The 72,089-nt window shown below is 35.4% G+C and overlaps 1 protein-coding gene across 1 annotated transcript; it reads left to right on the forward strand.

Moving 5' to 3' along the window:
* Positions 1–12,324: 12,324 nt before the first annotated feature.
* Positions 12,325–39,690, forward strand: LOC131166305 (protein EMBRYO SAC DEVELOPMENT ARREST 30). The gene is made up of 11 exons (XM_058124741.1): positions 12,325–12,745; positions 12,985–13,211; positions 13,316–13,403; positions 25,573–25,643; positions 25,725–25,813; positions 25,904–26,147; positions 27,257–27,369; positions 27,667–27,757; positions 29,243–29,371; positions 36,915–37,468; positions 38,513–39,690. Exons 2-11 carry the CDS (start codon positions 13,044–13,046, stop codon positions 38,955–38,957), a joined length of 1,992 nt encoding a protein of 663 aa, XP_057980724.1. The 5' UTR covers positions 12,325–12,745; positions 12,985–13,043; the 3' UTR covers positions 38,958–39,690.
* Positions 39,691–72,089: the final 32,399 nt, after the last annotated feature.

The following is a 72,089-nucleotide window of genomic DNA, read 5'->3' on the forward strand; positions in this document are numbered from 1 at the left end:
CTAGTGCGAAGGCCGAGTATCGTGCTCTTGCCTCCATTGCTACAGAACTCTCTTGGACACTTCAACTTCTCTGAGAACTCAAAATCATCCTCCCCTCCCCTCCGAGACTCCTAGGCGATAACAACAAGTTATTTTCATTGCTTCCAACTCAATCGCCAAATCTTGCTCCAAACATATTGATATTGTAGAGACCCAAAGAATTATAATAATTAAATAATTAAAGAAAGGAGAGAAAATAATTTTCAAAAGAGATTTCAGCAGGGTCTCATCGACGAGTGTAGAAGTGCTCATCGACGAGCAGGACTCTTAGGCTCGTCGACAGGGACGTATGTCTCGTCAATGAGAAGTTACTGAGAGGACCATTTTCAAGGCCTGAATCGTCGACAATCTCGTCGACGAGGAGTAGGCATTCATCGACGAGACTATTGCTTGGACTCGTCGACGAGAAGTTGTGGCTTGTTGATGAGTGCCACGTGGACAACACTCTATATATAGTCCCAAACTCAATTCCTGCGTAAAATTTCCTATATGCCACAGTCTCTCTCTCTAGAATCCAAAATCTCTACCTTCTCTCTAGAAATTCGGCTCCGATTTTCCCTAGTTCGACGATCAGAAGCTACCACAGTGATCTAGGGTAGATTCTCTACAACATAGCTGGAGCGGAAATTCGATTTGGGAAGTTTGGGAATCATCCTAAATTTTGGGTAAGTTGATTATTTTTAATATTTATTAAGGTATTTAGTATTTCTAGGTTGAGGGAAGGTATTAGATGGGTTTATACTTAAGTTTTGTTGGGAAAAATGTTAATTTCAGGGTATTGTACTGGGAACACTACAGGTGTAGAATTGAGTGTTTTGTGGGCTTCTCAGTAAGCCAGATAAGGGGATAAACCAAGTCAGAATTTTTCATGAAATTATTTATTATTCTATGACATTAAATTTTAAGAATATATATATATATATTATAATTATGTTTGGGGAAATACTATTATGAACAGGGATATGATTTAAATGTGTTTTATTAGAAATTATGATTTTAGAATAGATTTTACATTCAAGATGTTACCCATTTCTGTGTGGCATGAGTAACATTTATCATGGAAATTATGTTAATGGAATATTATGTTTTCCTAGAATAATCTGTATTACCAGTTTTCAGGAAAAACCATAAAACAATACAAAAACTATGTTCTAAATATTATGTTAAACAGTACAGAGATTTCATGATTCAATATGTTATGATATGCCGACGTAGATGCCGTGATTTACATGATATGTTATGCCGGCGCAGATGCCGTGATTTACATGATATGTTTTGCCAGTGCAGATGCCGTGATCCATATTGGTGCAGATGCCATAATCATGTAAAATATGACAGGATTTATGAAACATTAATATGTCAGTTATTGCTATGGAATATTAAACAGTTATGTTCAGTATATGAAACTTATTATATGATATCAGAATTCGAATGGTATGGTTTAGTTTAGTTTCAGGAGCACGGTACCGTAGTTGTATATTCAGAATTATGATAGTGCTACCACACAACCAGTAGTGTGAGAGATGACAGTCGATGTGGCTTCAGTGTAGAGTGGAGTTGCTCCCCTGGCAGTTCGAGACTAGGTGGGGCAGGTCCATCGTATTTATAGACTTATGATTGATCCAACATAGTCGGCCAACCATTGCTAGGTCTCGCCTTCGGGCTGCACAACTTAGTCATGTGGGGGTAAGACATTACCTCAACTAGCTATCCATCCTGAGTGTTATTTCAGTATTGTACAGTTATATAAGATGATTTTCATGTATAGAAATCTAGTATGCTTTATTATGATATGACAAATCATCTTTTACTCAGTTCTGCTGTAGACATATTTTACTAAATATGTTTATTATACTGTTTATATGTATAACACGAAAATGCTCATAGCACCACACACTCGTGTTAGTTTATTTCCCTTACTGAGAGGTGTCTCACCCAGCTATATAAATATTTCAGGAAATCTAGGTAGAAGAGCATATAGAGTTCCACGATAGTAGAGTCCGACTGAGCTACCCTGTTAGAAGGGTGAGTTGATGAGCTAGGGTTAGATGTATTTTTGGGAAGTGACCCAAGGTTGCTTTTTGATCTTTTGATGGATGATTGTATATATATATAACAGTTTTAATAGGACTCTAGTATTGTCGTTGGTTGTATGATATGTTTGTAAATTATATTTCCTGCTGCTTAGGTATCAGAGTTGTATTTCAGGTATATCCCTGGTACCCATGGATCCAGGTTGATTATGTTTTAACAGCTGAATAGGCTAATAGGATAATTATATTAAATGATATTATGGAAAGAAAAAAATTTTAAATTATTATTATGGTAAAATAGGTAGGTCGTTATAGATATTAACTATCATTTTGTTCATGAACTTGTTGCTCGAAAGGTTATTAGTCTCGGCTTCGTCCCCTCACACCTTCAACTGGCTGATGTTTTCACGAAAGGGGTGGCCAAATTACAGTTTTTATTGGATCGTGGCAAGTTGTGCATTTTTCCTCCTTCCACCACACCAACTTTGAGGGGGGATATTAGAGAACAATCTGATTCGTCTTGTTATGACCAAGATCTTAGTGATTCTCCATAATTGTAGTGATCTTCATAATTGTAGTAATTCTCCATAATTGTAGATATTTACCTTCTTTGTATATTCTGTTCCATATTTGTAATTGATATTATGTCTATAAATACATATCTCTTTATAGCATATTGCTTAAGGCATTTCCTTTACATATATTATAAATAATAAGAATATATACTTCTTAATTTTCAGAACTAAACACGTCCACAAAATTTGCACACTATTTGGAAATGCCCATAGCACAATCTAATTAACTCCCAAAACTTCTTGAAAGAAAAACAAAAGAGCTAATGAAATTTAAGAGTCCAATCAATGTTGCCCCCCCTAACCACATGAGTCATAGATTGTGAGTTAAGCCTATGTTTAAAGGATATAATCGTTATAGAAGTTAAATAGCTAGATTTTTAAATTTTTTTAAAAATAAAACTATTATTCACAATATGATAAGTGTTTTTTTTAAATCAATATGGAATAGTAAAAAATAAATTTATAAGATCCAAAACATTGATGTTTTAAATTACTTTACTCATATCTTTTTAGTCATTCTTCTATTTTAGGTGGATCTTGACTGTACAAGAAGTGGTGGAATAGGTTGAGGATAATTAAAATTTGTGAGTTTTTTTTTTTTTTTTTTTTTATGAGAATAAACTACTAGACCAATGGGTCAAAGTAGATAATACTTCATTAGAATTAGGTTGAGACTAAGGCTGTGCACAATTCGATGTAAATCAAAAAAATCAATCGAACCAAACTGACTCATTTTATACGATTCAACACCAAAACTTATTTGATTTAGTTTAGTTCTAATTTTAAAAAAAATTCAATTCAGTTTCGCCATTGCAATTGAAATTTCAGTTCCAATTGAAAAAACTAAATAAAATCATAATAGGCTTAACAACCTAAATTTAGTGTTCACTAACTCAATCGTATTTTACCCTTTTCTCTTTTGGGCCTGTTTAGTATCGTTGTTGTTTTTTGTCTTCTATTTCTATTTCTACACAACAAAGAAACAACTTATAAAAATGTTTTATGCTGTCAATTTTCTACTTCTATTGTCAATATTCAGTTGTTTATGAAAAAAAATTGAAAACATGATTTTTTTTGGTTTTTAATTGTTCTTGATATAGATAAAGATTAATAGGCATATAAATAAGAGGTCACAATCAATAAATCGTCATTATTCCCTTTCATAAATGTCCCTAAATTAATCCATAACCCTCGTAAATGAAATAATGTACCCATAAATATTAAATTAAATAAGGATATGCCACCATTACTATAAAAGGGGTACCCCGGAAGGAGGTAAGCATCTCATTCTCATCATTCTTATCATTTCTTTTTTACTGTTGCAATCTAAAATTCCCTTGATTCCTATCTTAAGCATTAGAGCGATCCCCCGGAGTATACCCCGGATCCTCTAAGCTATATTTGTTTGCTTCCTTTTAGGTGGTCACAGTTGAAGGTTAATTCCAATGAAGCCATTCAATTTTTGGCAACAAAATTTGGCTCCATCTATGGAACTTGGGAGGTTTTTCCATTTTGACCATGGTGATGTCACATAACTCCAAATCAAAACCCACTAGGAGAGACCAATCACCCCGGCCAATTCATTCTACTCTAGCAGACAGTTCGTTACCAAGCGTGCCTTTAAGTGAATTCCTAACTTTTTATAGGAGGTTGGAAGACATGTTCACTATGATCCTGCATCAGATAAAGGATTATATGGAGCATGATCCCTAGGTTACTCAAATAGAAGCAATGCCCGACGGGAACGTAGTGGTCTCACAAGAAGTCACTATAAAGGTTTCTAACCCAGCGAACAAGGCAGAAGATGCAAATAGTGTGGGCATCTATGTGCAACGGTCCTAAGAGTTAAAGGAAAATTTCAAGAAAATTGACCAACTAGAAAAACCGGTGAAGGAGGTGCATAACTATTCCTCTATAGGGGAGTCATCAACCAAATCTTCAGACCCTCCTTTTACTAAAAAGGCAATGAAGATTCTTTTGCCAAGTAAGTTTAAAATGTCAAGCATTGAAGGGTATGATACATTGTTCGATCCTTTAGACCACCTTGACATTTTTGAGTGTTAATGCAATTACAAGACACACCTGATGCCATCATGTGCCGAGCATTTGCGAGCAATGTTAGAGCATGGTATCGAACTTTAAAGCCTGACTCTATTAGGTCATTTTTTAAAATGGAGCAGTAGTTTACTAGTAGTATGGTTGGCTAGCTATGATAGGAGGATTATATATAACACAACTCAAAATTTATCTTTTAGGCAAAGCTATAGAAAACATGCCTTGTTCTCCTATAATTCTTAATAATTATTCATTCTCAACCACAACATGTAAATCTCAATAATTATTTAGTTATTCAACAATGAGAATTTTGAGAAAAATACATGATAAATGCATGAGAAATAGAAAGCTATATGAATGGAAGAGTGGATGATAGTTCGCTAGACTGATCACACTTTTGTTTCAATAATTATTTAATATTTTATAAATGTATAATCAATTCTCAATAAAGATGAAATAAATGCAAAAATAGAGAAATCATTGAAACAAAAATAATAATAAAAATCAAGGGTATGTTTCGAACTTGAAAAATATGAGAAAAAATAAAGAAAAATAAACTTTTTCATATTTGATTATCAAGGAAACTGAATATATATATATATATATATATATATATATATATTACAAATCAATTAACACACATTTGATTTTACACATGACATGATTGATATTTGATTTTTCTTAATTTTTAATAATATAAGAACATATTTTCATTTTTAATAGGATCTGTTTGAATTAAGAATTTTGTTTGGGAAAGAAAAAAAAAATAAAACAAGAAGAAAATTTATTTTTTATTGTATTTTCTATTTATATCAAATACTATTAAAAATTAAAATATTTTGATATGATTTAAAAATTAAGAAAATTCAAATGTTAATGATGCATAAAATCAAATTTTTATTCACTAATTTGTTTATTGTTATTTTCTTTCTCACTTTCTTTGACCAAAAAAAAATGAAAAAGAGGAATTCTTCATATTTTCCTTTATTTTCCTTAATATTTTCTAAAATTTAAACGAGGTCATAATATTTGATATAGAAAGAAGATACAATAAAAAATATTTTATTTTAAAAAAATTTCCTTTCTTCAAATAAAATCCTCGATTCAAATGGAGTCCAAAATAAAAAAATAAAATTTATTATTGTGTTCTTCCCCTAGAATGACAAAAAAAATAAAAAAAACTAATACATTGGCATTGAGAAAAGTAAAAAATCAGCATTAAGAAAGTAGATTGGACAAGAGAAAGCAGTAGATAAAGGACGAGTTGTTGTTGTGGTTGAAGAAGAGGAAGAAGATGTGCCACCATACTGAATGTTGGAGGGAATCAAAGCATATATTTTTCTTTACGACTTACGAGGTTATAATTAGATGATTTAGGTGAATCATATATGCTTCAATAATTAATAATATAATATAATTTTTGCATTAATGACTCCATTGTCTCACCTTTTTTTCTGAAAAAAATCATTATTATTTAATGCAATTCAATAAATTAAAAGAATATTTTTTAAGAATATAAGATTAAATAATATAAATAAATATAATATAGTAGCCACTGTCTGTATTTAGTCTCAAATTTCACCTTTAGGAGGCATGAGGCCCAAAATATATTCATTTATCAAATTCAAGCTCAATCATTGTAATCTAGAAATAGCAATTGCCATGTATTTTAGAAGTTTAAATGCTTGCGAGTAATGAATTTCATTATTTTACTTATACAATTTTATTGATTATTCATTTTTAATACAATTTGAGGAGTCACATTCATTTTTAATACAATGCTTTGTCTCACTAGTCTTATGGTTTGGTCCTATAAAAGATGTCTGAATGGTGAATATTCGCCAAAGCGGAGATTGTTAGAAATGTTGTTCATATTTGAGTGGAACGCATGTACGTAAAAAGCAAAGAGAAGTAAAAAACGAAAGGGAGATGCTTGCAAGAGGAAACCATCGCCGGTTTTCTCAACGGTTTAGCATCCGCATGGAAACCGTCGACAATTACCCTAAAACCGTCGACAGTTGCTGGAGCAGCCTACAGGGGAATTTCTCTCTGTTTGAAACTGTAGACGATTTGACTATAACTGTCAACTGTTTGGTTCGACGCAAATAAGGAAATTTGAATTGAGGATTAGTAGATTGGGGGGATTTGGAGGTTTTTCCTCCTAGAGTCAACATATAAGTGCTTTAGATGGTAAATACGCCTTATGTGCGCACATGGTTTGTATAAATACATTGTATTATAACCCTAATGTAAGCTTGAATAGTCTAATAATGAGAATTCAATTGTTGCTCATGTGGACGTAGGCATATTACCGAACCACGTAAATCTTGTGTATTTTGTCTATTGTTTTTCAATTACTTTGTGTGTGATTGTGAAATTGTGCTTGCTTGATCCGTATATACATCATTGATTGTTTTGCATCAATTGTTCTGAATTGATTTGTGTGTGTGTGTGCTTCCGCTGCGTGTTTAACTCCAACATAAACATTCTTGATCATTTTGTGTGCATGATTGAGACCTTTTCCTTTGAGTGAAAATCATGTAAGTTGTGGGAGTAAGCCTAATTCTCCAACAATTCCTTAAGTGGACCTTACCCCCGTGCCTTACATGCCTCGAATTGCATTCCACATACCTCCAAACCAATCCTACCTCCCACGTATTAACCCTATTTGGATCCATTCAAGATATATGATCCTTATTTGCCTCGGTCATACACTTGGTCTCCAACTATTAGCACTCTAGGAGAATTAGCTTCACACCATGACTTTACAATGTCGCTCGCTTAGAGTTATGAACCATTGGCTTTGATAGCACTTGTCAATGCCAAGAAAGTCTTCATAGGGGTTTGATATACAAAAATAAGCACCAATATGACCCAAAAGCTTAAGCTTATTGAGTTTTGGGCCCATTCATGTGCATAAGCACCCATATTCTATTATATTTTTTAAATATGGTATAAACTCATAAATGGAATACTCAACAACCTCTCATTCACTTGTGAGTTCCAACCACTCTCCCTTAACGAAAACATTCTTGATCATTCTGTATGCCTAATTCGACCTTCCCCCTTTAGTGAAAATCATCTAGTTTGTGGGAGTCGGCCCAATTTTCCAACAATTGCTCAAATAGGTATTACTCTTGTGCATTGGATTGCATTTCACGTGCCTCCAAACCAATATTGCCTCCCACGTCTTGACTCTATTCAGATCCATCTTTCAATAACAATGATCCTTATTGGCCTAAGTCACATACTTGGTCTCCAACTATTAGTACTTTAGCAGGATTAGCTCACACTTCGACTTTACGATGTCGTTCATTGAGAGTCACAAACTATCGACTCTAATACCACTTGCTACTATCGGGAAAGTCTTTATGGGAGTTTGATACACAAAGGTAAATACCAACTTAGCCCAAAAGTTTAAGTCTATTAGGTCTTGGGGCCAATCATGTATATAAGTACCCATCTTCTACTATATTTTTTTAATATGTGATAATCTTAGAAGTGAAATTCTCAACAATCTCTTCCTCACTTGTAAGTTCCAACCCCTCCCCCGCAGTGGAAACATTCTCGATCATTTTATTTGCCTGATTCAACCTTCTCCCTTTAGCGAAAACCCTAAAACTTACGGGAATAAGCCTAATTCTCTTATAGTTACTCAAATAGATTTTACCCCTGCGCTTTATGTGTCTGTGATGACCCAAAAATATATATACGATTAAAGCACAATAATAATAAAATAATAAAAATGGTCATTAAGTTAATATCAATACAGAAGTGTTTTTCTGTAAGATCCTTGATTCCATGTTTCATTCCTAAGAAAGACCTTATCTTAGCGAGTGCTCAGAAACCATTGCGGCTCAGTCGCTTCCTAGAGGTCGGCCTGGTCAAAATGGAATTTCATAAGATAAACAAGATAAACACTATTTGTGCACGTAAATAAGTACATAAAATAATGTTTCGACTGATATAATTTACAGAAATATATGATAAAATAATAATAATATAGGTATCATATGCGGGGCTCACATGAGTCTCAAAGCCGTGTGGAGGTTTACATAAGTCTCGAAGCTGTGTAAGGCTCATAAAATCGTATGAGAATTATTGGAGTTACGTAGGATCCATTTGGGTCTCAAAGTTGTGTGGAGCCCATATGAGTTTTCTAAATTCAAATTTAATTCTTTTTCAAAAATAAATAATAAAATAAAGAAATACTAAAAATTTAAAAGTAATAACAATGATTACTATAATGATAATAATGATAAAAAAATAAAAAAATAAAATAATTAATTAACTAATTAATTAATTAATTAAGTAATTAATTAAAAATTTATTTAAATGGTGGCAAGCACTCCCACATGGCCTCCATCCCTATCCCATACTCAACCCATACCTTGCCCATCTCTTGCCCATTCTTTAATTTTAAAAAAATTATAATTTCACCCCTCTCCCCACACTTTTACAAATTTCATTTCTTCTCCAAAATTTTCCTATAAATAGGGAGCTCTCAACCTTCATTTTTCAAAACAATTTTTCCAATGTAGAGAAGGATTAGTGAGTGAAAGAAATTGTGGTGGAGAGATAATTTTTGTGTAAGTTCTCACTCACCCACTCTTTCCGATCTCATTTCTTAGAGATAGTTATTGTGTTTGTAGCACAAGATAAAAGAAGAAGGTAAGTAAATTTGATTATGTTAGGATTTTTATTTAAATTTTATACCTAAATTTATTTGTAAGTAAATTAGATTATGTTAGATTTTTATTTAAAATTTATACCCGAGTTTATTTGTAAGTAAATTTCGTTTATGTTACTTAGTTTCGTAAAATTTCCCTGAGTTTATTTTTACGCATATTTAATTATACCAGTTTTAATTTTAATATTCTTGCATTTATTTTTGGGTTAAGAAATATTCTAATCCGCTCGGGTAATTTTCAACATTTCTTTCTATTCAAAAATAAATAAATAAATATTTTTAACACAAAAATTGTGTGACATGAGTTTATATCTACGTTGCATGTATTTATGAAAATATGAGTAAATATGAGATTTTCATGCTATTATTTTAAATTGTATAAATTATAATAAGATGATTTTAAAACCCCTTAAGGCAACGAAAGTTCAAAGTTACAGATTCTCGGTACCGCAGTTTAAAGTTTAAACGGATCAGAGTGCACCCACACTATTTACAAAACGGTTATTTATGTTAATGGATTTCTCTTGAGTGCACACCTGATTCCGGACCAAGACTTAATAAGGAAAATCTCACTTAATGTTTACGTACGTTGATTTAGTTTGGTCGGTCAGCCAGCTAAGTCCAGTCTTCGGACCGCACAACCCAGTCATGGGGGTAAACATGACTTACGACAAACAGACCTGAGGGTGATTTTTATAATATATGTTTATACATACTTAATTACGTGTACAGAGTTATTAATGAGTTGAAGGAAAATTATAAGTTTATATGAAAAAGACTATTCTTGTGCCTAAATGACGATTTAAAGAAAACGTATAAGGAAAAATATATGTATGTTTATCATTAAATATTTTTACAGTATTAAAGTTAAAAGTTTAATTTAACGGTCACAGTATCTGGTTATTAAATTTTACTATTATAGTTGATGGTAAAAGTTTTATGCATAAATTTTTAGATTTGCATTTATTTTAGAATAAATTTTGAAGTTATAGTATTAAATATTGTTTTACGAAATTTTTAAAAAGTTCATTTTGGCCACATACTAATAATAATCTTATTTACTTACTGAGCGTCGTCTCACTCCAATCATATTTTTATTTCAAATAACTTCTGAAGGACAAGTCGGAAATCAAGCTTAGCAAGCATGCGGGTGGGGATAGAAAAAATAAAGATTGATTAGAAATATTAGTATGATGCCAGATATTTATGCTTGTGTAATTTTTCTTCTTTTGAAATAAATAATTGTAATATGGATAATTAGCGCCCTAGTTTAATAATAATTGAGTTTATTTGCTTCCGCTATAAATCAATGGTAAAAAGTAAATATCCTAGCCCCTTTGGGGTTGGGATATTACAGTGTCTCTGACTGCATTTCATATGCTTCCAAATTAATCATACCTCCAACGTCTTAACCATATTCATATTAATCTTTTAAGATGGATGATTCTTATTGGCCTCGGTCAAAGACTCGGTCCTCAAACTATTAGCACTTTAGGAGAATTATCTTCACATCTCGACTTTATGATGTCGCTTGCCTAAAGTTACAAACCATTGACTCTGATACCACTTGTTAGCATCGGGAAAGTCTTTATGGGGGTTTGATACACATAGGTGAATACCAACTTGACCCAAAAGCTTACACATGTTAGATCTTGAGGCCAACCATGTACATAAACACACATTTTCTACTTTATTTTTTATTATTTCAATATAAAACAAACTCGTAAATGGAATTCTCAACAATCTTTCTCTTACTTATGAGTTCTAACCACTCACCCTTAACAAAACATCTTGATAATTCTATGTGCTTGATTCAACCTCCTTAATTGAGTAGAAACTGTTTAACTTTGGGGAGTAAACCCAATTCCCCAATAATTGTTCAAGTGAGCCATACCCCCAAACCTTACGTGTCTCGCATTACATCCCATTTGCCTCCAAACCAATCTTATCTCCCATATCTTAACCCTATTCAAATTCATATTCTAGGCCTAGATGATCCTTATTTGTCTTGGTCACACACTTGTTCCTCCAATTGTTAATATGTTATGAAAATTAGTTTCAAATCAAACTTTATGATGTCACTCACCTACAGTTACGAATCATCGACTCTAATACTACTTGTTAGTTTTGAGAGTCTTCATGAGAGTTTGATACATATAGATGAACTCCAACTTAACCCAAAAGCTTAAACTTATTGGGTCTTAGGCTCAACCATTTATATAATCACCAATCTATTACTTTATTTTTTTAGTATGAGACAAACTTATAAATAAAATTCTCAATATTAATGATTAAAGTTTGAGACTTTAATAATGGAAGCCTCCACTCTCCAATTCAAATTCTAATAAAAATGAACGCGATTTGAGAAGAAGACATATTGTATGCCCTAATGTGGACTTTTAATTAATGAAAGATAATAATATTATTTTATTTATATCTAATCACCTATGCAATATGTATAATATGCTTATACGCATAATATATATTTACTTAGATGGATAATCTATATAATACATATTTATATATTTATAATACGCTTGATTAACTATCATTATTAATGAATGTGTTGAACTAAAATTTAATTTATGATAAAAATTTTAAAAATATAAATCAAAATAAAAGTAAAAAAAATTGTTAATTAATTTTTTAATTTGGTTAAGTCAATTGGACAAATCATTGGACTTTAGGAATTTTTCTCTCCACTCCAAAATTGAAATCACCTAACAATAGTCATTGGTTTTTTAGTACTCTTTTTCTCCCATCGCATTTAAGACGATGGTACCTTCCTTTTAATTTCATTGTCTAAAATAATAATCACGTCAATTTTTTAAGATTTCAAGATGTAACCCTCCATAAAAAAAAAGGAAAAAAAAAAAAAAATCTTAACGCACCATAATCGCGATCATTGGGATTATAACAAAATGACGTCGATTCATTCAATGGTCCACCGAAACGGCGTCATTTCTGTATGTTTTCGTGCCGCAAGCAATTCCCTGTGCGGCTCCTCACAGCTCACGGAAAGTTGGAAATTTCGATCAACCAGCGTCTGCCACTTTCGATTCTAGATCAATTTTTCAATCGAATTCGTGTGAATCCATCATTTCTCTGCGATCTAGGTCTTAATTTCTCGAGAATTTTCCATCAATTATCGAGAAAATAAAATCTCTACTGAGCAAGTTTTCAGACCACTGTAATCTTAACAGTCGCATTTCCCCGACTATATTCGTTCCTCTCAGATTTGATCCGTTGGTTAATGAGAAATCTGATGAGGGGAAAATAAAATTGAAAATTTCAGTCATGTGTTTTGCGCGCTGCTGTTACTTTCGATTAGAACGTTCTACTCGACAAAGCTGGTTAGTTGTATTAAGCTCCTTCGACTGAAAGTTTAATTTTCTGGAAATTTAAATTATTAAATTTTAATCATAAGTTATTTTTTAGCAACTAAATGATGCAAAGTTAAGGTTTTCTTTTGGATCTTACATTCTTAAAGCTTTGTTACCCTACAATTTTCTTTATTTTTATTTTTATTTTTGGTTACAGATCACTTCTTGATGCTGTTGGCACTTGTTTTTAAAATTTCTTTGTAATGCAGAGGTTGAATGTTAGTGCGAGTATAGTATTATTTGAAAACTAAATCTTTGATGAACGACGATGATATTCAAATCCAAGATAAAATGGGCAGCGGTCATTGGGCTCGTATTATCTTTATTCTCGCTTTTGGTGCACCTTCTGCTTGCAAAATTTTCCAATGTTAATATTGTACAGTACAGTGCAATGGCTGGTTTGAGTGAAGATTTTGCATCCAAGTTAGGGACAGGGGTAATCAAATTACTGTTTTCAATTGCATTTATTTATTCACTTTGAAAGTCATTTGATTTTTTTGGGGCCTCTTCTTCATTTATACAGACATTTATTTTTTGCAGGGTATAAGGTATAATAAGAAGTTATGGGGGGTTGTGAATTCCGCAGAGTCTTTGCAGCCGTATGCAAATACTCGAGGGAGCTACCCTGGTAATAATTTGCTCAAACTTTTTCTGTTTTATTTTTATTCCGACTGGGAGGTAATGGGGAATTGCATATTTTTACTATCATCAACTGGTATTTTTTTTTAGTTCAAAGCGACTCACTTCAATTTTTTGGGTTTGCTGGTTTCTAGTGCAATTTCTTCTTTGCCTCTATTGTTTTTGATCTCTGTGCATTCATTATTTACTAAAAATAAATCTTCTGAGCATATTCCATGTAGATATTGTATTTGTTAGTCTAAGATGTTATTAATTATGCATATAATCTGATATGACTTTAGAGTGTGAGTGTTATCAGTATTTTGGAATAATTTGAGGAGTAATTTTCCTGGGTATGCAGAATTTGGATAGGTTTATTAGGAATGGTGGTATCTTTCTAAAGATAAGTCTTTCTTCTCTTGGTTAGTGGTGGGAGAGGGCAGTTTGCAGTTGTTTAGATAGGTTTTAGTTTTGTAGTAAGTGGGAGGATGTAATCTTTCACAGAACCACAAGTTGTTTTGTCTAGATTGGTGTCTGATTATTTTCCTATTTTGTTAAAGTCGAGCAAGGTAAAGTGGGGCTATACAGCTTTTTTTGGTTTGAGAATATGTGACTTAATCATGATCCTTTTTACTTTTAGGTCAGGGATTCTTGGAGGGAGGATTTTGAGAGGAGGTGAGAAGGTTTTAGGTTCATGATATAACTAAATCTTCTTAAACTGATTTTGAAGAAATGGAATATTGAGATTTTTGCGGATTGTAGGACGAAGAATGCTAGAATTTTAGGTGGGCTTGATTATTTGGATAGAAAAGATGAAGGAGGGAGTCTTTTGGATATGAGGCAGCTAAGTGAGTTTCGTTTAAAAATGAGCTAGATGATTTTTAAGGAAGTGAGGAGTTGGAGGCACATGACAAATTTTAAGTGGGTTAGAGTGGGTGATTGTAGTTCAAAAAGTTTTACATAGGCTGGCTAAGGGTAAGATGAGATGGAACTAGATTAGGGAATTGGAGCTCAACTGCTCAAGTGGGGGTGTTAAAGCTATTTCAGATCCTTGTTTGATAGCGAATTAGATTGCACATTATTCCTTTTTTTCAAATCCACATGCTTTGGAGGATGGTTTTACTTGTAGGCTTATGCCTGAGGTCTGGATAGGAATCCTGTTTCTAGAGATTAAGTGACTTGGTTGGAAAGACCTTTTGAGGAAGATGAAGCGACACTATTGTGGTTGGGATGGAGAGGGATAAGGTTTCGAGTCCACATGGATTTAGCATGGCTTTCTTTTAGGATTGTTAGGATGCGATTAAGGTGGATTTGTTGAAGATATTTAATGAATTTGATCTGCATGGGGTTCTGGGTAAAGTGTTAGTTCTACTTTAACTACTTTGGTGCCTAAGAAGAGTGGTATATTATGGTTGCTGATTTTTGACTTATCAATTTAGTTATTGGTGCCTACAAGATTATTTCTAGGGTCATGCAATATGTTTAGATTTAGGATATATTATTTCTTAGGTTCAAAGTGCTTTTATCACGGGTAGGCAGACTGTGGATGCTATTTGCTAGCTAATGAGGTGATGAAGGATGTTTGCAGGAGGAAAGAGAATGGGATTATTTTTCAAATTGGATTTTGAAAAGGCTTATGATGTGGTTAGTTGGAACTTTTTAGCTAAGATCTTTGTTATAGAGGGGTTTGGCAAGATGTGGCAATCTTGAATTAGGGGTTTCTTGTCTAATGCATTCTTTTCTATAATTGTTAATGGAGAACCTAAGTGGTGTTTTATAGCTTCTGGGGGGTCTTACACAAGGGGATTCGTCTTCTCCATTTTTTTTTCCCATGTTGTCACTGTTTTAAGTAGATTATTAGATAGTGGTTAGGAGCGTGAAGACTTCTAGCAGTATTCACAAAGTTTTAACTAAGGTTTTGTCAAGAAGAATTTGGGACGTGTTGTGGGATAGAGTATTGATGGACGAATTTGCTCTTGTTAAAATATAGACAAATCTTAGAGAAAGTTTTGATAGCTAATGAGATGGTAAGGATGTAAGGAGGAGGGGCAAGAAGGACATGATTTCTAAATTGGATTTTGAGAACCCTATGACATTGTTAATTGGGATTCCCTTGGTAAAGTGTTGCAAAGGAAGAGTTTTGGGACATTTTGGCATCATTGTATGAGAGGGTGCTTTAGGTTTGGTAATATGTTGATGATTGTTAATGGTCAGCCCAAGGATTGTCTTAGGGTTTCTCAAGGGTTAATAGAAGGGGATTCATTGTCACCTTTTTAGTTTACTTTGGTGGTGGATGGTTTGAGTAGGCCAGTTCTTTGTGCTCGTGATCTTGGGATGATTCTTGTGAGTGGGAGGGAGGATGTGGAGGTGTCTCGTCTTTAGTTCACGAATGATATTATTTTTTCCTTAGAGAATAGTGTTGAGAAATTCTGTGAGGTCCATACTTTGTTAAGTATTTTTGAGAAGATAAATTTGTCTTGAAGTGGTGTAGTGGGTATCAATTCAAGAAGAAGGGATGTAGAGGGTTTCTGGGCTTTAGTTGGTTGTGACTCTTTGGCTTGGCCTTTGGGGGGATGTTTGGTTTGTGGCAAAAAAATATTCCCATGGAATGACATTTCTAGGAATCTCATTCCTGGGAATGGGATGCTTGCCTCATGGGAATATTTTTGTTTTGGTTCGCATGATAAAATTCCTAGAAATGTACCTAGGATTCTCATGTCAATGTTTGGTTCAACATGGGAGTCCTAGTAGTCATTTCAAAAGGATGACCATTGTATCCTTGACCCGTATGCAACCAATATATGAAGAATAATTATATTTTCAACACAAAACGAATGTGTACTTAATTAATCCATGTCGTGAAATTTTCAACAACTGTAAATTTTAAAAAATTTAACAGGAGAATAATCAATTAATAATTAAGGGCAATATAATGTCTAAATATTAACGATTTTATTAAATTGTAATGACACAAAAATAAATAGTTCTCATTTATTTTTGCATTGTGGGGTGGTGAGATTTTTGTGGAACAACCTGCTTTCCTGCTTTGGTGAGGTTGGATGGCATTGCAGATTGTTTATGAATTCATAGTGGTGCACTTTTGGGGTCTTGGAAGGAATAGAAAAGAGGAAAGTCTTTAGGAATTGTGCAGTCTTTCCTATTTTGTAGGCACTTTGGCTTGGAAAGGCCAGAATTTTTAGAGACCAGAAGACCCGCCTAGTTTGATTTGGGAGAAAGCTACGTTTTTGGCTTCCTTTTGAGCTCACTCTTTTGGGCTTCTTGAGGGTCTTTTGTTGTCTGATATCCATAGGGACTGAAAGACATAGTTCATGTAAATATTTTATGTATTCTTTTTTCCTTTTTTTTTTTTCCCCTGGAGGATGCTTTATCCTCTTTCTTTGTAATTGTATTTTTCTTACTTTAATGAAAATTTTATCATCTAAAAAAATATTACTTTTTATTTTATTAATAATGTGCTTTTTAAATATAATATAGAATGATAATACTACAATGTAGGGCATTTTTGTCCAACCTCCAAAATAGTGAGGGCAATTTGGTCCAAAATGCAGGATTCCTATGAAACTTACCCCATTGGGGAGGGTGGGAATAAGATTCCCATGTTTCATGGGAATCCTCCTTTCGAAGAATGTGAACATTCCCACCATGTTAGATCCCCATACTATCAATTGTTGGAATTAGATGCCATGGGCATCACATTCTTGGAAATCTTGAAAGATGCTACAAACCAAACGCCCCCTTATCATATCTTAGTATTTGGGGTAATACGCTGTTGGACGCTTTCTGCGATTCGGTGGTTGAGAGAGGAGATTAGAAGGCTGGAAGAGGGCTTATCTTTTGTTCACTTTCATTAGTGTTTCCATTTGTAATATTCCTTTTTATTTTTTAAATGGAGCAGATTTGATTGGGAACAACCTAATGATATATCCAATACCAATGATCTGTGCCTTGAATGCTTGCTAGATCTTTTCTGTAGAAAGCTATAGGCAACTATGAACGTGGTTTTCCCCAATTTAGGACCCCTACTAGTGTTGCTCAGACCTCGGAGAAAATTATCAGAAATTTTTTATGGTCTGGTTTTTGGGAGGATAAGAGGGATCACCTCGTTAGTTGGAAGGTGCTTAAGATACCTAAATCTTTGGGGGGGGGGGGGGTCAATGGGCTAGTGTAGCTTGACATTGTGGTCCCAAAAAACATCTCATTAATTGGAAAATAGTTATGGAGGTTTCCCTTAGAGTCTTAACTCATTACAGCATCAAGTTATTAAGATCAAGTATTGAATTCATTGGAACAGTGGGATACTAAAGTTGCGGCAACATTACCAATGCGAGCCCTTGGGAGTTTGTCTTTTCTTTCCCCTTACTCGTCTTAAGGTGGGTAATGGATTCTGTTCTGGGAGGATATTTTGGTGGGTGAGGTATCGTTGGAGCTGTTGGAGTTGCGTTGTTTAGACCATCTGTTGTTCATAATGCACCAATTTCAGCTTTCTAATTTTAAGAGTGGGGGCTCTTTGTCTTGGGGTTTCGTTTCTTCAGGAGTCTCAATGAAATTTAGGTCAATGAACTTCTTTTTTGGATGGGCTGGATTCTTTTTTTCCTACCTTGAAGGGGGATGCAACCTTTGGATTGGGGATTCTTCAGGGTCTTCCTCTTTAAAGTCTTTTCTCAATCATCTTAAAAAATCTTCAAACCTAGCCCTTTCATTTGACAAAGCTGTTTGGAAAGCAAAATCCCCTTTTAAGATCTGGGGTTTCATCTGGCCTTTTGTTCTGTATACAATTGACTCGCTACATTTTAGGAGACCTCAGAAATATCTCAGCCCAGATGTTTGTATGCTGTTCCATGAGGCAAACGAGACTACTATTCATCTTTTTCTTTGTTGCTGGGTGGCGAGGAATCAAGAGCTCTATGTTATTTTGTTATGATGAGGATTGGTTGGCTCTGCAGAATAAATATAATTGTTTGATGGTGAAACTTTGGGGTTTGGGGAAGAGTAAAAGAGGGAGGATGTTCTTGAATTTTGTAGTGTATGCTATTTTGTGGTTCCTTCGGTTCGAAAGGAATGCAAGAATTTTGTGGCTCTGCAGAATAAATATAATTGTTTGATGGTGAAATTTTGGGATTTTGGGAAGAGTAAAAGAGGGAGGATGTTCTTGAATTTTGTAGTGTATGCTATTTTGTGGATCCTTCGCTTCGAAAGGAATGCAAGAATATCAGAAGACTTCTCTTTGGGAGAAAGTCACTTTTTTTTTTTTGCTTCCTCTTGGGCATGTTCTTTTGGTGCCTCTTGGGGTGTGCCGCTGTCTGATCTTCAAAGAGACTGGAAAGCTGTACTTACGTAATTTTGTTTTTTACCTTTAATGGGTGATGTCTTATCCTCCTTTTCTTGTAACTATTTATTTATTTTAGTGGAATTGTTTTGTTATGTAAAAACAAAAATGGTTCTGGAATCTGCTTTTGGGAAGATATTTGGTGGGGGTAACACTGCATTGGTCATCTCTTTTCCTTGTCTTTATTGTTTAACCTTGGTGCATGATGATGTCATTTTTTTTTTTTTTTGGGATCTCTAGGGGTTTATAGTTTCTCTTGGGATTTCCATTTTTGTATATCTCTTTGTTGTTGTTGGAGGGTTTTCCTTCCAATATGAGGGATGGTTGGTGGAGGGTTAGATTCTAGGTTCTAGGTTACTTGGTGTCCAAAAACATTTCTTTTGTGGGGAAATGTTTATGGTGTTTTCCAAACCTAATTCTCTTTGGCATAAGCTTATTCATTGTAAATTTGGTCTATTACAAAATGGGTGGGATGCTAAATAGGAGTTAATATTTACTCATTTGAGTCATTGGAAGTTTGGGTCTCAGATGTATCATTATTTTCTTCTTAAAGTCCAGTATATAATGGGAAATTGGGAGAAAATTCGTTTTGGGAGGAACTTTGGGAGGAGAGATGCCTTTGGCTCTTGCTTATCCTTGGTTTTTGGGTCACTAGATCTTCACAATACCCTGATTTCTGCTTTCCTTTGTTTGCAAGAGGGTGTGCACTCTTGGGACTTCCATTCTAGGGGAAATCTTAATGAGGGAGAGAGTAATGAGTTGGTTCTTTTGACTAACTTGTTCAACTCTTTTCATGTTCATTTTGGAAATGATAAAAGGGTTCGAAGCTTAGATCCTTCTAGGGAATACTCTTGTAAGTCCTTTTTTTCCCTATCTGACTTGTGATCCTAATGCAGCCTCCTTTTCCTTGTACTCTTTGATTTGGAGAGCTAAAGTTCCCTTAAAATAATAGCTTTTATTTGGACTGCGATACTTGAGAAAATCAAGACCAATGATTTGCTTCAGCCCCCTCAAGTTCCATGAGATGATTTTACTTAACATTGTTTAACCATGCAAACCCGCTGCTACTTGCTTCCACCAAGTCTGTACAACCTCCTGATTTATCATAATTAACTGAACATTCCAGACATTTTAGCTCCCTGTTGGTGTCCAATTTCCTGTTGCTGCCCAAGGGTTTTTTGGAGTTGGGTTGTGACCCCTCCCTTCTCTCTCTCTCTCTCTCTCTCTCTCTCTCTTTTTCCTCAAACAATCTCAAAAGCCTATCTTTGAACCCCTGAAAAGATACCCCCAATAGTTTTGCTAACCAATTTCACCTTCTGTAACACCCTATCAGAGACTTGCTCCTTAAATTGTGTGCTCTAGGTATCAGAACCAAACAATGCCACGAAGTTGGTGTTGTCTTGCACATCTGCAGTGCTGTGGCTGTAATGTACAGCCTCAAAGAGAGGGGGGTGGGGGCTGGGATCAAGGGTAAATCAGTGACTGCAACCTGTGTGCTTTCTTTCTCAATATCTTGGGGCACCATGAGCTGAGGGGAAGGGTGGACCTGCAAGATGGTGTTCCAGATATCAGCCACCAACCCCGCAGTCTTGGCTGGTTCTTTGTGGAGAGTGAAGGAACTGAAGCATTGGCATTGGCTGGTGGAGAAGGTTCAAAAGCTGGCAGGCCAAAGAGAAGATACCCCTCATGAGGGAGCTGAACAACAAATCCAAAGAAGTGTAATAAGATCCTTTCTCAAGGATTGGAGAATGGAGATTGTTTGTTTATTGGAGACCAAAGTGGAAAACATGAATCTTATTTTAGTCAGAGGTCTTTGGGGATGTGAGACCTGCGGATGGGGTTACCTTGGTGCTGTAGGTAGTGCTGGAGGCATCCTTGTTATATGGAATCTCAATGTTTTGGAGTTGCTAGATCATTCCATCAACTCCTCTTTAGTCTCGTGTTTGTTCAAAAACCTAGATAATAGTTTTCTTTAGACTCTCACTAGGGTCTACCTCCCAGCTGAAGGACCCTCTTGACATCTTTTCCAAGCAGAGCTCTTGGAAATTAAAAGCCGTTGCATTGATAGATTCCTTATCTTTGCAGATTTAAACATTCACTATTCCAAAGCCACTAAGAGATTCCTTCCTATGTCCACATCAGATAACTTCCCTATTCTTATTGACATGGGAGGTGTCAAATGGGGACTCCTTATCCTTTTTTCAGTCTAATTAGGACACTCTCAAACAAGACCTTATTGACACTTTTGAGGACTTCTTTAGATTAGGTAGATTTGTGCACAACATTAATGCCATGTTTCTTGCTCTGATTTGAAGAAATTTGGGGCTTTTAACATCAAGGATTTTCGTTCAATCAGCCCGGTGGGGAGTATGTTAAATATTCTTGCTGAAGTTCTTGCTAAAAGGATCAAAAGAGCCATTTCGGAAGTTATCGAGCATCACCAACATGCCTTTGTGGTTGAAGATAGATCATGGATGCAACACTCATAGCTAATGAGGTGGAGGATGTCTATCACAAAGAAAAGAGAAGCAATGTGGTGTGTAAGCTAGATATGGAGAAAGCTTTTGATCATGTCAATTGGAACTTTCTACTTTATTTTCTTAGAAAGATGGGTTTTGGGGTGCGATGGTGGAGTTGGATCGCCCATTGCATGAGTACTTCAAGCTTCTTAGAGCTCAGAAATGGGTGTCTTTCTGACTTCTTTGGCTTCTATAGAGGTCTGAGATGAGGGGATTGTTTGTCTCCCTTCTTATGCATTGTGGTGACGGAAGTGCTGAGCCTTATGTTGTGAAAAGCCATTGATAGAGGACTTCTTAAAGGCCTTGAGTCGGTTGAAATGAAATATCTTTGGAGGTCTATCACCTTTTATTCATGGATGACACCATCATTTTCCATGAGATAACTCCATACACATTCAAAATTTGCGTTGCATTTTGGTAGTGTTTAAGGCTGTTTTAGGTTTGAAAGTCAATGTTGGAAAAAGCGAAATTCCAATCAGCGACGGTTTAGGAAGATCTCTCCTTGTAGATCTCTTGGGGTGCAAATTAGGATCCTTCCCTATCAACTACCTCGAGTTACCTCTTGGAGTTAAATTTAAAGATATAGGACTATGGGGACCCCATCGTTGAGAAGTTTGAGAAAAGGCTAGCAGGATGGACGAGGAATTTTATGATAGAAGGAGCGAGACTCACTCTTATTAAAAGCAACTTGACAAACCTTCTAGTTTACTTCATGTCACTGCTCCCACTCTCGATTTTTGTTGCTAAAAGATTAGAAGGGATTCGAAGGATGTTCCTTTAGCGGAACTTGGGGTCCACCTCGTCAAATGGGGCTTGGTGAAATAGCCTATCAACTTAGGAGGCTTGTGTTTAAATTCCCTTCACATCTTCAATAAAGCCCTTTTTGGAAAATTGTTTTGGAGATTCATGACTGAGAAGGATTGCCTTCGGCAGAAAATTGTTGCAACGAAATATGGGCTTGAGCATGGGTGGATCTTTGGGCTGGTAGAGGACCACACGGCGCAGGGGTGTGGAAATACATTAGGAAATGCTGGAATGACTTTTTCTCCTTTATTAGATTTCTGGTGGGGGATAAGACAACATTTACTTTTGGCATGATGTGTAGAGTTATCGGAGGCTCTTAGTGTTTCATTTCCACCCATAACATTGCTTGTATAAATATGCTTGCATTAGTCAGCACCTTCAAACAGTTTTTTTTTTTTTTTTTCGCAATATCTTCTTTCATAGAAATGTGGAAGATTGGAACTTCACCAACTCACTAATTTCTACAGTCATCTTTACAAGATCCTGCCTCAAAACACTCATGACCTTCTCATTTGGCCCTTGGACAAGGAGGTTGTCTTCATTGTCAGATCCTTTTATAGTAAAATTTTTATTCTGGAATCAAACAACATTCACTCCCTTGACCTCAATTATGGAAGACAGCTGCCCCTGATAAGGTTGCCTTTTTTACCTGGGAAGTAACTCATGGTAAGATCTTGACCCTGGACAACTTGTAGAGAAGGGGGTTCTCAATAGATGCGGCATGTGCATGGCCGAGGCTGAATTAGTAGACCATATCCTTCTCCATTGCCCCTAAACTAGAAATCTTTGGAATGTGGCTTTGACTCTTATTGGTCAACGGTGGGTTACTGCTAGATCTGTTGGAGGGGTGCTTTGGGCCTAGAGAGGGATTTGGGCAACAAAGGAAAAGAGGAAGGCTTTGTCCCTCATTTCTTTCGCATTTTTTTGTTGTGTAAGGAAAGAGAAAAACAGAAGAGTCTTAAAAAATTTAATCTCGATGCTTCAGCTCAGCAAAGAGCAATGGTTTATTGCAGTTACTAGTTGGCATAGTGGACTTGTAGCAAACGAGTTTGATGTAATTTTTGATTTTTGTGATACCCTCTAGAGTGGTTGATTTCTTGTACTTCGATTCAGCGTCCCTTTGATGCCCTTTTAATATATACTTTTTTTTTACTGATAAAGAAAATACCAATCCTTTGCTTCTGAAGAAAGACCTAATAAGGCCTTGAAACTTGGTATTTGTGTCCTTTTTTGAGTGGGGAGACATGCTCAGGTTTGTTTCTTCATTGCCCTTTCACTTTGGCTCTTCGAAATAATTTATTGGTGAAAATTGGGTTTGCCCCTTCACATTGAACGATTTTTTGTACTATTATCTTTAGAGAATTTTGGCGAAGGCCAGGGTAGGAAAGCTTTGCGGAGGATTTGGCAAAGGCAAGGATAGAAAATCTTTGTGGAGGTTTGTTGTTATGGCTATTATTTGGTCTATTTGGTTGGAGAGAAATGCTAGAATCTTCAAAGGCTACTACTAACAATTTGCTGTGGAGTAGGGTAGTTTTTCTGGTGTCACTGTGGGTGTCAGGAAGTGGTTTCTTTTGACATGTTTCTTTGGAAGAATTACAATGGGATTGGTTAGCTTTGCTTCATTGAGTTGTTTTCTGTTTTTTTGTGATCATGTAGCTGGTTTCTTCTTGTAAAAGGAGGATTTCTTATCGTCATTTTTACCCCTCTTTTTCCTCTATTTGTTATATATTCTCTTGTCTTCTAATAGAATTCTTTGTTTATAAAAAAAATAAAAAATAAAAATAAGAAGAGCTAATATGTTTGCTCCTTCAAAATATTTGGAAGAACAAAATTCCTTATAAAATTAAGGCTTTTATTTAGGGGGCGTTTGTTTGATCTGAATGACCTTTGAGTAGGGAGTATGTCTGAATTGGTTCCACTAAATAAATGAACCACTTGGACATCATTTTCTTTGGTGGTATCTTTGAATTTCGTGAGACTTGATTGACCGAATCACATGTTGAAACAAGTTTGGTTGGGTGAATGGAAAATTGAGAGCTCTCTTTTTGAATTTTATCCTTTATAAAAATGAAAATGACAAAAAACCCAACACCCGAGTTGTTAGTATTAAAATAATAAATTTTATTTTTGTCTAACAAGGAAATTATATTGTTTTTATTTATGATTATTCATTAAATATATGACAAGAAATATCATTTATATTAAGTTAAAAATTTTAATTTATGTAATTTCCTGTTAATTTTATCAAATATTTATGCTTTTAAGAGTTAGGAAAGCTGAAACTGAAAAACAACACACATTTAGATATTAGATACCAAACAACTAAAATAATTCAGTATTTAGATTTAATGACCGGTTCAAATACAATTATGAACTAGTTCACAAAATCAAATTTGAGTTCAATGTTCAGCACTTTTAACATTTAATTTTATCAAATGCCCCCTGGAGCTTGTTGTTGTTGATAAATTTAACACCAAAAACAATTTGCTTTAGAGTAGGAAGCCTTTGAGAGCATTATCTCCATATGTGTGTTCTCTATGTTTTGATAGTGTAGAGACGGTTCTTCATCTCTCTCTTTCTCTCTGCGTTGCTTGGAAAATTAGGAATGCATTTTTTGGTTTATTTGGAGAGAACTAGTTTTGTCCGGAGTGGGGAGACTTGCTCACATTTGTTTCTTTATTGCTCCACTTTTGCGCACCCCCATCCCCCCCTCCCTTCATTGAAGCCTTTTTGTACTATTATAGTTGGGTGTTTGGCAAGGGAAAGGGAAAGGATTGGAAATCTTTGTGTTGGTTCATTGTTATGGCTGTTGTATAGTGTTTTTGGTTGGAGAGGAATACTAAGGCCTTCAAAGGTGTGGCTACTACTAACAATTTGACTTGGAGTTGAGTGGTTTATCTTGCGTTAAGTTGTTTCTTTTCGACATGTTTCTCTAGAAGATTGACGGCAGGATTGTTTGGTCATGCTTCATTGAATTTTTTTTGTTTTGAGGGATCTTATAGCTGTTCTTTTGTGTGTGTTAAAGGATGGTTTCTTATTCTCCTTGTTTTATTTTTCTCTTTTTCGTTGTATATTCTTTTCTATTCTAATACAGTTCTTTGTTTATCAAAAAATCTCTTCATTCACTAACTTTTTGGCCTTTTACGCGCTCTTTATATTTCTTTTATGTTTATCCATGCAGCAAATAAAGTGAGACAGTTTATTGGAGGAATAGTTGAGTACAAAACCTTGTTTTTGTATGAATCTATTTAGTGAGAATATTTTGGCCTACTAATAGATTTAACTTTTATTCTTCCATGTTTTCCTCAGAAAAATAATCATTATATATCTTTAGGTATTTTTTTGCTCCTAATTTTCATTTCAACCTGTTATGTCTTCATTCATTTGTTGCCTCTTTGTTGAGCTTTCAAGAATTTCTTGCAGCAATTATGCATCTCTAATGTCATGGATTTTATTCTTTTTTTATTTTTTTATTTTTTATTTTTTATTTTTTATTTTATTGCTTGCAGGTCCAAATGAGCAAAGCAATGGTTTCATTTATGCTAAAATTTTTGGTGGGTTTGCCAACATAAGATCGTCGGTAAGATATTCTGAACATTGAAATTTTATCATTTTTAAAATTTCTAATGGGGTGTTCATGACATTTTTGTTAATTTTCTAGATATGTGATCTTGTCACCATATCCAGGCTTTTAAATGCTACTCTTGTCATTCCAGAGATTCAAGAAAGTATTCGGTCAAAAGGCATCAGGTAGTTCCTTCTAGCTTTTGTATTCTGTTGTTAGAATATGTGTTCTCTATATTGTCTCTCCATGGCTCTTACTCTTACTAATATTTGCAGTTCTAAATTCAAGAGTTTTTCCTATCTCTACAATGAGGAGCAGTTCATAGCGTCACTCACAAATGATGTAATAATTGTTAAGAGCCTGCCCGAAAAATTTAAGGTGGCAAGGAAAAGGAACGAATTTCCTACTTTCAGGCCAAAAAATTCAGCTTCTCCGAGTTTTTATATTGAAAAAGTCTTGCCTACCCTGAAAAGGGCAAAGGTTATTGGACTGCTTCTGTCTGATGGAGGATGCCTGCAGGTAGTTCAATATTCTTAAATTAGTAGTATTCTGTCCTATGCTTCCAATAAAGATATTAGGTTGGGCTTAGCTCTTTACAAAAATTCTCTACTCATTTCTACCTAGAAGAGATTCATGAGGATTAATTCTCCATAGAATATATATGAGTTTGGATTATTTACACCATATCTAAAAAGTGCTGACACTGAAACATAAAACAAACACGGTGATATGGATACAAATGCATGGAAAATTTTAAAAAAAACCAAGGGTATGACATGACGGGGATATGCCAATTAATTAATTCTTAAAAAATAATATGTAGGCATATTTAGTGCTGTTTTTTTCCCCTTTTGCATGTAAACTATTCCTGTAAAATAAATTTCTGATGAATTATAGGCATTTATTAATGCATTACCTGCAAAAATACAAAAGATGTGTTGCACCGTCTCAGGAAGTGCAAGGGCTGTGTTCAATTCCAAAATTCAATTGATTAATTTAATTTCTGATAGATGTCAGAGAAGTGCAGCTGTGTTGGGTTTGGGAGTGTCGGTGCCTCTTAGTACCACACACCAAATGCCTGTTTTGGACAGCTTTCTATTAATAGTACTTTCATAGTGGAAAATTAGTTTTAGGCTAGCCTTTGACTACTTAGTTAATAAGGCACTATTGATTTTGACAACCCTAAAATCACTTCTTGGGGATGGTTATTGAAGCTTCCTTCAAAACTGATTTTAGATCAATGATTGCTTCCCAACCAATTTGTTGCATGTTAACATTTATATACTATGAATCAGTTGTATTATGAAACTGTCCCAAACTCACCTGAGTATATTTTTATAATGACCAAGCCCATTGAAACTTGCCAGTTGGCATGGTGTGCTGATACACACAAGGCCATGAAGAAAGAAATTGATTTCTACAATTACGCAGTGCTGATTGGTTGATTTTGTGGATTATGGTTACATTTTGGAATTTGGATTAAGTTTAGGGTCTTAAAGTTTTCTCATACTAGGTTATTATGAAAGTTTTTTTGATAGTTATTGGATTCATCATTTCTTAAAAATCCTGTATTTTGAAAAACAATTAAGCTGCAAGTATACTCTTAATCTAATTTGTTGTCTTTTCAGTCAATTCTTCCACCTAGCATGTCCGAGTATCAGAGACTTAGGTGCCGGGTTGCTTTCCATGCACTCCATTTTCGCCCTGAAATTCAGGTTCTTGGGCGCCGGATTGTGGAGAGGTATAAATCTCCCAATTGCTTTTCTACTGGAATTTTAACTAGCAGTGAGATTCAGGGTAATACAATGAGCGATCTAAATACTTTTGTTGGCCTGTGTTTTTACTAGTGAAACTAAGAAAATGAGTGTTGTTCATGCAAATGTTACTCAGATACTCACCAACTGGTCTGTATGTTAGCTTTTAATAAACTAGATCAACTGAAGACAGAAGAAATGAACTGTTTATTGTTATATTTTTTATGCTTGAGGGCCACTTGTTTGAAATTGATTAATCTGAGCTTTGTGCTTTTTGTCCATAGGTTACGAGGATGGGGACGGCCTTTTCTAGCTTTTCATCCTGGTTTAGTGAGAGACACCTTGGCATATCATGGTTGTGCAGAACTCTTTCAGGTTGAGCATTGAACCTTGAACGCCACGCCCCACCCCCCTCTGGCCCTTTCTCCTCAAATACACACACATGCTATTAATTCAGGGAATTAGGAAGTACTTTTCAATTCGTTTTTTTTCCTCATTATTCCTAAAAATCCCTCAGCATTTCAAGTTGTTATTTATTTACAAAATTTACAAATTATGGATACATGAGTAATTTAATAAAACATTTTGAATTTTAAAATTCAAACTGTTTTTATAATTTTCACAACATCTCCATTAACATCCCCAGTCTTTGTATAACTTTCACTCTTTCTCTGTAAAAGGGGTGCTATGGAGCACACATGCAGTGTGTGTGTCAAGATTCAATAATTAGTTTAGCCCATTTTTCTACTCAACTCTATGTTATTTACTTTTGTTTGAATTCTTTGCGGCGTCTGAATTTGAAATTTGGAAAATATTAGGTCCTGTAACTTGTGGAAAACTCTTATTCATTTATTTATTTATTTGTTCATTTAGCTTTTCATATAGTCACAAAATGCCACCTTGTTTGCAGTTTTTCAAAATTTTCCAAAACTTATATGGAAACTTGAATAATGTCAAAATGTTTGCCCAAGTGTTCCATACAAATGTTAGAGAACTTTGCAATATTGAAAAATAAGTTATTTCATAATTCATTGAAAACTAAAAATAAAAAATAGAAGTTGTTTTCCACTAGTGACATGACCTTAATCTTCTGGGCAAAATACATTGGCTTCCCTTGAGGTTTGGCAAAAAGATAATGACCTCCCTTGAGGTTCAAAGATTCAAAGGACCTCCCTTGAGGTTTCAAAAATTCCAGAGACCTGCCTTGAGGTTTGCCAAAAAGATACAAACCTCTCCTTGTATTTTGTAAAATGATTTGTTTTAGAGGAGGTCTATGTATTTTTGGAAAATCTCAGGGAAGGTCTGTGGCATTTTTGAAAGCATAGATGGATGTGTGGTATAATACTGAAAGATAAATTAAGGAATTAACATATTCGCGATAAACTAGGTGTAGCTCCCATAGAAGATGAGATAAGGGAGGGATGTCATAGATGGTTTGGGCATTTGCAACGTAGGCCACATAGTGCGTCAGTGAGGAAGAGCGAGTTAGTTACTGTGAGGGGTAGTAGAAGGGGTACGGGTAGACCTAAAATAACTTGGAATGAAATAGTGAATAAGGATTTAATAGCCCTAAATTTGTCAAAATAAATGGTCCATGATTGCATAAATTGGCAAAAAAGGATTCATATAGTCGACCCCACCTAGTGGGACTTAAGGCTTGGTTTTGCTGTTGTTGTTAGGGAAGGTCTTTGTCTTTTTGTCAAACCTCTAGGGAGGTGAGTTTCTTTTGCCCTAATCTTTTCCATTGATCTTTATGTAAATTTCATGTGTATTTCTATTCCAAACTTTGTTAGAGGGATTGAACTGGCGTATTCTTTCCTGTTTCTATGCATTTTTTGACTCCTGATTGGGCTTGTGTAGGATGTTCACACTGAACTCATACAATATCGAAGGGCACAGATGATCAAACAAGGTATTGTTAAAGAAGAACTAAATGTAGACTCACACATGCGTAAAGCAAATGGCTCGTGCCCCCTCATGCCTGAGGAGGTATGTCTTGCATTGAGCTTTCATTCTTCCGATTATGTTTATTTATATTTAATTGAGAGAAGGGTGCTGGTATATCACCCTTATAAGGCAATGGATTAACAAATTTGGAACAGTCCAATATCATGGTTTGTTTTTCAGTTGTGGCTGTTCTTGGAAATCATGAGAACTCCTAACTTTGCATGAAAACTGATCTGTTGCAGTTAGCTAGTTCATTATTGTAATCAATATTTACACTTCGTAAGTTGATTTTTTATGCTACAGGGGTTTGGTTTTGACTGTAAGCAGAATTACTGTATGTCATCTTATGAATTAGCTCATGTTCAGTCAAGCAGTTATTGTGCATACTTTTATTTGAACAAAGCACTCTTTTTATAAAGACATAAATTTTTATTCATCACTTTGAAATTTAAATTATGCGCAACTGAGTACAAGAATTTTATTTTTTATTTTTTATTTTTTAAAGAATTGGTATATAGTACCTTGACTTCCCAAGGTTCAGATTGTTGACACTGAGTATTTTTTTCTAGCTGTTCTGTTCCTTTGTGACAAGCACTTGCAAATTTTGATTGTTTGCACACTATGAAAATAGTTTGATGGCATCAGGAACTTCCCTTTCAATGGATACAGTGTGCATGTAAACTTTTTGGATCCCAGGTTGTTTTAATGCCTTCCTTTTGTCTTCTTCTGCTGCTTATACACTTGTAGTAGCAGTTATACTTTGCAACGGAGCAAGTCGTGGTTTCCTGTTGATTCCTAGCGGATTTTCTTAAACATAATGGGATCGTTGGTACGGTCCAAATTGCTTATTTTTGGGGTAGAATCAATTTCCACCCAATTCCATAACCAATTACCTCTATTTTATCTAATGTGGTTGAATTAATCTTTTAAAATATTCTGTATCATGCCATTTTTATCGGCTTGGTGAGTTTACCTTACCTCATTTTATCCCACGTGATTGTCTAAAACTCTAAAATATAAATGATAAACAGCTTCTTTTTGTAGATAAAAGGGAAGAAATATTGGAATAGAAGGATAATTAAAACACATCAGAGGACTAACTGTCCTCCTGAAGATCAGAAAACAGTGAATCATTAGATAAATTGATAAAAAAAAAAATGATTTAAAATAACAAAGCCCTCCGTTCTATTGCTTATCAATGGCTGTCCCAGGAAACAGACGAAAAGCAGAATGCCATAAAGAATCCCCCTAAAAAAAAAAGGTTCGCTGCACCAAATCTGATTCCAACACTCTTTCCTTAAAAATTCTAGTATTACGCTTCAATCAAATACAGCATGGCACTGAAAAACTAGCACATCTCGAAGCATTTTTGCTTCCTCACGGCCTTTAAATTCCTTGTATCTTTGAAGAAAAAAACCATCTAAAGGAGAAGGGCACACCCAACTCTCCCCAAACAAACCAAAATATCCTTCTTCAAATGCCCTTAGAAGAAGGACAATGCAAAATAAATGAGCACATTCATTTGTTGCTTTGAAAAAAAAAAAAAAAAAACAAATATCCTGAGACGAAGCCTTTGAAGGTCTTCTAACCTGAAGCCAATTGTTAGTATTGATCTTGTCAAGAGCAGCAAGACCAAATAAAGCCCTAATTTTTGACTGCGTCTTAGCTTTCCAGATTGAGGAATGTAAAGGAAAATGAGAACCATTAGAACTACAATTAAGATGCTCAAAAACAGATTTGCTATACGCCCATGGCCCAACTCCAATAATTTGGCCAGCTCTGCTGCCTCCCTCTTGCTCAAATTCCTCGTGAAGCTAAAATTCCAACAATAGCCTCCTCGAGGACCCAAATAAAGTATTGTAGCATTATGAAATGCCAAATAAGGCAAGGATGAGGATATGCTATACAAAAAGTTTCAGCGCCATTCCACATGACCCCCAAAAAATGAAAAATCTCACAACTGCCAATTGGGAACAGACCAAGAAAGAAAAAAAATGCAAAATCCTACAAGTAAACTCCTAGTGACTCCCATGAGCATTAATACTAACTTTGCCCTCCCATTCATTCTGTTGGATTCCAAAAATGCTTTTAGGAAGCTTATGCCACAGGGATTTAGCCATCCAGGCTCCAAAAATATGCACTGTATTCATTTATTGACCAAGGCTATTTTCTTGGAAACTAGGTTACCCAAACCTATACCATCATCACACTTTGTCTTAGAACCCCTATCTCAACTAACCAAATGGTTGCTTTTATCCTCACCAATCCTTGCGCACCAAATGTCTCATTAACTTTTTCTAATTTCTGAGCATCACTAACGAGGAGCTTGGAAGAGGCACAAGGTAAAGAAGAATAGATGTCGAAGATGCTTCAATCAAAGTAATATGCCCTCCCAAAGTAAGAAGCACCCTTGTCCAAACACAGAGTCCTGGATACCTTTTCCACTGAAGGATTCCTACAGGACACAGCTCTAGGACTACCGCCTAAAGGAAGACCTAAATAAGAAATGAGCTAACTATGAATAACCAAACTTGCTAATTGTAAAGATCCTAGTTCTAAATTAATGACTACTAAACCACACTTAGAAAAATAAACCTTTAACCCTGAAACTTCTTCAAACACCTGCAGAATAGTGAGCAAATTAACGTAATAACCTAACCTATTTGAAAAAAGCAAATAAATAGCATCATTGGCAAAGTGCAAAGGAAGAAGAATGATGAAGTCATGCTGAGAAGGGAAAGAAGTGGGGTGATCTTTCAGATATTGACAGTGAGTATGACAGGATTTTGTCTGTGGCAATGGTTTATTGTTGGATGAGTTCCATGGACATTTTGGTAATGTTTCTCACTCTTCTGAAGAACTTGGGGGTATTTCACATGTGCCTCCTCCTCTGAGGAAGGGGGTATTTATCTATTTTTGAGGAAGGGGGTTTGGGTAAAGACTTGGCAGTGAGTAGTCATTGTAGGGAGAGATCTCTGTGGAGGAGGTTAGTGCAAAGGATGTCGAAGCTCAAAATTTGTTGGATAAGATGGCCTGTACGGCTGATCCTGCAGGGAATGAAGTTTGCATGTATGGTGCTGAAACTAAAGCAAAGAAAGGACAGTGTGAATTAGTGAATCTGCATAGTTTTGTTGACAATGATGGGAAGGGTTTAAGGAGGAGTTTTCTTAATTAGAGTTTGTTAGGTTTTGTTCTGTTTTCTTTCTTTTTGTTTTCAGTTTTTTTTGTTCTTCTTGCTTTGAGGATCTCTCTTAGGTTGTATTTTCTCTTCTCTTTCTTATTAATTTATTTTGCTATCCGAAAAAAAGGGCATGCTGTAAATGAGAAATAATGACCTCTTTTGAACCCACCCTAAGTCCTTGAACCACACACATCTCCACACCATGATTAATCATCCTACTAAAATCTACTACATTAGTGATTATAAAAGGAGATACAGATCACCTTGAGGGACCCTTTTGAAGTGCTCAACCACAGTTTACACACACCATTAGCTATAACTGGAAAAACAAAAAATGAAAGATAACCACTTTTTCCAAGCCACCCTTCCCTCTTAGAATCCCAATCTAGACAACTCAACGCACCATGTTATATGTAGTTCTAAAATGCAACATGAGACAACCCCTTCCTGTGACTATGCTTCAAAATCAATTCCTCCACAACTTCAATAGGTACCAAAGCAGCACCCAATATCTGGCAACCCTCTATAAAGGCACTCTCATGACAATAATTTTTTTCATCCATAACTCAATCTATTTGTCAACACCTTATCTAAAGTCTCATATATTGTTGTCACCTGGCTAAAATCCCTCTCCTCAATGGATTCACCCTTCTTGGGCACCAAGGTAGTAAAGTTTGAATTAACACTCCTTTCCACAATCCCTTTATAAGAAACCGTTTATAACTCCAAAAGATCTTCCTTGATAATGCCCCAACAAATCTGAAGGAAACCCAAAATATAGCCACCTGGCTTTGTGCTTTCCATCTCAAAGTCCAACTTTCCTAACCTCCTCAACAGATCTCTCTAGCTAATCCGCCTTCTCCGCCAAAATGGAGGCCTATCAAGCCCTTCCATTATAGAGCTTTAATGAACACAAATCCTTAAAAAAAGAATCTCCTCAGTAATCAAGTCTGAATAATCAAGTTTGACTAACTAGTTTCATGTGATGCAATAAAATGTAACTTAAAACGATAACATATGTAGCAGGAATGGTGCACGTAGGATCAAGCAATACAACAACAACAACAACAACAAGCCTTAAGTCCCACTAGGTGAGGTTAGCTACATGATTCCTTTTCCACCAGTTCACCTGATCGAGAGCATTGCCCTCCTCTAGCTTAAGAGCTATTGGATCCTTCTTGACGACCTCATTCTAGGTTGTTTTAGGTCTATCCCTACCCCTTTTAAATGACAGAAGCAGCAACTCACTTCTCACAAATGTGCTGTTAGGCCTATTTTTTTCAAATGCCCAAACCATCTAAGCTACCCCTTCTGTATCTCATCTTCGACCAGTGTTATGTTTAGTTTATTGCGTATATATTCGTTCCTTAATTTATCTTTTAATGTTGAACCATTCATCCACCTTAATTTTTGCATTTTGGCAACTTCTGCTTTTTGTACATGTTCCTTAGTTGCCCAACATTTTAATCCATAAAGCATGGCTGACCTTATAGCCATCTTATAGAACTGTCCTTTTAATTTTAAGGGTATTCTATGATCATACAACATGTCTGACACATTTGTCCATTTTACGATGTATTACATCCTCTTCAATTCCCCCTTCCGCTTGCATAATAGATCCAAGATATCGAAAATCTACTAGTGCTATTAATTTCTTGATTATCAAGTTTAATCTCTCTTTAATAAATTGATTAAGGTTTCTAAATGTGATTTGAATGTCATCTTTGATAATCACATTGAGCATGACATTGATGATGCAGTAAAGTGTGCAGAACATGGCACAATTTGGTTAGTTGAAGCTTGAGTGACTGGCTAATATTTGATGGAATAATTTTTTAGAATGTTTTGTGATTAAATTGTTGGGTAGGTGAGTTTTCTGCTTCAAAAAATTAGTAGGCATTTTAAGAACTACTTTGAATTGCAAAAAAGGGGAAAAAAGAGGGAAAATTTATGCAAGGATTCTGGACTTGAAATTCTTAGAAACTGAAGAGCAATGCTACTCCAAATTAAAGAATACCTATGCATGAAAATAGAATTTGTGTGGTGGTTAATGTGATACAGCTCAGTCATTACTCTTGCCTATAAATACTTCTAGTCACTGAGGTCATCATCTTGAAGTAGAAGTATGGATCCATACTCTGTTACACATAACATTAGGTGTTGCTTAAGTATATTGTACTCGATGAAAGTCCTGGCAGGCAACACGGTGGCTCTAAACACCATAAATGCTATTTGGTCATATAAAAGAGAAAATATAAATGAAAAACTAAATTCTAAATTTAGTTCTGACAAAGTCATTAGCCTGCAAAATGTAAATTCAGGTTCTGACCAAAGTGGTGTCTTGTAAAGTTCTGATTTCTGAATACCTTTTCAAGTTTTGAATCAATGAACTGGATCTGGAACTAATCTGAACGATTGAAAAGTAAATAGGTTAGTCTGTTTGATATTTGGTCTTTTCCAATATCTGAATATGTATGATACCATTTAACCATTTAAAAATTGTGAGTTTATTTAATTATTTAAAAATATTAAAAAATGAAAAATGCACAAAATGTGGATATATTTTTCTGATAAATAAAATGTGTATTATATATCACAGAAAAATGGAAAAATATTTAAAATATAGAGGAAAAAAATTGCATCTTCTAAGTTATAGGAATATTTTCCATCTTACAGAATACGCAAAATCTGAAAAAAAAAAATTATGGATCTTAGAAAACATTTTGAATAAGATAAAACTATAGTAATATTTGCAGAAAAATATCAATATCACATAAAAATTAGGGAAAAATTGTGTCACCCTACCTGAACAATCCAAATCATCACTGAATAAAAACTAGAAAAAAATTCCAAATTAATTTTGGCCAATCCTCCAGAAAAATAAGCAAACAAAAAATCCCTAATCACAGGGAAAAAAGCTAGAAAAAATCTCAAACAAATTTTCAGTCAATCCTTCTGAAAAAAAAAAAAAAAAAAGGAACACAAAATTATTGATTTCCTTATTTTGTTTTCAGGAGAAAAACAACCAAAATTATTGACTGGGGTTTTGGTGATGGCTGCTGATCCAAATCTTCAAATAGCTGTCAAGATTGGAGAAGAACTTTGGAAGCCATGAACATGGACAAGGAGCAGGTTGTCGAAGGATAATCAGATGTGCAACCAAGCAAGACCGCTCTCTTAATTTTTGAAGTCCATTAAGTGAACTAGTGCTATTTAGAGCCTTTTTAGTGCAAACAAACTCCTCCCAAGTCATGATCCTGTTTGCATTCAAGAGTAAAAACCATAAATCCTCCATATGTGCGTGCACTGCAAACAACTTTGAAATGCCCCAAATGACTACCCACAGTGCATGCACTGTGCACTGTCCTCTATTCTTCATGTTACCTGTGGTAGCATCCCTGGGGTGGCCTGGTGGTGGGCATCGTCCACTGAGGCCTTGCTGGTCCCCTAGGTTGCTTGACTCATCCCGCTCCTGCAGCTCTAGCCTCCTTGTAAAAAAGAGGTGTACATTCCTTTCCACATTATGTGGTAACAAACAAGTAATGTATGCTCAGCCTGCAATCACCAATAACAGTGCACTGAAGTAGTAAATCAGTTGCAATCATATTAGCAGCATAGTGTTGGACTGTTTGTCCAATAATCTTTTGGGATAGTGGAATCTGACATCAACTGACATTTCTACTCTTAAAAATATGATGCTTAAAGTACTTGAAAAATAAATCTCAATAAAGTGTAGCAGATTTACTTTTTGTTGGACAAAGGTATAGTTACAAAGAGCTTGACGTTTATTTCCAAATATTATTTAGAAAATTAAATAATATATCTTATAGATACTAGTTTGAAAGGAAAAAAATGTGTTCACAGCTGTAACTAAATCTCAATCTAACTTCAGTTGACTTCAAACAAGAAAATGTTGAGAAGTATTAAGGTTCCCAGTTGTAACATTTTTAACAAGTGCATCAAACTATACATCCTCTTGGAGGAACATAAATTGGGCTGTAGCTTCACAGTTGAATGTAAATATTTGATTATGCTTTTGTGTACATTCTTACTCATCTTGTTGATGTGGAGAACTCTTATCAAATAAAATGTCTACTGCTCACCAGTGATGGCACCAGAAGCCTTAAGTAGATTTGTACTGGGACAATTTGTTTGGATGAAGGTATAAATAGATTTTCATTACGTGAAGTGGCTCTCATTAATTTCTTGTCAAAAGAATGGTATTTGGAATGCAATGTTGGTTCTGATATTGCTGAAGAACATGTATCATCTCTTTGATTTATAATATCAGCACGGTTAATTCAACTTCATACCTCCGCACCTATATCCATATATCCTGCTTAACTGATTGTTCCAGTCTTTGAGAATACAATTGCTCAGTAATTGTAGCTGGGGGTGTTGCAGGTTGGGATTCTCCTTCGAACATTGGGCTACCCACCTAAAACAATCATATACTTGGCTGGATCTGAAACATTTGGTGGTCAACGAATTCTGATTCCTCTACGTGCCATGTTTCCCAACTTAGTCGACCGTAGTACTTTATGCAGCAAGCCAGAGTTGTCTGATTTGACTGGACCAGAAACAACTCTTCCTCTAGATTTTTTTCAATCTCCTCCAGCCAAAAGTGAGGAACAACTTAAAGAAGAATGGAAGAAGGCTGGTCCTCGGCCTCGGCCTCTTCCTCCACCTCCAGGAAGACCTATATATCGGCATGAAAAAGAAGGCTGGTATGGTTGGATTACTGAGACTGACACTGAGCCAGGACCTTCACCCATGAATCTGAGAATGCAAGCACACAGGTTACTTTGGGATGCTCTTGATTACATTGTCTCAGTTGAAGCAGATGCATTCTTTCCAGGTTTTAATAATGATGGTAGTGGATGGCCAGATTTTTCAAACTTGGTCATGGGGCAGCGGCTCTATGGAATCGCTTCTTCTAGAACATATCGACCAGACAGGTAAATGGGAATGAATATGATAGCTGAGGTGATGGACTTTGAATTGGTTATGGGAGTGTTTGGATGTCCATAGACTTAAATAAGCCTATTTTGTTCTGGGTAGCAAATTGGCAATATGCACACATAAGTTCAAAATGGAACATATGTGAGAACATTTGTTGAAATCTTATAAATTTTTTTTTGAAAACACTAATCTAATTTCTTTGCAAGACAAAGTTGGGGAGCATTGTGTTCTTTAGTAGGTGGGTCAAACATTAAAGTTGAGATTGATGAAAGAAAGTGACACACTAATGCATTTGATGATGATAATGATAATGGTTATGATGATTATAATGATGAAGACATTGTTGATGATTTCAATGATATTGAGGAAGTGGTGCCTTCAATGATGACTTTAATGTTAAGGAGCTAGCTTGATATTTTGGCATTTGTTTGTTTTCTAAAACATCCTTTAGATTTAGGTGTTCTTGTTATATAGTTGGTTGTTGACAGATTGTGTTAGAAATTGCCTCAAGTTTTTACTGCATATTTATTCCTTATAAAATGGTTTAATCAAATTATGAATGCAAAAAGTTGAACCATGATGTCTTTGTTATACAAGGGCTCTACCAGTTGAGTTGGCTTTTCTTTCGGGTACATATCGCCTGAGTTACTTTAGTCGTGCTTTTCTCGCTTTTACTAAAGTTTCTAGGTTTATATTAGTGAAACTGATTAAAAATTAACATATAAATGTATTTTGATGTTCTATTTTACATGATGGAATGTTATATCCTCTTACCTAATTCTATGATTTGATCCCACTAACCTCCTTGGTCCTTGGGGTTCCTATGCGGATCTGATTTTAATAGCAGTGCAATTATTCAGAATTTCATTGAACCAATTTTGTTAGAATTGGTTATATTGCACCCAGAGATTTTGTTTTTTGTTTTTTGTATTTATCTTGATTAATTCATGTATTTCACTCTCACTTGAAGCTTGAACTTCTGCTCTTTCAATTCAACCTGTGATTTACTCTGGTACTCTTTTCTGTGGTCCTTCAAACAGGAAAATTCTTGCTGAACTTTTGAACCAGACCCGTGATAACATGTATCATCCAAAGGTTAATTGGACACTTACTGTTCGAGAGCATCTTAACAAAAGCTTGGGCAGGGATGGACTTATAAGGGAATCCCTCTTGTCAAAACCAATCTCGTTCCTTTCGCATCCTCTTCCTGAATGTTCTTGTCGGATTTCATCTGCAGAAGATCAAGTAAAGGGGGATGATGGCCGGTTTTTGTATGGAGGTGAGGACACGTGCCCTGAATGGATGCAACGTGATCTGGAAACTGTTTCATTGAGGTCAGCTGGGGCAGGAGTGGGTAAAGTTGATGAAACTGACTCGTCAGATTATGAAAATGCTATAGATGAACAGCAAGAATCTGATGACAGTAGTAGCAAAGCTGCTTTTCTATCATTGGATCAAGATGAGGAAATGGATCCTAATGACTAAAATTGGACATGCAAATGGTACAACTTTCATTTTTCATTTGGTAAGGCGGCATTTGTTATCCAGCAATTTCTTCCAGAGTGAAATTTTTTTCCTGGCTGGGGACAGATATGCTGCAGCATTTTTTGGGATTGTCCATTTTGGGGGAGAAGGATCTGGTTCCGCTGAATAATTCAGTGAGGCCTCCAAACTGGATATAGAAAATCATTTTTCTTGATTCCTTGAAATTTTCGAATGAAGATGGTCTAGTAGATCAATGCAGTTAGGACACTTTCCACCCTGCAGAAAAATGGCTGTCATCATGGGTGATACATGAAGCGTGGGGGTCGGCATCTCTTTTCATCTTTTGTCATCTTAAATCCGCCTACATAACTCTCTCTCTCATATATATATATATATACACACACACACACACGCACATATGAACAAGAATGCTTGTGGGCAGGTCCATCTATAGAAGGGCATAGCGATGGTTATTGTGGCTGTGGAAACTAATTATTTTATTTTTGCGACTTTGAAACAGCATCCCTCGTAAGAGTATCTTTTTGCTTTAGGAGAAATGTCCAATCTTTTTGCTTTAGGAGAAATGTCCATAGTTTGTAATTGCAATGATGAGATGAACTCGTTTTGATAATTCTATACCACCTGAGTTCAATCCCATGTTTTAGCCCCAACACGAAGAACTCAAAACAGTGCTTTACAGAATTTAGATTACACTTTAATTTTGTGTTTGTTCTCTTTTGTTTTTATTTGGTGGTTTTGTTTTTGGTTATATGGAGGGTTTAACTGCTGCACTTATAACTATTATTAGATCCTAGATTGTTTCAAACTACTGTTATACTTTCATGGCAGATTAGAGTTTTCAACCATTGCTAGAGAGGGCTGATGAGTGGTTGGAATGACATGTGAAAACATCAATATGGCGTTTCAGAATATGAATTTTGGATTATGAATTTGAATTTGTATTGATTTGAACAAAATGTTACATGAAATTATATCGACAATAGTCTTCACCAACACCACTTGTACTGCAGGAGGTTTAAGAGACTTATAAGTGTATGATGGTTTAAATGCTGTTCTCATTACACTCGTTAAATGTTTATTTTCTGTTCTTTACCTCTTGCGTTCTTTTGTTTACTCACGAAGCTTAGCAAAATTCTATGATACCCCGCAGGGGCGTGCCCCATACACACCCCATTGGAAGCTCTTAAATTTGTGTCCACTCGAAACTAAGGGGCGTATGGTATGACCTCAACCCTCTTTGGCTTATCGCATGGACCCAAGATTTAATATAGGCAAACCCTCCTTGGTGTATCTCTTGGATCCAAGATGTAGACAATCATTTATGACAACAAATAGGCCTATGCTTCCTTCACCATGGACTTCTCAGCTTGCAGCATCAGCTAGGAAACAACAAACCACATGTCTCCTTGAGCCAGTCAAGAATACTAATAAAATATGATGCCGATTTCGGTAGACTTTTGCGAGGTTTTAAAAATTTCATAACTTATCTTTAAGATTTTAAAAATTTTATAAACTTCTCATGACGTTTAATTCGGTGGTACTTATATCCTTTAAAAAAATTGTCTTTTCTCTTAAATATAAAGAGAGATTTGTGTTTTTGACAAACTTTAGGAGAAGTTTGTAAAAATTTTAAAATATTTATAGTCTCTGTTGTTTTGTCAAACCTTAGGAGAGGTATCTTTTACCCTAAATTATATTAATTATTTTGTGAACATACATGTAAATCCAAATGACTAATCCTTTGCTCAAGTTGATTAGTTGCATAACTATGCACCAATGTCTGAAGTTACTAAAGACAAAAACTAGAAATAAAAACTAAGCTCACCAAAATGTTAATTTTTTTAAAGCACTAGCTTGACTGATCCTAGTTGGTGTCTTCATGCATGCTATCTTGCAGTTCAATTTTGTTTTCTGAATTGTGTATATTTGAATTAGGTGAAGAAACCTTGTTGTCATTATCATTGGTAGATACTCTTGCCATTATGTGGCTAATATAATTAGCAACAAACTTAGTTAAGATGGAGGCAAAAATGATATATATAAAATATATTTTGGGTCTAATTTTAGCCAAATATCTATTCTAATCTTTTCTCCTTTTGCCTTTTTTTCTTCCCCTTTCTGCTTGTTGCTAACTTGTGCACGATTGTCTTCGTCCAATCTCACGCCGGTAATTTATTTTTTATTGATACAATTGTTTTATAAAAAAATATTTTCAAAAGAAAATAACTTTATATTTGAAAAGACCTTGAATTTGAATTTGTATTGAATTTAGATAAAATGTGATATAAAATTGTATTGAAATTTGTCCAAATCTATTCAAATTCAAATTCAAATTCAAGGTTCGAAATCCGTGCTCCCAAACACAACGTAAAAGTAATTTACACACGAAGTAATTATGGAACAAAATATTCATGCTAGTACTATACTTTCTTTCCTATTTTCTTCTTCTTAACTTATTTTTTTAATAGTGGATTATCTTTCTTTTTTTTTTTTGTCGTTTTTTAAAGAGCGTCCCTTGCCCCTAATGGCAATAGGAGTGCACACTTAGTCCCCACAGACATGGCACGGTGGAAAGACATCATTACGTAAGAAGGAGTATCGGGGGTTCAATTTCAAGTAGATACACTCACGGAACCAGCGGTACCTGTGGATGGTGAGAATTTACTCTGTGAGCCAGTGGGGACCGTGGATGGTGAGAGTTCTCTATGAGCTAATGGGGACCGTGGATGGTAATGAAGATGTCTCTCGGGGGGTTAGGTTGGCCGAACGTCCAACTGATGCACGGAAGCTGTGTCTGCATTCCGGACTTTACCTGATTAGCGAGATCTAGGGGGAGGACATTGATCCGTAGGTTTGGTGCCGCACCAGGGGGTCCGAAGGGCTTGTTGGTGGCTGGAGTTCCTATATAATAAAAAAACAAAAAAAGGAGTGCACACCTAATTATTGTCTCTAAGCATTCTATTGAGATTGTCATCATCATGAACTTAAAAATACAAATATGAAACTTGAGTTGGCTAGTTGTTTATTCAAACTGGTTCAGGAATACTAAGCTTTAGCTTCTTCTCCACTCATGAACATAATTCAATATTATTTTCTGCTTTTCATTACAATTAGAAGCTAAATTAGCAATAAAATTTAAGCATTTTCTCCGTCATTAAAAAATTTATTCGGATGGTATTTTTTTTTTCCACTCTGCTATCTGTTAAAAGACCAATTGCATGTTTGCACAAAATTGATCCCTCAATAATATATAGAGAATGAATTTTACACTTCCCTTCATTAAAGTAAACATTAAAACAAATATCATTGCTTTTACCTCCAATTATTAACTTCGCTACAATCTCATATGCAAAAAACACACCTTCTTTTCTCACCAAGTTAACCATTAGATCATTAAAAGGGACTTTCAATTCTATATGAAATTCACTAACGTATGCTTAGGAGAGACTTCAGATTTGAATTTGTATGGATTTGGATAAGATATAATATAAAATTATATTGAATTTTATCTAAGTCCACTCAAATTCAAATTTAAAGTTCAAAATTCATACTTTCAAATATAGTGTGATTAAATTCCACAAATATGTTGGCTAATAAAATGGATCTAGAAGTCGAAAGAATGATATTTTGTTTATGTCTCCTACTTTATTTTTATTTTTTCCTACTTTTTAAAGCATTGTCGTGTTGTTCAACAAATTACTTTTAAGATAGTATTGAAGTTTAAATATCCTTAAAAAAATGCATTTATACTCTCACTCAAGGTATCCTTAACAGATATGAGATGGAACCTATCAACATCTCTCATTAAACAACCTATCCAATCAATCATTTTTCTCAAGATCATACTAGTCAATTATTTCTCACAAATTATCTTAAAATTAAAGTTTGATTAATAAATAATATAAAATAGCTTATAAAGCTATTTTAATGGGCTAGGTAGTATATCTTGTAACTTTTCAAGTTCTTAGGAAATACTTTTAATGGATTTCTCTTGATTAGGCATGAATGCTTATTTGGAGCATGCTCAAACAACCAAACGAGCTCTTTCCCGAATAATCAAATGTTTTAGTATTCACATGTCATATTATTGTGCATCCTAGTAAGATGGACTATCCAAGATAATTGAGTTTTACAAAAGGAGCAAATGTCATGTCATAATCGTCGCCAAATTAGCATCAATGAGTCCGATAATTGGCTTTGGTGACATCATGTATTTATCCGGTACCTTTGGTAATTATCAACATAACGTGTCTCGCTTGGGCGTGCCAAATTATTTCTTTGAGCAACTAGTTATGATATGTTGGATTGATGAGAATGAGATAGGTGAAATGAACTCATTATGTTGGTTATTGTCAGAGGTGAAAGAACAACTATCCTATTTGACAAGGGGTGTCCCACTAATAAGGAGTGCGAGGGAACTGTAGAAGTTGTAAAAATTGTAATAATGAGGGAAAAATGAGGGAAGGTAATTGGAAATATATTAGAAGGGATAAGTAGAAAGTAAAGAAGGGATAGATTAAATAGAGATGAGAATGAGGTACTGAAAGGAGGGATAAAAGGCAGTGGGGCCTATTTTAACACTTGGTTAGCTATTGTATTAACATATTGGATTGCTGGGGATCCTTTACAACTTAAACTGATTTCATATGTATAACCTCCCCAAGTCGAAATTGAAGTTATAATTTAACCCAAATTAAGTTCAGAATGTAACTATAATTACAAGTCATAAATTCAAAACATTAAATACCAAATCACAAATTAAGACTATTTCTAAGCATTCATGACCCTATTATTATAATTGACTCTCACGTACTATGCTCAATGATTACTAATTGCCTAGTTGATTGATATTTGGGTGACCTACACCTGATGACTAGACGACCTCTCTTGCCTAAGAGTCCATTTGTAGCTCCTTTGGGCTTGGCTATAAATTGTTTGCCTTGCTTAGTGACTGGACAACCTCCAAGATGCTTGGGCAATCTTCCTTACGATTCCATGGATGGTTTGAAGATGATTGGTTCCCCTCACATGGGCGACTGCCATGTGTCCAAGTGACACTAATCATGTGCCTTGCCTAGGTGACCTCTCATTGTAATTCTTAATGCAACTCCATGGTAAGTGATTTACCTTATTTGCCATGTGCCTAGGCGATTATCATAACCAGCCAACTATTACTCTATCTATTGAGAATTGTGTTGGCCATTGGCAATCCAAGAGGGGGTGAATTAGGTTTAATAAAAATTAAAAGTAAGATTGCCGAATTTAAAAATATTTAAACTAATTAAGCAAATATACAAACAAAAAAATTAAATTAAGGAGAGTAGGGAAGAGATATTCAAACACTTTTATAGTGGTTCAACAATCTAGTCTACATCAACTTTTTTAAGGTAAACCACCTTGAGGTTTCACTACATCCCTTTCTTTAATGACTACTAAGACACCACTTTACATTCTTTGCTATGAAGAAGGCAAGGTCACCAACTTACAACTAAGTTTTTTAATACAATTGAAAATTTTATCATAAGAAAAGATTTACAATTTGAAGCACACTATAGAGTTCTCAAAGAATAATTAAAGTTATGACACAAGAGTTTTCAATACTTCTCTCAAGAACAAGCAAGTTTCAAGCTCAAATAGAATTTGAGAGAGATAAAGGTGTTTGAGCTCTTGATAATTCAAGATGGATAGCTTGGCTAGTGTTCCTTAGGCATCAATGGGCATATATATAGAGTTCAGAACAAAACTAGTTGCTTTCTACCCATTAGATTCAGTTTCTTACTTGAATTAATCGACTTATCTCATAGGCTGATCGACCTATCTCACATGTTAGTCGATTAAGCACCAACTGTTAGACCACAAAATTGATTGTTGAAGTGTCTGGAAATTTGAATAAGTTGAGAGCCCATTTGGGCTAGTCGACCACTCCAAGCTTATTGCCTAGGCCGGTCGATCTGCCTCTTAGAGGTGGTTAACTGCCTAGGCATTCTACTTAGGCTGATTGACCGCATTGGCAATAGCCTGAAAAAGTCTTCCTATGTTTGCATTTTTCATTTTAAAATTTATTAGTATAATGACTTGAATATTCTAAGAGATATACAATATAAAGTACAATATAATTGAGAGAATATAATATAAATAAAAAAAATTAAGTCATCAAATATTCTATCAAAATCTTCGCACTTAATGGGTCAATAAGTTGAATCACAACTTTAACTAGAAAGTCGTTAGTTTAAAATAAGTTGTTATTATCAAAATCAGGCCAATGAAACCTTGGGGGTTAACAATTTCTCCTGTTTTGATGATAACAAACTATTTTATAAAGTAGGAATAAAATTGTAAAATAAAATGAGATATTTAAAATAGCTCAATCAAGTAATGAATATCTTAGAAATTCCTATTTCTCATGTTTAGTTGTTCCTATTTTTCATTTTCCCTCCCTTTTTGACATAATCAAAACCATTAAGTGAGAGGTGAAGATATCAATTGCAAGGATTTTTGAAATTTCTCTCCCTTTTTTATTTGAAAAAGGATTTTCAAGAAAATCTAAATATATCCTTATTAAAATTATGCCAGTAAGCCCCAAGTATTAAAAAATAAATTTTTAAAAAATTGCATATTCAAATTATGACAAAGCATTTGATATACCAACTATTGCATAGTCATAAAATATTTTCTAGAAAATATGTCCAATAAAAAACTTGTCATACTTTTAAATATAACTCCCCCTTTTGTCAATATCAAAAAGAAAAGGGGAGGTATGAGTTTTGCAAAGTAGTACACAATTTGAAAATAAAATTTGAACAAAAAAAATATTATTTTCCAAAAGGTTTGAGTTTTTCAAAAACATACTTTTAAAAGATCAATATTTGCAGGTGATATACAAATCCAATCAATTTTTGTAATTGTTAATCACCATTTTGACTAAATGATCAAAATTGAGATTTGTGAGTCCTTTTTTACTTCCCTTTGTTCATTACCTGTTATTTTAGACTTTTCTACCTTTTTTTAATCATTTTTTACTGCATCGGGTAATTCGAGGTAGTCTAAAATGGTTTTGTGGGGCTCGACAATATTTTTGACCTTGTATAAGTAAATTGAGGCAAAGTCCTATCATTCTGGGCTTTTATGCTTTCTTTCTTCCAATTTTGATTGTATCGAGTGATTCGAGATAGTCTAAAATTGTAAGAAAAGATTTAATAGTGATTTTGACCTCAGACATGAAAATTAAGGCAAAATCCTTGTCATTCTGAGTTTTTCTTTTTTGCCAATTTTGATTGTATCAAGTGATTCGAGATAATCTAAAATGGTAAGAAGAAATTTAAGAGTGAACTTTGACATCAAGCATAAAAATTGAGGTAAAATCCTGCCATTTCGGGCTTTTTTGATCTTTTTCTACCAATTTTGACCATATCAAATGATCTTGAGTAGCTTGAAATGGTAAGAAAGTGTTAAATAGTGATTTTGCCCTCCTAAACAAAAATTAAGGTAAAAACCCCCCCTATCATTTTTAGCTTTTTGGTTGACTTTTTGCCAATTCTGACTCCACTGAGTGACTCAAAATAGTTCAAAATGATAAGAACATGTTTGACAATGATTTTGACTTTGGACACATAAATTAAAGCAAAGCCCTATCAATTTTATTTATTTATTTATTTATTTTTTGCATTCTAACTACACCAGATAATTTGGAGCAATCTAAAATGGTAAGAAATGGTCAAATTGAAAATATGACTTCTTGCATATAAGAGCATGGAATTCAGATGTTAGACTCTAATTTGCATGAAATATGCATTGAGTTTGTTCCAAATCCACACTACAAATTAAAGTCTCAAAATCCATAATCTCAAATGTTGCCTTATATAATTATTGAAAAATGAAAAAAAAAAAAAAAACGTTGTCTATTTTTGTCATTATTTAGAAATTTTAAAAATATATTGAAAAAATTGTAAAACATGTTAAAACAAACTCTTTAATTTCTACCATTCTAATATGAATTTAAAAAAAATAAAAAATAAGTTAAAATATTTACAATTCTTTAGAAAACTAAAAAAAATAATGTTTTCTATGGCTAAATGAGCCCTTAACTTTCCCAATAAAAAATACTAACTTCATATAAAATCAATCATTATATTTGCAAATTGCAATAGCCAAAAAAAATAAAAAAAAAAGCACTCACACCCCCTAAACTATACCTTCTACTACAAATGCCACCTTAAATGTCTAAAAATGACGCTTACACTCCTAAACCATTTTCGTGGTCGTAAAATGCTCATTCTGTTAACAAAATATATTTAAATCTAATAGATATTTTAAGCTCATGGTAGATAGTTGTTAATAATTTTTAAGGCAAAATTAGCTTATAAGCTTAAGTAATATTATTACTAAAAAAATTTTATGGAACGACCATGACAAAAAATGGCATGAGGGGAAAAAAAGACAATGTATAAAAAAAGAAGAAGAAGAAATAACACATTAAAGATATAGAAAAATTAATTGAACTATAATAATAAAAAAAGGATAAAAAATTCAAGGATTAAATAATTAATTTTATAAAATAAAAATACATTATATCCAAATTAATATATATTAATAAAATAGCATATACTATATATTGATATTTTTACTTATTCACATAACATAACGTATGAATTATATTATACTATCTAAAAAAAATTAATTAAAAAATAATTTAACTTGATAAATGGAATATTTTATTTATTTGTTTATAAAATTTAATGTATTTTTATACATAATAAATAAAAATGATATTTGAAATTTTACAACAATTTAATTAGTCCTGCGATTATTTGATTCTTGCCGTTGAGAAGTTGCAACCAACTTAGATAGAGTGAAATTAAAACAAAAGTGTATAAAAGTATTTTTGTTTATTTTAGTTAACAGCTATTAACTCTGTTATCCCCTTAATAGTTTAGGGAGCATAAGTGTAGCTTGTAAAAGTTTAAGAGGCTATTTATAATGAATGATATAGTTTAGAGGAGCAAGAGCATTTTCTCTAAAAAAAAATATTAAATTTTTTTTTTAAAATTAATTAGTTCTTCCCTCTCAAATAAACTATTAGAAAAAAAAAAAATTCCTTTCCATCAAAGTAGGGACAATATGACAATAGGCACCTTCACTAAAGAAAAACATAAACAAGAAGAAGAATAATAATTTTATTTCAATACTGAGCCGTAAACACTACATACTTTAGAGAGGACACAAGTATGGGTATTTATAGGGGATGAATGATACAGTTGTAGCATTTTATATTTCAAAAATTTGGCTCCTTGAATATTGGAATTAGATCTTCAATAAGTGTGCAGCAACGATTTGAATGTTAAAAATTTTCTGAAGCTTCTTCATGGATGGAATTGAAGTGTCTTCATGGGTGGAATTAATTTCTTCATGAATGAAATTGATTGAGGAGATTGTGTTGCTAATACACACCATCAAGAAAAAAAAATTATTTTTTTCCAATCAAGAATACCAACTTCCTATTGCAAAAAAAAAAAAAAAAAAAAACTAAACATTTTAGAAAAAATGTTTTTCTATATTAAATAAATTATTAGAAATAAAAATAATATTTCCCACCAACTAAAGACAAAATATATATTTCCAATCATGTATATTTGTTAAAAAACTATTATTCAATTTTTAAAAGTAAAAAAATTCCAAAAGGAAACTTTCGAAACTCCAATAGTATTGACCCATTTATTAATCTTTAATTGACTTTTAAATCAACCAATCGACGAGTAAAGCAGTAAAGTGGCTCTGTCTAGAATAAAACAAACAAAAAGCAGCAATGGGTGCAAAAGTGACATAATAATCATCATTTTTATTAAAAAAAAAAATGACGTGATGATCGTTAAATAATAAAGAAGGGAATAGTGAAAGAAAATTTTAATTTTTGGATATTTGCTACGGTAAGAAATAACATTACCAAGTGATAAAAACAAACAATTTTTTTCGACCAAAATAAGATTAATATCCATATACACCATGAAGAAATTTTTTTTTCCCTAATGAAAAATATCTACTTTGTACAAAATCAATCATATATATTTGTAAAAAAATATATTAAAATATTCTCTAATATTACTATTTCTCAATTGAACAAACTATTAGAAAGAATGAATAATTCTTTCCCACCAAGATTGGGAAAAGAGTGAAATCATAAGTTAGACTATGTACTATTAAGAAAAATCTATTTTAGTCTCTACATTTTTTGTTCGCACAATTAAGGACGTGCACTTACTATTTCATGCATGTAACGCCCCAAAAATTCACACTATTTTTTTTTTTAGCTGTAATCTATATTACTCTAATACCCTTGTAATACCAATTATAGCATCTCGGTCCCAAATGGGCACCGAGAAAACCCTATTCATAAAATAATACACCTATGCAACGAAAACATAAAATCATATAACCATAATTACAATACCAGAATTTGTTATCTTCCCAAAACATATATATACATCACTCCAGTATTCACCACTGGATCATCTAGTATCTACAAAAATACATCTTTCAGCATACACTTACCTTTTTGATAGGGCAGTATATATGTCCCCTTTATCTCCGAGCTTGATCTGCTCATCTACCTAGTTCACCTGAAATATATTAAATTATTGGGATGAGACAACAATTAGTAAGATGAAATATGCTATTACCAGTGTGTGTCAACTGAGTTTGCATGAACAGTATACTTTTAATCTACTGATGCTGAAATAGTATGCCAAAATATAATACAGTATGACTCACACCTATGTGGCTTAAAATACAACTGTTTCTGAACTTTCTATTTAATCATACTTTTAGTATCTATAGGTATATCTGCTGATTTCTGTAAATCTGTATATATATATATATATATATAACAGTGAAAACTTCCCTGAATGGCTGTATGTCATGATTTAACCCCTTAAAACAAGGTTGTGCAGCTCATAGGTGGGACTTAACACTAGTTGGCCTACTAGGATAAGTCAACTGAAACCTCTGTCGTCAGACCGGTTGCCTCAATCCAGACTACCGAGGAGTATGCAATCTCTCCCAAGGCACGGTCGACTACTCATAAAATCCACACACTATCTGAGATATGTGGTTGCACTCTGAATCTGAAATAGCTACGGTACCGTGCTCTGAAATATGATTTGATCCATTAGCGTCTGATACTGTATAATACTATTCTATATATATCTTATTGTTTTACCATGATTCAGTTTCAACTGTAATAGCCATAACACTATAAAAGCTGATTTGAATATATTGTAATGTCTGATTTGAATAAATTGTAATATCTGAACACTATGGTTCTGTAATCTGTATATCATGGTATACTGAAAATGCTGTAAAATGTTTTTCTGTGTGTGTACTATAAATCATGATTTTGTGAATTATGTAAAACATCTTTTTGAATAATTATATATACTGAAAATCATGATACTTGAAAGTTGTATAAATTCTATACTGAACTGATATTTACTCATGCCACATAATTAAATGAATAAAACTGATGTTCTGAAATACGTGAAACTGTATAATTTTTATGCTCTGACTTGTTTAATAATCATACTCTGAAATTCATAATCAAATATTATAATTTACTGGTAAAATTTTCTAAATTACGAGACCTGGCTGACTGAACTCGTTTACCGACTTCTAACTCACGCCTACGACGTTTATGATTCTAGAACCCTGAAATTACACACACACACACACACACACACACACACACACATATCCCCCTTTCAAACAACTGAATGTCCAGAATAATTTATCATACTCACATCTTTCCTGATCATGCGTATTCATAATTTCCTAAACTATAAACTATTTATCATTTTACCTGGGTTCCTAAAGATAATACCCGCTGAGATCCTCAACCCATGCTTGTGGTCTTTGGAAACCCAAACCTTGAAGTCACAACACCCTAGTTTAATCAATTCAAACTTCAGTATATTTTCATCTAACTCAAGATCTGGGTTTAAAAAAGTCTGATAACCATGAAAACCCTAAAATAACCTCCGACTAAATTGTAGAGAATTTCCCGGGATCATCATGGTAACTTCTGATCGTCGAAGTAGGAAAAAAAGAAACCGAAATCTTAGAGAGAAGGTGGAGAAACTGAATTTTAGAGAGAGAGAAACAGGGAAAAGAAGAATTTCGTGCTGAAAAATGAATTTTTGGCTATAAATAGGCAGTTGTTCCACGTGACTTCGTCAATAAGACACGTAGACTCGTTGACGAACTTATGAAGGGAGTTCGTCGATGAGGATGATGAGTTTTTCGATGAACTAAAGGGTTTGAATTTCCCCCTCTCGGTATCTCTTCGTTGATGAGGCACTGAAGCTCGTCCACGAACCATATAAGGGAGTTCGTTGACGAAACCAGGGCGTTCATTGATGAACCCTGTTTTGTCCCTTTTTAATTTTCCTTTATCTCTATTCTCCCCTAAACCAAGAATACTACTTATTCTATAATCTAAAGTACAACTTATACATACGTTATCCTGCTCTGCATATAATAAAACCATGCTATATTTACTTTACCTAAATTATTATTGTTCATTTTTCTGTTTGATGCTGGTCCCCTCTGAACAGATGTGGGTTTTTTTTCTTTTCGTATCTCCTCCTCTAGTTCCCACAGGGCCTCCTTCACTGCATGATTCCCCCCTAGGACTTTTACTAGTGGAATTGTTTTGGAGCGCAACTCCTGTTCTTTTCTGTCTAGAATTTTCACTAGTGTTTCCTCATATGCTAAAGTATCTTTAAGCTCTATTTCCTTGTGGCTGATCACGTGGGAGGGATCTGGGACGTATTTCCTTAGCATAGAAACATGAAATACGTCATGAATCATGGATAGAGCTAGTGGTAAAACTAGCTTGTAGGCGACTGAACCCACTCTCTCAAGTATCTCGAATGGGCCAATAAACTTAGGGCTTAGCTTACCCTTTTCTCAAACCTCATAGCCCCTCTTAGTGGTGCTACTCTCAAAAACACCTAATCTCCCACATCAAACTCCAACTTCCAGTGGCGAATATCTGCGTAACTTTTCTGCTGACTCTGAGCTGCACTGATTCTATCTCTAATAAGTCGAACTTTATCGTACGCTTGCTGTACTAACACTGGTCTTAAAACTCATATCTCATCCATTTCATAGTGGAGAACGACACCTCCTACCATATAATGCCTTGTAAGGTGCCATCCCAATACTGGCCTGATAGTTGTTATTATACGCGAATTCTACTAGTGACATATACTAGGTCCAACTACCCACAAAATCTAACACACACACTCGTAGCATATCCTCAAGTATCTGGATCATCCTCTCTATCTGCCCATCAGTCTGAGGATGAAAGTTTGTACTGAATGATAATTGAGACCCCAAAGCTTCCTGCAAACTCTTCCAAAATCGCGATGTAAATCGTGGGTCTCGGTATGAAACTATAGATACTAGCACACTATGAGGTTGAACTATCTCCTGAATGTATAACTCTGTTAGTATACTAATAGAGTAGTTGAGTTTGATAGGGAGAAAATGAGCGGTCTTCGTCAATCAATCAACGACCACCCAAATAGCATTCTGTCCATGCAACGCTGACGGTCTTCATCAATTTATAGGTCATTAATTCTAAAGCATGCCTTAATATACATTCTCTGATGCATCTATGGCTTATAGGGTCGACTATACTGATTAGAGATGAATATGGTTAATAAATATCCAATATAGTTGTTGAAGAATTGTTTGAGTGCTCGTTTATACTTTGCCATATCTAACGAAATCAATTCCTTATTTCATCTAAGCTATAATTCAAATCGATAAAGGGAGCATCCAAAATAAAATTCCATCTTGATGTGCTCCCCAAATTTTGAGGCTTAGATATTTGTTGTGATTCACTGTGGCATGTGCTTAAATGAAATGATCTTTGTCAAAATCTTAAGTTGATATATATTACTTTGCCACAAGTTGTTTGTGTTTGCCATATGATCTTGCATGTGATTATTAAATCTTTAGGATCATCATGATTGTGGTTTTTTGGTTATATTTCAGTTTGTATGCTTAATTAACAAACCAGAAAAATGTTGCTTGCTTGTATGATCATTAAATTTTTCTTTTTTTTTTTGGCAAGCAATCCCCAACACTTTAAGCAAACATCATAAGGGGAATATATATATATATATATATATATATATATATATATATATATATATATTTATTTATTTATTTACATAGATTTTTATTTATGGTAAGAACTAATTTCAAAACTAAAACTCTTTATCTCTTACCTTATTATTATTATTATTATTATTATTATTATTATTATTATTATTATTATTATATACATATATGTTTTAGAGTTGCATAACTGGTTTGGTGGTTTCACATGAAAATGTATACAAACTGTTAGACTAATTTTATTTGCAAATCCACTCTTTGCTATCATATATCGCATGTTCTGAACTCCATTCTGTTTGCGGGTCTTATGTACTGCTTGAACTGCAATGATTTATGAATAGTTCCAGTTTGACCTGGTTTGTTATGACATTTTGAATTTAAATGACTAGTCATTCTATATAGGTATTTTTGGGAAAAATGTTCTGTTTTCAAATGACATACTGCTGAAATTTCTAAAATTTTTCCTAACCGTATCTTGTATTTAAATGATTCTCACTCCATGCCCTGCTATGTATTTCAAATTTTTCATGACCCTTTTTACTATTGCCCAAAGGGGAGAAGAGGCAAAATTGGGTGCTTAGGAAAATGTTTGAACTTTTCAAATCTTTACATTTCTCTTATGCATAATTTCAGGGGGAGCCTTTCTTGGTTGTACCCACTTTTGCATAAGGTATTTGTTATCATAAAAAAAGGACGAGATTGTTGACCTTATAGGTCATATTCGGTTTTGATTATGACAAATACTTTGATATTTAATGGTTGATGAGTTTGTGTGTAGGATCAATTGGAAGTATCATATCGTGCACACACATGAACTTGAAGAAGATAAAGACCCAGAACATTTATTTGTTGCAATTTAGTTGAGTTTTATTTGAGTCTGTAATAGTAAATAGGAAATGGTCTATAATAATCAATGCATTACATGCTTGATAAGGTAGATAAGCTCAAAGGATTATTAAATGACCTTAGGGATGGTCGACCAATGCCAGATTTTTGGGGTTAACTCACAAAGGCCATAGATTGTCTATAGGACCCTAAATATTGCATAAAAATAGCCCCCATAGTCTTAAAAATAAACATCATATAATTAGGGACAATTTAATAAAGGGAAAAAAATTGAAATGCCCAAGGATGGCATGTTCGATCGATTGAACTCAATTACACTGAGATCTTCGGTCAACCGAACCCCTATAGGGTCAACAAGTTGACCCTTCGGTCAATCGATCGGAAATATATAGGCAACGCCCTGGTCGAACGAACCCCCATGTGAGAAATTCCAATCTCCTGGTTGACCGAACCCTTAAGTTCAAAATATCTCAATCAACCAAGTTCGACCAGTTCGATCAGCCGAAGTTCGACCAATTCGGTCAACCTAACTCACTTCGGTCGACCGAACTGCGGAGGTTGTGGAATCACCTTATAAATGGCCGACCGAACACAAAGATCAAATTTTCCTTGGTTGACCAAATTTGGCACTATGGTCGACCGAACCCTTAAGATGGTCGACCGACCCTTTTGGGTTGTCAAAATTTATTGAGGTTAAAAACGCCGTTATTTTTATTAACCTCACTTAAACTTTTACAAAAGTGACTCATATGTCCTGAACGGTTATAATTTTGGGGAAGTCTATATATATCCCCTCATTTGCAAAAATTAGTATGAGATTAGCAAACATAATTAGCAAATACTCTTTGAATCTCAAAAAGCCTATTTCTCATATTCAAGCTTCCTACACTCATTCTTACTCATCCATATTGCAAATACCACTTAGTAAGAGTGCTCTTGTGTTCATCTCATTAAATTAAACTCTCACTTGTTTTTTTTGATTGAGATTTATTTTTCGTAGAGAGTAAGCTTCATGTTTTTCTAGGAGACTTCATTTATAAGTCTTCCGTAGGAAAACTTCTTTGAGCTTGTGAGTTTTAAATATTCATTGTAATACTCAAGAGTTCGTATTGTGTTTTGGTTGTGAAATAATATTTTACAAATCGATTTCAAATATCTTTTGTGGTTTATTTTGAGAAAAATATTTGCTGAAGGTATTTGAAGTGTGCTTGAGATAAATACTATTTTACAAACTAATTTAAAATATATCTTGTGATTTATCTTGAGAAAAATATTTGTTAAGGATATTTGAAGCGTCACGCCCCGAACCCGCAGATGGGCCCCAGGTGTTAATTTAGTAACTTAATCTGTATCTGTATCAATTAAAACATACATGATACTACACTGAATGAGGGTCTGATCCCGTGGGGTACACGTATACCCTATACACATTCACATACACATACATACACATCACATACGCAACAGAAATGTTCTTTCTAATACATACAACGTACCATACCAGGGTTTACACATAACCAGAGTCTATGCTCCAAAATGCAGTACATACCCCGTGTGTCTACAAAACCCAATAATGACCACCCGGTTACAAAAATTAGTACTTACTCAAGTACTATACGCAGCTAATCGACAACCACGCTCTCGAACGCTAAGACGCTAGTTTCGGCTACTTGAAAGACCTAAAACATATTTGTATATTCGGGGTGAGACACTCTCAGTAAGGAAGAAACATGTTATATCAGTGTGTGGCACATAAGTGTTATTTAGACATAAAAAATAACAAAATATAGTTCCAATATTTTCACAATCTAGTTCCAGTACATACGATACAAAACATATGATCAGTGTCGTTACACTCTTCGGCCGAAACCGGCCGCATTAAAAAAAGCACCCGATACCCTGGGATTAGCCGAAACCCCACAGCGATATCATTGCTAATATGGTGTCCACTCACACCCATCGGTGACCAACCAAAACAAACATGTGATAATTCACAACCTTGGATATAAAGTCGGACACTCTTGCCCATGGTATTTAGCTGAGACATGGCATTTGCCCATGGTAATTAGCGGAGACGTGGCAATTTCACAAAACCTGGAACATTTTGGAACTCATGTTCCTATACCACTTAGCTTACGATAATTAGCCGTTATGACTGTTTTCACAAACTTGGAACATTTTACTTACAACAGTTCACTCCACACTTATTTGGATATACAACAAAACATATCATTTTCAATTCGAGAATACAGTTTAATACAAATACAAGTACGATCATCTCAATACTACAGTTTATACAAATATACGATTTTCCAACAGAAACATAGATGATACCCAAGACCCCCAACTTTCCCCAAAAATTGTAATCCAAAAATCCCGTATTTTCACCCGATAGATTTTCCCAAATAAGTAGCCAAAACATACATACAATCGTAAACTATAGGTTTACCGATTCTGATTTCAAAAATAACTGATATAAACAGAATCCCCTTACCTTTCCCCAAATACGAAAACCCAAACTCTACTGCTCCAAAACTACGAACCGAGTTCCCAAAACCTAAACATCAAAGAACTATACTTCACTATAATTCTCACTACTACATATATATCGAAACAAAAACGAAATCAGACCCTTACCTCGATTTTGGGTCAAAACCCAAAAATCCTTAAAAAGAAATTCCGATCTGCTATAAATGTAGAGATTCTCCTCCTGATCCACGTAGCAATGTCGGATCGTTGATTCGAGTAATGAACAACTCAAAATCTTAGAGAGAGAGAGAGAGTATGTGTGTGAGTTAGAGAGAGAGAGAGAGAGAGAGAGAGAGAGAGAGAGAGAGAGAGAGAGAGAGAGAGAGAAAGAGAGAGAGAGAGAGAAAGAGGGAATTTTGGTTTCTTAACTCCTAAGTAAAGCCAAAAGATATTCATAACCAAGTTGACCCGGCCAGGCTCGTCGACGAGACAACGTCCTCATTGACGAGCCACAGAAGGAAGTTCATCGATGTCAAGGTGGACTCGTCGACGAGCCTGAGATTTTAGAATTTCCTAAAATCCCTCTGTATCTCCTCATCGACGAGCTACTGAATTTCATCGCCGAGCTGCACAAAAGACTTCATCGATAAGAAAAGAAGCCTCGATAAGAAAAGAAGCCTCGTCATCTGATATGCTGAACTCCTCTCCTTAACCATCTCACACCCTAGCCATTACCTTTGCCAACTCCGCGTCATCACCCTGAGCGGCCTTTATCTTTTCATATAGTGTAGGCTATACTATCAGGCTGGCAACAAAACCCCGAGGAGTATCCTTTATCAACTCTATGTTGAGTCTCTCCAAATCCATCAGGATCGAGTGCTAAATCTCTATGGCTGCTAGTGCTGGTCCCACTGATTTTCTGCTTAGCGCATCTGCTACTACATTCACTTTCCTTGGGTGGTAATTAATAGTACAGTCATAATCTTTAATAGGCTCTAGCCACCTTCTTTGTCTCATATTCAATTCTCTCTAGGTGAAGAAACATACTCTTGTGATCTGTAAAAATTTCACTTTCCACCATGCAGATAATGCCTCCGGATCTTAAGAGCGTACACTACTGTAGCTAACTCCAAATCATGCACAGGGTAATTCTTCTCATATTCTTTAAGCTGTCTAGAAGCATATGCAATGACCGTGACGTGCTGCATCAATACGCACCTAAGCCCTTTCAGGGATGCATTACTATATATCACAAATCCGTCCTTCCCTGATGGGATAGCCAACATTAGGGTAGTAACCAACTTTTGCTTCAATTCCTGAAAACTATGCTTGCAGTCGTTAGTCCATTCAAATCTTACATTCTTTCTTGTGAGTCGCGTCAACAGACCTGACAAATTGGAAAATCCATCAACAAAACGTTGGTAGTAGCCTGCTAAACCTCGAAAACTCATGACTTTCTGAACGCTTCCTGGTCTTTCCCAACTCACCACTACTTCTATTTTACCTGGATCGACTGATACACCTGCTCCAGAGATTACATGGCCCAAAAAAGTAACTTGCCTTAGCCAAAACTCACATTTCTTGAATTTTGCCTACAATTTCCTTTCTCTCAATATCTGTAGCACCAACCTAAAATGATGCTTGTGCTCCTTGAGACTCCTTGAATAGACCAGTATATCATCAATGAAGATAACCACAAACTGGTCCAAATATTAATGGAACACCCGATTCATTAAATCCATGAATACTGCTGGTGTGTTAGTAAATCCAAATGGTATCACCAGGAACTCGTAATGCCCATATTTGGTTCGAAATGTGGTTTTCGATATATCTTTTGCTCTCACTTTCACCTGATGATAACCCGACCGCAGGTCGATTTTAGAATAAGTCAGGGTCCCTTGGAGCTGATCAAGCAAATCGTCGATCCTGGGAAGAGGATATTTGTTCTTAACTTTTTGTTTATTTATCTCCCTGTAATCAATACACATCCTCATGGTCCCATCTTTCTTTTTCACAAACAAAACTGATGCTCCCCAGGGCGACACATTGGGCCTGATAAACCCCTTATCCATTAATTCTTGCAATTGATCCTTTAATTCCTTTAACTCAACTGGGGCCATTCGGTATGGAGCTTTAGATACTGGCACTGACCCCGGTAGAAGATCCACTGTAAACTCAACTTCACTATCCGGTGGCAAACTAGGCAATTCCTCTGGAAATACTTCTGAAAATTCTCTGACCACAAGGATGTTAGTTTTTTTCAGTTCTTCTTTTGGAAATTCTTTAATATAAGCAACAAATCCTTGACAACCTTCTTGAATCAATTTTCTCACTTGTATAGCCGACACAAGATGTGGCAAAGAACATACCCGGGAACCAAGAAATCTGTATTCTGGCTCGCCTGGAGAACTGAAAATTACTTCTTTCAAATGACAGTCAATACTAGCGTGATTATATGCCAACCAGTCCATGCCCAGAATTATATAGAATCCTTGCATATTTAATATCACCAAATCAGCTGGCAATATCTTTCCCTGAATAGTTACTAGAAAATCTCTGAGTACCCTTCTACATCTCACTACTGACCCAGTCAGAGTAGCTAAAGCTAACCCAACACCTAACAATTGTGCCTTATACCCCGTTACTTTAGCATATATCACAGAAACAAAAGAGTGGGTGACACCTGTATCAAATAAAATAATAGCTATATATGAGAAAGCAATAAAGGTACCTGTAACTACGTCACCAGTTGCATCTGCATCACCCGGCGTCGACGCATACACCCTCGCCGGTGTAGTATTTCTCTGCTGGCCTCCTCAGGAAGCCTGAAAACCACCCCTGTACGGTTTGGGAGCTGGTGCCTGAGCTGGAAATCCCTAACACGACCACAATCGGTGCCAGGATCTCCCGCATCTATAGAAAATATCCTCACCCATCCGACACTCACCCGAAAATCTACGTCCACACCTAGGACATGTAGGAACAACTCATCCACCCTGAGGTCCACCACGGCCCATCGTCCGCCCTTGACTGCCTCCATATCGATCTCCTCTCCATGGCCCTCGACTAGAACTTGCCTGTAGATTTTGAGTCGTAGAGGTCTTCCTATGGCCCTAAGTTACAGTACCTCTCTGCATACCACTCTTAATGATAGCAGCTCTATCCACCACCTCAACAAACGTTTGAGCTCGGAGGCCAATAACTTGCTCAAATAAATTTTGTCTTAGGCCTTCTTTGAACTTTTGGGCTTTCTTTTCTTCATCTAGTGCTAAATGTGGGGTGAAATGTGATAACTCAATAAATCTGGCAGCATACTAGGATACTGTCATATGCCTCTGAGCCAAATGCAGGAATTCAGTTGCCTTCGTGCTCCGAACGATAGCAGGGAAATATCGCTCAAAGAATAACTCCTTGAACTGACTCCAAGATACTGGCACGGGATCTGGCCTCTGCTCCTCAATCAATCACGCTGAGCTCCACCAGTGCTTTGCCTCATCTATACAAGCCAGTACTGCTAGAATCTCCTCAACATCTTGAACCCAGTTCTCAGCTTCAATCGGGTCAGGTCCCCCAACAAAGAATGGAGGCTTCATCCATGTTAATTGCTCGATCGTGTAGCCATGCTCTCCCCCACTCCTAGCCATTTCAGCCATTACCTGCTAAGTGACGCTGCGCAAAACGACCTCTGTATCCCCACCTCCCATACTAGAAGGTCCTAGTCTGTCACCCTTACATCTGTACCACTGCTCCCTGGGTCCATCTTGAAAATACATAGAACATTGTTTCAGCATCCTATCTTTCATACAAATCTAATTTATTCAGACAACAACCCAGTTCTTACCCCAAAATCCAATCCTGCAACCCAAACACACGACTCGTCGATAGTTTACTATTGTTTTCCTGAAATCATCACCCTATGAAAAAACACAGAACCCATCACGAAAATCTTGTATTCAGACCACAGAACACAACCTCAAATTCCTTTCCTATATTCTGGTATTGTTCTTGCTGCATTCTAAAGTCTACAGAACCTAATAACCTAGGCTCTGATACCAAACTGTAACGACCTACTACTTATTTAGAATTTTTTTTCCTCTCTATATATCATAATATCATCTTTCTGAAATACTACTGATAAAATCCCAGGCTTAAAGGAGCACTGGGGAAGACTCTGTACATCATACAAAATTAGGCAGCGGTAAACAAAAACTGGGAACTACTATATACAATACCAGAGAACTATAATATTCTGAAATTTACTTACAATACTAAATGCCTAGTGACGCTATCACAATCTGAGTACTACCCCAAAACACTGGTACCAAAATATACCTATCCTTTCAACAAGGGCAGCTCGAGTCAAACTCTAACCGCGAGCCTGATCTACTTTTCTAACCGAATCTCCTGAAAAATAATAAGTCACTTGGATAAGACAACGCTCAGTAAGTGGAAATATGCTGTTACTAGTGTGTGGCAGTTGAGTTATATATTTAAAATACTGAAATAATACTGATGTTGTAAATCTGAGAAAACTGAGAAACTGTACAGATATAATTAATGTAATTTAAAAAAAAAATATAACTGAGTATCTGAGTGTGCTATCAGAACATACTGCTAATATAATAATATAATCTGCTGCTGTGTGATATATTTGTACATAGGAACTTATGCTATACTCTGAGATCTGTATATCATGATATAACCCCTCATATGGTTGTGTGGCCCGTAGGCTAGACTTACTTTGGTTGGCCTACTAGGCAAGTCAATCTATATCTATACATCCGCTAATTTAGCCCATTGCAATCTCTTTGAGCAATCTCCAAACTCTAACATCGTCTAACCGACCACAGCAACCCAGCTCACTGGGGAGACTGCAATCTCTCCTAGCTCGGCTAAACGGAATCCACATACTATCTGAGTTATGTGGTTGCACTCTATTCTGTACTAGCAATGGTATCGTGCTCTGCTATATATTTATCTGTCTGTAATTTTCACAGGGTTTTGATATCATGTAATACTGTATACATATATAAATATCTTGCTGCTTTTAACATGATTTTAAAAACAACCATAACACTATAATTCTGAGCTGTAATATCTGAGATATTTGACTGAGATCTATAAATAATATCTGTTTGTATCATAAATGATTTCTGTCTATACTATCTGTAATGTCTGTATATAATATTTGTATACTCTGTCTGTAATATCTATAAAATTTATTGGTAATATATGTACTATTTGTCTATAATATCTGTAAAATCTATTTGAGTGTTATGGTTTAGAAATCATGTTATTCTGAGAAATACTGTAAGTCTCATTCATTGCTAATAATCTAAAATATTTGAATATCTGTAATACTGTAAAAAACTACATACTATACTTGTAATAAACTCATGCCACATATTTGAGTAAACACAATTCCATGCTCAATTTTTGTAATTCTACTTATAAAGATAATATTCATAATTCTATGAAAAATAATTTAACCTGCATGATTGTAAATGCACATTCATAATATTTTGTATACCTATTAAAAATCGCTAGCATAGCATATTTCCCTTACCTTAAATTTGAAAAGCCCTTACTAAATTCTAGCCTTATACCCGTAGGGTTCTCCACTCAACACCTTGAAAATGACATCCTCCAGAACAAAACATCAGTATTTTCCTACATACAATATTTCCTATAACTGTAGGGAAAGTAGATTCTGAATAAAACACCTTACCCTGAATTTGGAATGAATTTCAAACCAACTTCTTCCACGATCAGCTCCGGCAAACTTATAAAGAACTTCGCCAGGACCGTCGTGGTGGCCTTAGATCTTCAATCTAGCGAGAAACGGAGTCGGGATCGAAGAGAGAAGGGGAAAGGGGCATAGAGAGAGAAAAAGAGGATTCCTGCGCTGTAAATTCTGTCAAAATCTGATTTTAGAAGTACTTATAGGCCTGGATTCATCGACGAGACATGTCATCTCGTCGATGAGTCCTTAAATAATTTCGTCGATAAACCCTCCTTCCTCATCGATGAATTTCAGCTGGCTTCGTCGACGAGGCCCCCTTATGCGCTCATCGACGAACTCCTTGTGTTCGTTGACGAGGCCTTGAGTAAATTTTTCGGGTTATTACATCCAAAGTGCAACGTCGTCGACGAAGCCTACTGCCTCATTCTATTTTTGTTTCCATTTTCCCTCCCTTTTTATTATTTAAATACCATTATTCTTCGGGTCATTACAACTATTTTCACAAACCTGGAACATTTTACATACAACAATTCATTCCACACTTATTTGGGTATACAACAAAACATATCGTTTTCAATTCGAGAATATAGTTTAATACAAATATAGGTACGGTCATATCAATACCATAGTTTATACAAATATACAATTTTCCAATAGGAACAAAGATGATACCTGAGACCCCCAACTTTCCCCAAAAACTATAACCCGAAAATCCTGTATTTTTACCCGTTAGATGTTCTCAAATAAGTAGAAAAAATATACATACAATCGTAAACTCTAAGTTTCTGATTCCAATTTCAAAAATAACTGATATAAACAGAATCCTCTTACCTTTCCCCAAATACCAAAACCCAAAGTCTACGGCTCCAAAACTACGAACCGAGTTCCCAAAACCTAAACATCAAAGAACTATACTTCACTATAATTCTCACTACTACATACATGCCGAAACGAAAACGAAATCAGACCCTTACCTCGATTCTGGGTCAAAACCCGAAATCCTCGAAACAAAATTCTGATCCTCCTATAAATGTAGAGATTCTCCTCCTGATCTACGTAGCAACGTCAGATCATTGATTTAGGTAACGAATGCCCCTAAATCTTAGAGAGAGAGAGAGAGAGAGAGAGAGAGAGAGAGAGAGAGAGAGAGAGAGAGAGAGAGAGAGAGAAGTTTGGTTTCTTAACTCTTAAGCAAAGCTAAAAGATATTTATAACCAAGTTAACCTGGCCAGCCTCGTCGACGAGACAGCGTCCTTGTCGACGAGTCGCAGAAGGAAGTTCGTCGATGTCAAGGTGGACTCGTCGACGAACTTGAGATTTTAGAATTTCCCAAAATCCCTCTGTATGTCCTTATCGACGAGTTACTGAATTTCATCACTGAGCTGCACAAGAGACTTCGTCAGTGAGAAAAGAAGCCTCGTCGACGAGCCTTGCTGATTTTACCTTTTTGATTTTCGTTCTCTTTTCTTATTTATTTAATACACCTATCTTGGGTTGGGTTCTTACATGAAGTGTGCTTAAGATTTTGTTGCTGCATTGTGATTGATACTATTATTTTGACACAAAGATCCTTTCACATACACTCTCACGAACTGATTGTCATTTTGCATTAATCTTTGAGAGTAGACATTAAGACTACATTGAGCTTATTATATCTTATCATTTGGTAGTGTGTTGATTATTGTGGTACATATATGCTTGTGTAAGAAGCATTTGCTTGTACCCAAAATTTCATATTTGTTGGATTCCAGGCGTGGGCCTAAAGAGGGAGACTAGCCTTGTCAAATAGTCCCGGATTGGTTTAGACCCGGTTAGGAAAGTTAGGTGCACCATCCTAGTAAGGTGTAGGTTAAGGTCATCCCCACTAATTTACCTGGTTGTAAACAGTGCCGCTCCACCCATAAAGTGAGCTTATAGTGGAATCCTTGTATTGGTGAGCCAAGGCGGGGACGTAGGCATAGTTGGCCGAACCCCGATAACATATCGTGAGTGCACTATTTATATTTCTGCAATTTATATTACCACACGTGTATATTTTATTTATGATTGCATAGATTGACCCTAGGTTATGTATTAGTGCTGCTAGACATAAATTTTTAAATTTCCAATTCACCCCCCTCTTGGGATTGCACCAAAGCTATCAGCTGCAACTATCCCGTTGGTCTCTCGTGCTCAGCTTTTACCTATTGGCACATTTTCAAACACTCGTCCACGAACTCAGCTATTTCCCTCTTCATGTCGCTCCACCAGAAGGACTGTCGGAGGTCCTGATACATTTTAGCGCCTCCAAGACGCACTACGTTAAGGGATCTGTGTGCGTCCTTTAGGATAGCCCTCCTAATATTAGAATCTGTAGGTACGCATAGCTTGGTATGGAACCTTAGAGCTCCATCATCTAAAAAATTGAACTCCTCCCCTTGTCCGTCCTGCACTTTATCTATCAGCTCTGCTAATTTTGCGTCATTTCTCTGAGCAGCTTTAATCCTCTCTTGCAAGGTAGGCTGTAACACTAGGTTGACAATGAATGCTTGATGATCATCCTTTACTAGCTCCACACCGAGCCTCTCCAAATCCATCTGAATTGGATGCTGAATCCCCACTACTGACAATGTTGCTTCCACTGGTTTTTGGCTCAAAGCATCAGCCACCACGTTTGCTTTCCCTAGGTGGTAGCTGATAGTACAATCATAATCTTTAATGAGCTCCAACCATCTTCTCTGTCCCATATTCAATTCTTTCCAGGTGAAGAAGTACTTTAAAATTTTATGGTCAGTGAAGCTCTCACACCTCCCACTATAAAGATAATGCCTCCAAATCTTTAAGGCATATACCATTATAGCTAACTCTAAATCATGTACCGGGTAATTCTTTTCATACTCCTTAAGTTGCTGAGAAGCGTAAGCAATAACCTTCCCACGCTGCATCAACACACACCTGAGTCCTTTCTGGAATGTGTCACTGTATATAACAAATCCATCCTCTCCTAATGGAATAGATAATACTAGTGCAGTAACCAGCAACTACTTCAACTCCTGGAAGCTTTGCTTACACTCATTGGTCCATTCAAATCTCACATTTTCATCGTGAGTCGTATTAGTGGACCCGATAATCTAGAAAAACCATCCACAAAATGCCGGTAGTATCCTGCCAGACCTAGGAAACTCCTGATCTCCTGTACATTCCACAGTCTCACCCAATCCACCATTAGTTATATTTCACTCGGATCCACCGATATGCCATCCCTAGAAATCACATGCCCGAGAAAAGTGACCTATCTCAACCATAATTCACATTTCTTGAATTTAGCATAAAGCTTCTTTTTCCTTAATACCTGCAACACCAGTCTCAAATGATCCTTGTGCTCCTCAGAACTCTTCGAGTAGACTGGTATATCATCAATAAATACCACAAAAAACTAGTCCAAGTACTGATGGAACACCCGATTCATTAGGTCCATAAACACTACCGGTGCATTAGTCAATCCAAATGGTTTCACCAAGAACTCGTAGTGCCCATACCTAGTTCGTAAAGCTGTCTTCGACATGTCTTCTGCTTTAACTTTCACTTGGTGATATCTCGATCGAAGGTCAATCTTGGAGTAGACCTAAGTCCCTTGGAGCTGATCAAATAAATCATCAATTCTGGGAAGAGAATATTTGTTCTTGACTGTCACTTTATTTATTTCTCTATAATCAATGCACATCCTCATAGTCCCATTTTTCTTCTTCACGAACAAGACTAGTGCTCCCCAAGGTGACACGCTAGGGCTGATAAATCCTTTATCCAATAACTTCTGCAACTGGTCTTTTAGCTCTTTCAGTTTAGTTGGAGCCAATTTGTAGGGCGCTTTAGATATTGGTTCTGACCTTGGTAATAAGTCCATGGAAAATTTGATCTCTCGATCTAGTGGCAAACTAGGTAATTCCTTTGGAAAAATATCTGAAAATTCTCTGACTACTGAAATATCAACTTGTTTCAATTCTTCCTTTGTCATTTACTTAATATAAGCCACATACCCCTAGCAACCACCCTAGAGCAGCCTGCTCATCTGAATAGCCGACACTAACTATGGCGAAGTGCATACACGTGATCCCACGAATCTGAATTCCTGTTAATCTGGGGGTCTGAAACCACTTCTTTTTTATGGCAATCAATGCTGGTGTAATTATCTGCCAGCCAGTCCATACCCAATATCACATTGAACCCCTGCATATCTAATACCACAAGATCGACTGGTAATACTTTCTCCCGAATACCTATTGGATAGTTTTTAAGTACCCTTCTACATCTTACTACTGATCCAGTAAGTGTGGCTACTGACAACTCCATATCTAACAACTGTGTCTCAACCCCAGATAATTTAACATATCCTGATGACACAAAATAATGGATGGCACTTGAGTCAAACAACAACTTTATATGGTAAATCAATAAGGATACTTGTAACAACGTCTCCGATAGCCTTAGCATCTTCCGACGTCAACTCATAAACCCTCCCCGGAGCTGTGTTCCTTTGTTGGCCTCCATGGGGCGCCTAGTAACCTCCCTGGAAAGGTTTGTGAACTGGTGCGTGGGTCGGGGGTCTCTAACATGATCAAGCCATATGATCGGGTCTCCCACACCAATAATAGACGTTCTCTCCCATCCTGCATTCACTTATATGCCTCTGACCATATCTAGGACTGATGGGATAAGTTTACTCACCCTGAAAACCATGGTATCCTGTCATGTGCCTCTGGCCTCCACAGTACTGGTCTCCTCTCCCCGAGCCGCCCCGGCTAGAAATCTTATGAAAACCCAGAGGTGTGTGCCTCTTTCTCTAGATCAGTGCTCCCACATTTTCTATTCGCTCTCCTCTGCTACTGTGGCCCTATCAACCAGTTCAGAGAAGTCTTGCATTTTCAGAACTACTACCTGTTTTTGGATTTCCCGCCTCAAGTCCTTTTCAAACATTCTTGCCTTCTTAGCCTCGTTTGGTACTATATAAGGAGAAAATCATGATAGCTCAATGAACTTTGCCGTAGACTACTGAATTGTCATCTGCCCTTGGGCCAAACTCAGAAATTTCACTATCTTAGCCTCTCTAACGGTAGCAGGAAAATATCTTTCGAAAAATATCTCCCTGAACCGGCACCAGGTCATAGCCACTGGTATGGGTCTCTGCTTCTCCAACAATTTTGTAGCCGTCCACCATCTCTCGGCCTCGCATATCAACTTGTACGTAGCATAGAGGACCCTCTGCTCATCAGTGTAGTGGAGCACCGTTAGCACTTTCTCGATCTCCATAATCTAGTTCTCAGCAACTGCAGGATCTGCTCCTCTTGAAAACCCTGGAGCGTTCATCTTGGTAAACTTCTCTATCGTACACCTCTGACTTGTAGATAGGCCTCCTTGCTCCTTGGAGCTTCGTGCAATCTCAGCCATAACCTGCTAAGCTACGCTGCACAAAACTGCATCTAAATCTCTGCCACCTATATTAAAAGGCCCTGCACCATCATCGCCGCTAGCGTGAGCACTACTACCTCCAGGGTCCATCCTGTAATAATATCAAATTATTCTGAGAATCCGAAACTCACAATGCTATTCTTACACTAATCTAACTAAGATATTCTCGTACCACCTATTACTAATTTAAGGTCTAGTCCTACCATATGGAAATAGAAATTGACGATAGTTTGTTATGGTTTTCCTGAAATCGTCACCCCAGGAAAATCATAGAAACCACCCCGAAGTTCTTGCTTCCAGACTGCAAAATAGAACCCTGAATTCTCATCTTAATTTCCTAACATTAACTCACTAAAATTTTGTTCCTATATTCTAGTATTGTTTTCTGCTGTACACTAGAGTCTACATAACCTAGCAACCTAGACTTTGATACCAAACTGTAACGCCCCGAAATTCACACCATTTTTTTTCTAGATGTAATCTATATTACTCTGATACCCCTGTAATATCTATTATAGCATCTCGGTCCCAAAGTGGGCACCGAGTAAACCCTGTTCAAAAAATAATACACCTATGCAACGAAAAACATAAAATCATATAACCATAATTACAATACTATAATTCGTTATCTTCCCAAAACATATATATACATCACTCTAGTATTCACCATTGGATCATCTAGTATCTACAAAAATACATCTCCCAGGATACACTTACCCTTCTGATAGGGCGGTATATATGTCCCCTCTATCTCTGAGCCTAATTTGCTCGTTTAGCTAGTTCACCTGAAATATATTAAATTACTGGGATGAGACAACTCTCAGTAAGATGAAATATGCTATTACCAGTGTGTGACAATTGAGTTAACATGAACAATATACTTTTTGTTAACTTTTTGAGTTCAATCTTTGTTTTGATGCTAACAAAACACATGTTACATATGTGTGTTTTAGTGCATGAACATGTATTATTCATGTCACACATAAGATCAAGAGAACATGGAAGCCAAGACAGGTCTTAAAGCACAAATTTGGCGTATTCCATGGAGTCTTTAGAGTACAAGAAAAAGAAATATTTGATTTGTATTTGTAATGTATTTCAGTTTTATTATATTGGTTTGTCTAAATGCTCAGAATGACGCCGGATTTTCGGGATTAACTCTCAAAGAACTTAGACTGACCATAGGTCCTAAATTATTGCATGAAAAAGCCTCATATCTTAGAAGTAATAATCATGTGAATAGGGGTGACTTCAAATGAAAATCCAAACTTAAATGCACAATTTGAATGGCCTCGGTCGATCGAACCCGAAGCTATATAAAAGCTTCGATTGATCGAACTTTCCAGAGTCAACTATTTGACTACTCGGTCGATCGAACCAGAACACTCATAGACCTTCGGTCGATCGAACCTCCCAAGGGTCAAAAGTTTGACCATCTGGTCGACCATCCTTAAATGAACATCAACACCCTGGTCAACCGAACTAGCACGTGGGGAAATCCCAAAGCTCTGGTCGACCGAACTTCCAATTGAAAAATGGCTTGGTCGACTGAACCTCTAAATTCGGTCAATCAAACATATCCTAGTTGACCGAACCTCGAAGGGTTCAATATCGCCCTAAGACGGTCGACTAAACCTGTATTTCAAAAGTTCCTCAGTCGACCGAACTTATCAATATGGTCGATCGAACCTTTAATATGGTCGACCAACCTCTCGGATTGGAAATTTTTTAAGGGCTAAAATGCCATTAATTTTTTAATTAAACTTTTTCAAAATGCCGAGCATGTCTCCAACGGTCATAATTTTCGTAAAATCTATAAATACCCCCTCATTTGCTTTAATTAGAAACTTTGATTAGCCTAACTTTTCTCTCAAATCTTTTTCCTAATCAATGTTCCCCCATATACTCTATTACTTGAAAAATCATTTTGGGGTCAAATTTTTCACTATCCAAACTGTCTTTCATTTATTTTTGTAAATCATTTTTAAGAGAGTATTTTGTTTTTGTATTCATAGAAAAATTTTTGAACTTAACTCCTAAATTCTCCAAATATTTTTTATTTGCATAAATTTTTGTTGGAGAACATAATTGTAACGACCTGCCTATTTTACAATATTTTTTTTTTCCTTTTCCACATAATAGCATACATAATATTCCTACTAAACTGTCATAGTCGTAATCAACTTGGACCCATGGGTACCAGAGATATATCTGTCATAAAACTCTAATACCTAAGCAACGGAAAACATAAAATCATATATATGTCATAAACACCATAAACCATACCAGAGTTCTACTAAATTTGTTATTTACATATATATACAGTCATCCATCGAAAAGACCGAAAAGTACTCCTAGGGTCTCTATCCAAAAATCCAACTGACCATAGCTTATCCACTTACCCTATAGACAGGGTAGCTCAAACCACTTCTACTGCTGCGGGGTTCTATCTACACTCCTACCTAGATTTCCTAAAATATTTGTAATGCTGTGGTGAGACACCTCTTAGTAAGGGAGACAAATTAATATCAGTGTGTGACAACATGTGTATTTTTGTGTTATACATATAAATAGTACATATTTCATATATGGTAAAAACAGTTCGTATCATCTTATATAACCATATCATACTTGAATAATTACCCAGGATAGATTGTTAGTTAGCTATCGTCATGTCTTACCCCCCACATGATAGGGTTGTGCAGCCCGAAGATGGGACCTTGCGATGGTTGGCCGACTATGCTAAATCAAACATAAGTCTCTAAGTACAATGGGTCTGTTCCACCTATGCTGGTCTACCAAGGGAACTATGACACTCCCATAAAGCCACATCGACTGCCATCTCCCACACTCTACATAAGATGTGTGGTAGTACTAACATATTCATAATCATAAACATCTAGTTACGGTACCGTACTTCATAAAACTGAACTAAGCTATCCGAGTTCTGATAACATATAATACATTTCATATTTAAACATAACTGTTTCATAATTCAGAGTAATATCTGACATAAACATATATCATGATTTCTTACATATCATACATAATCACGACATCAATACTGGCATAATTCATAATGTAAAATCACGGCATTTTCGCCAGCATAATCCAAAACGTAAAATCATGACATTTTTGTCGGCATAATTTATAACATAATATACATACGTTCTTACATTATTTAACATAATATTTAAAATATATTTCTGGTACTGTTTTTAGGGTTTTCCTGAAAACTACTATAACATACTTATCTTGGGAAAATTATAATATTTCAATATAACATAAATTTCATGGGAATATTATTGTAATAACCCATAATTTTACACAGAATTCATCGACGAATATAGGGGATTCGTCGACGAGTGCATAAGGAAATTCGTCAACGAATATAGGGTTTCGTCGATGAGAAACTACCGAGTGAAGAATGGGTTGCTTTGAATTTCGTTAATGAATACAAGTTTTCTTCGACGAATTTAATGAAGGATTCGTCGACGAGGTGATGTGTCTTATCGACGAATCTAGACCTATAAATAGCTAAAAATCGGATTTTTATCCATTTTCAACGCCGCTCTCTTTCTCTTTTCTCTCTTTACGTCCCTCTCTCACTTCTCTCTTCGTTTCCGGGCCCAGTCCTCGCCGGATCGAAGATTTAAAGCCACCATGACATTCCTGACAGAGTTCTCTTTGAGTTTACTGGGACGGATCTTCGGTGGGATCAAGTTGGAATTCATCCCAAACTCATGGTAAGGCCTTTTAGCCCATTTTTGGTCTTCTGACAGTTATAGGGAATGTTGTAGGTAAGAAAATACTGACATTTTGTTTTGGGGGATTGTGTTTTGAGGATGTTGAGCTAAGAACCCTGCGGGTATAGAGCTAGAATTTTATAGGGGATTTTCGAAGTTAAGGTAAGAGAAATATGCTATGTTAGGAGTTTTTATAATGCTATCAGAGATTTCATAAACACATATTTATACTAGATTATTATACAGTATTTACAGAATATGAGTTTAAATGCTTGTGTGGACTGAGTAGATTTTCATGTGATGAAGAATTTATATAGCTTTTATAATGTACCATACTATACTGAATACATAGATATAAATATATATTCAAGGAGATTATACAAAGAAATTTACATGAATATATAGTTTTTATATGAGTAGTTTCATGAAACAGGCACACACACACACACACACACACACACACACACACACACACACACACACATATATATATATATATATATATATATATACATGTATACAGTTTTATTCATATCAGTATTATATCATAGTTTTATACAGAACTGTATATACAGAGTTATAGCATGCCATGTTTCCTATTACCATAACATACAGAGTATACAGACAGAGTATATAGACAGAGATATAGAGGTAGCATCAAGATGCTATAGATACAGTATACAG

The sequence above is a fragment of the Malania oleifera genome, chromosome 1, assembly GCF_029873635.1.
Source record: "Malania oleifera isolate guangnan ecotype guangnan chromosome 1, ASM2987363v1, whole genome shotgun sequence".
Lineage (NCBI taxonomy): Eukaryota > Viridiplantae > Streptophyta > Magnoliopsida > Santalales > Ximeniaceae > Malania > Malania oleifera.

Coding starts and splice junctions, on each gene's coding strand:
- LOC131166305 (XM_058124741.1), top strand. CDS start 13,044: ATGATATTCAAATCCAAGATAAAATGGGCAGCGGTCATTGGGCTCGTA. Junction 25,644..25,724: donor TTGCCAACATAAGATCGTCG/GTAAGATATTCT, acceptor TTAATTTTCTAG/ATATGTGATCTTGTCACCAT. Junction 26,148..27,256: donor CTGATGGAGGATGCCTGCAG/GTAGTTCAATAT, acceptor TTGTCTTTTCAG/TCAATTCTTCCACCTAGCAT.